The following is a 58,631-nucleotide window of genomic DNA, read 5'->3' as shown; positions in this document are numbered from 1 at the left end:
CATATATTATGGGGGAGTTTGCTCTATAGATCCAACTTATTTGTTACTTCAATTCCTTATATAAACCCTCTCAAAGAGATTGTCATCAATTACCAAAATGGGGGAGATTGAAAGTGCATGGAGCCCCCATGTGTGGTTTTGGTAATTAATGACAATCCCTATGGACTAATGTTTGCATTGAGTTATATTTGTAGGAGTTGTCCATAGGCAATTCTTGAACCATATGTTGGCTTCAAGGTTGCAATAAGAAGAAATTGATGAAGGATATCAAGTGTCAAGTATGTCTTGAAGATGAAGATGAAGTGAGCCCTCAAGCTACTTCAAGACATCAACATGATGAAGAATGAAGAAATGAAGTGCAAGTTCAAGATGAGCCATCTCGAAGAGATCCTTTGCTTGAGTCTTGCCATCCATATGGTGATCATGGATATGTGAAGATGCGCCGAAGAAGAAGCTCTCCCATGGTGGATTATGGGGGAGCAATCCACAAGACTTCGTCAAGCAAGCACAAGCAAGAAAGGCGTTCCATCTTGTTGAGGTCAAGATCGTCGTCATCGAGCTCAAGTGGAATGCGCAAGTATAAGGTTTGCTCTTGATAGGGTTTGTTTCTCACCGGTCTCATAGTGTAGTTGGAGACCGGTTTATAGTTTAGTTGCCGTACTATCAAGAGGGCTCTCGAGTGAGTAACTCGATCGTATCGTTCGGAGAGAGCTCAAACCTTTGCATCCTTGCATCATCTTTCTTGGTTGTTATTTGGACCTTATCCATGTGATGTTTTAGAGCTTGTGCTTATTCTCATGACAAGCTCTAGTTCATCGAAACGGATTTCGCATAGATCACTTGTTGCGTTTTCGAAGTTTGGTTCATCATCTTTCTTGGTTTTATTTGGATCTTATCCATGTGATGTTTTAGAGCTTGTGCTTATTCTCATGACAAGCTCTAGTTCATTGAGAATGGTTTTTCCATGGGCAACTTGTTGCATTTTCAAGATTGGAGGTTTTACCGGTATGTCTTTTTGAGATAGGTCAAACCTTTCATCATTTGTTTCTATCCTCCTTTGCTGGACTATGATGTTTCTATGCATATTGTTGTAGAGCTCGTTGTTGTGATTTCAACGAGCCCAAGATCATCGAAATCGGAGTCCGGATGCAAAAGTTATGCCCGTTTTAGTTTTGGTGTTTCTGCAGTTTTCTTAGGCCGGATATTTTGGAAATATCCGGGCCGGATTATCCGGGCCGGATATTTCGGAAATATCCGGCCCCCCCGAAATCGTCTAAGGACCGGAAGAAAAGCAGCTCTGGATAGGGGCCGGATTTTTGGCCGGATTTTGTCCAGGTTTTGTCCCTGAGGCCGGATTATCCGGCCCCTGATAATCCGGCCCCAACTTGGGCCGAATATCCGCCCCGTTTTTGCCCAAACGGCTCGATTTTCTTGGGGGTATAAATACCCCCTTCTTCCTCCTTGGGCTGTGCTTCTCTCACTCTCTCTCTCCTCCATTGTTGAACTAGAGAAGCTTGCTCTATCTCTCAATCCCTCCATGATTCTTGCCCCCATTTGAGGGAAAAGAGAGAGGAGATCTAGATCTACATTTCTACCAATCAAATCCATCTCTTTGTGAGTGGAACTCTCTAGATCTTGATCTTGGTGTTCTTTGTGAATTCCTTTGTTCTTCCTCTCTTATTCCCCCAATAGCTTTTGTAGCTTTGTTGGAATTTGAGAGAGAAGGACTTGAGCATCTTTGTGGTGTTCTTGCCATTGCATTTGGTGCATCGGTTTGAGTTCTCCACGGTGATTCGTGGAGGTGAAAGCAAGGAAGTTGTTACTCTTGGGTTCTTGGAACCCTAGACGGATTCTAGGCCTTTGTGGCGATTTGTTGGGAGCCTCCAATTAAGTTGTGGATGTGTGCCCCAATCTTTGTGTAAGGCCCGGTTTCCGCCTCGAAGGAAATCCCTTAGTGGAACCGTGACCTAGGCCTTTGTGGCGAGGGTCACCGGAGATTTAGGTGAGGCGCCTTCGTGGCGTTCGGTGTGTGGTGTGAGTACCGCATCTTGGGGTGAGGCCTTTGTGGCGTTGGTGTGCATCGAGCAACCACACCTCAAGGTGAGCCTCTTGTGGCGTTCGGGAGCACTAAGCAACCGCACCTCTCCACCGGAGATTAGCACTCGCAAGAGTGTGAACTCCGGGATAAATCATCGTCTCCCGCGTGCCTCGGTTATCTCTATACCCGAGCTCTTTTCTTATGCACCTTACCTTGTGATAGCCATCGTGCTTGAAGTTATATATATCTTGCTATCACATACTTGCTTGTATTGCTTAGCATAAGTTGTTGGTGCACATAGGTGAACTCTTGCTTAGAATAAGTTGTTGGTGCACATAGGTGAACCATAGTATATATGCTTTGGGCTTGACAAAGTAAACGCTAGTTTTATTCCGCATTTGTTAAGCCCATCTCGTAAAAGTTTTAAATCGCCTATTCACCCCCCCCCCTCTAGGCGACATCCGTGTCCTTTCACACACACTGTCACCATTACATCGTGCAGGAGGAATAAAACTACTTTAATAATATTGCTAGAGTAGCACATAGATAAATTGTGATACAAATACATTGCAATCATAAAGAGATATAAATAAGCACCTCACTATGCCATTCATCAGTGAATAAGTATTCTGTGAAATATAGCCTAAGAGACCCACACGGTGCACACACTGTCACCTTTACACACGTGGGACAAGGAGTCTCCGGAGATCACATAAGTAAAATTCACTTGACTAGCATAACGACATCTAGATTACAAGCATCATCATATGAATCTCAATCATGTAAGGCAGCTCATGAGATTATTGTATTGAAGTACATAGGAGAGAGATGAACCACATAGCTACCGGTACAGCCCCGAGCCTCGATGGAGAACTACTCCCTCCTCATGGGAGCAGCAGCGGTGATGAAGATGGCGGTGGAGATGGCAGCGGTGTCGATGGAGAAGCCTTCCGGGGGCACTTCCCCGTTCCGGCGGCGTGCCGGAACAGAGACTCCTGTCCCCCCAGATCTTGGCTTCGCGATGGCGGCAGCTCTGGAAGGTTTCTGTGGGTTTCGTCGAACATATCAGGGTTTTCGCGACGGAGGCTTTAAATAGGCGAAGAGGCGGCGCCAGAGGGTCGAAGGGGTGCCCACACCATAGGGTGGCGCGGGCCCCCCTGGCCGCGCCGGCCTAGGGTTTGGTGGGCCTGTGCCCCCTCCCTGGTGGCTCTCGGGTGTTCTGGATGCTTCCGGGCAAAATAGGAACCTGGGCGTTGATTTCGTCCAATTCCGAGAATATTTCGTTACTATGATTTCTGAAACCAAAAACAGCAGAAAACAGGAACTGGCACTTCGGCATCTTGTTAATAGGTTAGTTCCAGAAAATGCACGAATATGACATAAAGTGTGCATAAAACATGTAGATAACATCAATAATGTGGCATGGAACACAAGAAATTATCGATATGTCGGAGACGTATCAGCATCCCCAAGCTTAGTTCTGCTCGTCCCGAGCAGGTAAAACGATAACACAGATAATTTCTGGAGTGACATGCCATCATAACCTTGATCATACTATTTGTAAAGCATATGTAGTGAATGCAGCGATCAAAATAATGTATATGACATGAGTAAACAAGTGAATCATATAGCAAAGACTTTTCATGAATAGCACTTCAAGACAAGCATCAATAAGTCTTGCATAAGAGTTAACTCATAAAGCAATAATTCAAAGTAAAGGTATTGAAGCAACACAAAGGAAGATTAAGTTTCAGCGGTTGCTTTCAACTTGTAACATGTATATATCATGGATATTGTCAACATAGAGTAATATAATAAGTGCAATAAGCAAATATGTAGGAATCAATGCACAGTTCACACAAGTGTTTGCTTCTTGAGGTGGAGAGAAATAGGTGAACTGACTCAACATTGAAAGTAAAAGAATGGTCCTCCATAGAGGAAAAGCATCGATTGTTATATTTGTGCTAGAGCTTTGATTTTGAAAACATGAAACAATTTTGTCAACGGTAGTAATAAAGCATATGTATCATGTAAATTATATCTTACAAGTTGCAAGCCTCATGCATAGTATACTAATAGTGCCCGCACCTTGTCCTAATTAGCTTGGACTACCGGATCATCGCAATGCACATGTTTTAACCAAGTGTCACAATGGGGTACCTCTATGCCGCCTGTACAAAGGTCTAAGGAGAAAGCTCGCATTGGATTTCTCGCTATTGATTATTCTCAACTTAGACATCCATACCGGGACAACATAGACAACAGATAATGGACTCCTCTTTTATGCATAAGCATGTGGCAACAATTATTATTCTCATATGAGATTGAGGATATTGTCCAAAACTGAAACTTCCACCATGAATCATGGCTTTAGTTAGCGGCCCAATGTTCTTCTCTAACAATATGCATGCTTAACCATAAGGTGGTAGATCTCTCTTACTTCAGACAAGACGAACATGCATAGCAACTCACATGATATTCAACAAAGAATAGTTGATGGCGTCCCCAGAAACATGGTTATCGCACAACAAGCAACTTAATAAGAGATAAAGTGCATAAGTACATATTCAATACCACAATAGTTTTTAAGCTATTTGTCCCATGAGCTATATATTGCAAAGGTGAATGATGGAATTTTAAAGGTAGCACTCAAGCAATTTACTTTGGAATGGCGGAGAAATACCATGTAGTAGGTAGATATGGTGGACACAAATGGCATAGTGGTTGGCTCAAGGATTTTGAATGCATGAGAAGTATTCCCTCTCGATAAAAGGTTTAGGCTAGCAAGGTTATTTGAAACAAACACAAGGATAAACCGGTGCAGCAAAACTCACATAAAAGACATATTGAAAACATTATAAGACTCTACACCGTCTTCCTTGTTGTTCAAACTCAATACTAGAAATTATCTAGACCTTAGAGAGACCAAATATGCAAACCAAATTTTAGCATGCTCTATGTATTTCTTCATTAATAGGTGAAAAGTATATGATGCAAGAGCTTAAACATGAGCACAACAATTGCCAAGTATCACATTACCCAAGACATTATAGCAAATTACTACATGTATCATTTTCCAATTCCAACCATATAACAATTTAACGAAGAAGAAACTTCGCCATGAATATTAAAAGCTAAGAACACATGTGTTCATATGAACCAGCGGAGCGTGTCTCTCTCCCACACAAGCATTTATTCAAACAAAAACAAAAACAAAAACATACAGACGCTCCAAGAAAAGCACATAAGATGTGATGGAATAAAAATATAGTTTCAGGGGAGGAACCTGATAATGTTGTCAATGAAGAAGGGGATGCCTTGGGCATCCCCAAGCTTAGACGCTTGAGTCTTCTTGATATATGTAGGGGTGAACCACCGGGGCATCCCCCAAGCTTAGAGCTTTCACTCTTCTTGATCATAGTATATCATCCTCCTCTCTTGACTCTTGAAAACTTCCTTCACACCAAACTTCTCATAAACTTCATTAGAGGGATTAGTACATAATGAAAAACTCACATGTTCAGAGGTGACACAATCATTCTTAACACTTCTGGACATTGCTCAAAGCTACTGGAAGGTAATGGAACAAAGAAATCCACCCAACACAGCGAAAGAAGCAATGCGAAATAAAAGTCAGAATCTGTCAAAACAGAACAGTCCGTAAAGACGAATTTCTAATAAATACTTCCGTTGCTCAGATCAGAAAACTCAAAACTAATGAAAGTTGCGTACATATCTGAGGAACACGCACGTAAATTGGCATATTTTTCTGAGTTACCTACAGAGAAAACAGCCCAGATTCGTGACAGATAGAAATCTGTTTCTGCGCAGAAATCCAAATCTAGTATCAACCTTCGATTAGAGGCTTCACTTGGCACAACAAAACACAAAACTAAGATAAGGAGAGGTTGCTACAGTAGTAAACAACTTCCAAGACACAAATATAAAACAAAGTACTGTAGCAAAATAACACATGGGTTATCTCCCAAGAAGTTCTTTCTTTATAGCCATTAAGATGGGCTCAGCAGTTTTAATGATGCACTCGCAAGAAATTGTATTTGAAGCAAAAGAGAGCATCAAGAGGCAAATTAGAAACACATTTAAGTCTAACATGCTTCCTATGCATAGGAATCTTGTAAATAGACAAGTTCATTAAGAGCAAAGTAACAAGCATAGGAAGATAAAACAAGTGTAGCTTCAAACATTTCAGCACATAGAGAGGTGTTTTAGTAACATGAAAATTTCTACAACCATATTTTCCTCTCTCATAATAACTTTCAGTAGCAACATGAGAAAACTCAACAATATAACTATCACATAAAGTATTCTTATCATGAGTCTCATGCATAAAATTATTACTACTCCCAACATAAGCATAGTCATTCTTATTAATTGTAGTAGGAGCAAATTCAACAAAGTAGCTATCATTATTATTCTCATCAAGTGTTGGAGGCATAGTATAATCACAACAAAATTTACTCTCCATGGTAGGTGGCACCAAAAGACCACTATCATTATAATCATCATATATGGGAGGCAAAGTATCATCAAAGAAAATTTTCTCCTCAATGCTTGGGGGACTAAAAAGATCATGAAAACCAGCTTCCCCAAGCTTAGAACTTTCTATATCATTATCAACAATGGTGTTCAAAGCGTTCATACTAATATTACTACCAGCATGCAAATAAGATTCCATAGGGTTTTTAATTTTCGCATCAAACAATCCATGTTTTAAATCAGGAAATAGCATAAGAAGCTCATTTTTGTCCATTATGCCAAACTAGTGTAAACAAGAAACAAAAAGATGCAATTGCAGGATCTAAAGGAAATAGCTTCGAGTACTTACGGCGCTGGAAAATAGCTTAATAGCCGAGATCCGGAGTGTGAGTACCTTTTACCTTTCCTCCCCGGCAACGGCGCCAGAAAATAGCTTGATGTCTACGCCCCCTCCTTTTCCTGTAGACAGTGTTGGGCCTCCAAGAGCAGAGATTTGTAGAACAGCAGCAAGTTTTCCCTTAAGTGGATCACCCAAGGTTTATCGAACTCAGGGAGGAAGAGGTCAAACATATCCCTCTCATGCAACCCTGCAACCACAAAGCAAGAAGTCTCTTGTGTCCCCAACACACCTAATAGGTGCACTAGTTCGGCGAAGAGATAGTGAAATACAGGTGGTATGAATATTTATGAGCAGTAGCAACGGTGCCAGAAAATAGCTTGCTGGCGTGTAGTTGATGGTGGTAGTATTGCAGCAGTAGTAACACAGTGAAACAGTAAACAAGCAGTAGTAACGCAGCAGTATTTAGGAACAAGGCCTAGGGATTAGACTTTCACTAGTGGACACTCTCAACATTGATCACATAACATAATAGATAAATGCATACTCTACACTCTTGTTGGATGATGAACACATTGCGTAGGATTACACGAACCCTCAATGCCGGAGTTAACAAGCTCCACAATTCAATGTTCATATTTAAGTAACCTTAGAGTGTAAGATAGATCAATTCGACTAAACCAAGTACTAACATAGCATGCACACTGTCACCTTCATGCATATGTAGGAGGAATAGATCACATCAATACTATCATAGCAATAGTTAACTTCGCAATCTACAAGAGATCATGATCATAGCATAAACCAAGTACTAACACGGATGCACACACTGTCACCATTACATCGTGCAGGAGGAATAAAACTACTTTAATAACATTGCTAGAGTAGCACATAGATAAATTGTGATACAAATACATTGCAATCATAAAGAGATATAAATAAGCACCTCACTATGCCATTCATCAGTGAATAAGTATTCTGTGAAATATAGCCTAAGAGACCCACACGGTGCACACACTGTCACCTTTACACACGTGGGACAAGGAGTCTCCGGAGATCACATAAGTAAAATTCACTTGACTAGCATAACGACATCTAGATTACAAGCATCATCATATGAATCTCAATCATGTAAGGCAGCTCATGAGATTATTGTATTGAAGTACATAGGAGAGAGATGAACCACATAGCTACCGGTACAGCCCCGAGCCTCGATGGAGAACTACTCCCTCCTCATGGGAGCAGCAGCGGTGATGAAGATGGCGGTGGAGATGGCAGCGGTGTTGATGGAGAAGCCTTCCGGAGGCACTTCCCCGTTCCGGCGGCGTGCCGGAACAGAGACTCCTGTCCCCCAGATCTTGGCTTCGCGATGGCGGCGGCTCTGGAAGGTTTCTGTGGGTTTCGTCGAACATATCAGGGTTTTCGCGACGGAGGCTTTAAATAGGCGAAGAGGCGGCGCCAGAGGGTCGAAGGGGTGCCCACACCATAGGGTGGCGCGGCCCCCCCCCCTGGCCGCGCCGGCCTAGGGTTTGGTGGGCCTGTGCCCCCTCCCTGGTGGCTCTCGGGTGTTCTGGATGCTTCCGGGCAAAATAGGAACCTGGGCGTTGATTTCGTCCAATTCCGAGAATATTTCGTTACTAGGATTTCTGAAACCAAAAACAGCAGAAAACAGGAACTGGCACTTCGGCATCTTGTTAATAGGTTAGTTCCAGAAAATGCACGAATATGACATAAAGTGTGCATAAAACATGTAGATAACATCAATAATGTGGCATGGAACACAAGAAATTATCGATACGTCGGAGACGTATCAGAGGTATATCCTCTTCCTGCGCAGGCTCGACGAGAGGCCCATTCTTCACATATGAAAGTACTACCTCCTTCACTGGCACCTCATCAAGGCCTAACAGTTCACGAAGAGTAATACCTAAGTTGGCCGCTTGTTCTCTGGCACTCGTTACAGTCAATCCCTGTGCTGCCGCAGCTTCTATGATTTCGGGGGCATCCAGACCGGCGGCTGTCACTATAAGCGGGGCAATCGATTGTTTACTTTGTTCCCCGAGCTGGGCAACAACTCGTTTCCCGCTTTGTGCACTTTGTAATTCTGCTTTATCGGCCTCCTCTTTCTTCTTCTTGAACATGCGTGTCTGATTCTTTAGTTCACGTGCATAGTCGTCAGGCAGATTCTTCGCGGCTTGGGACGGTGTGTTCAAAAATGACTTAGCCCACTTCTTTTTCTCATCAGAAAATACTGGCTTGGGCTCGGGCTCTCTTTTCTTCTTGCAGCCCGCCTTCCATTTCTCTAATTCAGCAGTCGCGGCCGCCTCGACTTCCTCGGCACTACGTTCCCAAGGCCTCGTGGGGAGAGGCTTCAGTGATGGCTCTGGTACCTTTGTTTTCTTAGGTACGTAAGGGTCCGGGTTAATAATCCAGGACTGCTGCTTCTGCTTCTTCGCCGGAGGTGGATTGGGGGCGGCGTTCGCTACCCGCCCGGGGCGGACTAGGGTCGGCGGCTGCTACCCGCCGGAGGTGAATTGGGGGCGGCGTCGGGCCGACGTGGAAGGAGGTGTAGGTGAAGCACCACCACCACCACCGCCACCGCCGCCACCACCACCACCGTAGGGGGGTGGACTTGTTGGTGCCTCGCCTGGAAACTTGATAAACTTCTTCTGCCATAGAATGAACTGGCGCTTGACATCTCCAAGTCTTGTCGCCCCTTCAGGTGTAGCAATGTCAATGTCCAGGTCCTCAAACCCTTGGACTATGTCCTCCACCGTGACACGAGCATAGCCATCTTGAATGGGGTTGTTGTGGTGGAGTGCTCCAGGTGGTAAAGCACTGCCGATGGCTACCTTCATGGACATGTTCCCGATAGGATAATACAGATGACATGCTTTCATCTCCTTTATATCGTCCACGGGGTAGTGAGGAGGCTCCGGTGCAGTAATTTCGACCACCAGAGGCTCCGGTGCAGTAATTTCGATCGTCGGTGCACCAGCCGGTGGGGCCTCCGTGGAAGCCACGCTGCTTCTCCGCTGCTGGCTTCCGAGATCCAATGGATGATCTTCATGCTGCGCCTGAGCTGCATCTCTTTCGGCTACTAGTACACTCACGGTTTTCTTCATCACATCCATTTCCGATGCCAACCGCGCCACAACATCTGCTTCCCGATCCATCTTTCTCTTACGGCTTTTGTAACCGTACGGGTCATCGTTCTGGGGGAACCCTACTTTCCACGGAATGTGCCCCATGCCTCGTACACGTCCTCCGTGTTCAGGATTCCCGAGGGCTTTTGTTAGGGCGTCGTTCTCTCTGTTGAACTTGATCCTCCCCTCTTGAGCATCCCTCATTGCCTCAATAAGCTTTTGGGTGGGTTTAATTATTTTTCCCTGGTAAACACACTCCCCTGTCTCCGGGTTCAGCGATCCCCCATGCCCGTACCACCAGCTTTTGGCCCTTGGGTCCCATCCCTCCGTACCTGGACGGATTCCTCGCGCCCTCAGCTCGTTCTCCATCTTCTCCCACCTAGGCAGCCAAAGGCGATACCCTCCTGGCCCCATAATATGATTGTACTCCTTCTTGGTCGCATTTTCCGTATTTTTTTCGATATTTGAAGGAACTGCTCCGATTTCTTTTGCTTCACAAATTCTGGCCAATCATGTTGCAGTTTCTCATATTGTCCTTTGAAATACGGAGTCTTGCCCTGCTTGACAAAGTCATGGGCTAGATTTTGCTTGTATTTTCGGAATGCGTCGGACATCTTAGAAAGAGCGAACTGTTTGACTAGCTTGCACCTCTCCTTGTTTTCCTCAATCTTGTTACCCTCCTCATCGTATTTGCGGTATTCCGGAGGTAGAACGAAATGTTCCATAAGCTTGTTGAAGCAATCTTTTTTTGTTCTCTTATCGACAAAAGTGAAACCAAGACGTGCCTTCTTTGGCTCATTCCACTCCTGGACGGTGATCGAGACGTTGTCTCTAACAACGGCTCCGCATTGGCTGATAAACTTGGTGGCGTTCTTGCGGGGCTCCAGCGGCCTGCCGGTTGCTTCCTCGACAACCTCGATGGTGCATGTTTCTCCTGGTTTCATTGTCTTGGTTGCGCCACGCTTTGACGACGTACTCAATTGTTTCGACGATCCGGCCGAGGGCTAAAATAAGAAAGAGAGTCGCGCGCGTTAGTACACACATATTTATTCAAATCAGTTAGTTTGTATCACCAGAGGCTCAATGTATATATATACCTCGGCGCCGGAGGTGGTTGCTACTTCCAATTGAAGATCGTCGTTTATCGACGTTTCTTCGGCATCATCTTGATGACGGCGCCCTTCATCTTCACCCTCAAGGTTCAGATAAGAAGAGATATCATCTTCTTCTTGTCCGGTCGGCACATATAGAATATCGCCGTTTATGATGCCGAACATATGGTCTTCAAGGTCCGGATCATAGTTGTCCATAATCGGGTCAGCTCTATCGTCCGCCATATGTCAGTCCTGAAAACATGTAGTAAAAACAAATTAATTGTGTATATGCATTATCACATCTCTTCTACATATAAACAGAGAGGGCGACGAGGGAGGCGAGAGGGGGGACGCAGTGACCGCGTGACCGAGAGACCGGTGGCGGTGGCGAAAGGGCGGTGGCGAAAGGGCGGTGGCGGTGTCGAGGACACATAACCCTCGCCGCCCCCTCTCGATCCCAAAAAAAACACCGCGCGTATACGGAGGGGGCGACGAGCGCTGCCCCCTCCGTATACGCGCGGTGGTTAAGTTATTTTTGTTATTTTAAAAGTGACAAACTTTTGTTAAGTTATTTTAAAAGTGACCGAGAGACCGATGGCGGTGGTGAAATAGCGGTGGCAAAAGGAGGGGGCGAGGAAGGGGTGGGAGAGGGTGTCGCGGAAGAGGGAGGCGAGGACGAGCGCGTTGTCGTTGGCGCGTTGATGGCGTTGGCGTTGGCGCGTTGAATAGAGGTAGCGTTGGCGTTGGCGCGTTGAATAGAGGTAGCGTTGACGGCATTTGGCGACGGTACGGCGTTACAATTTTAGTTCATTTTTTATTAAGTCAAAATTTTAGTTCATTTTTTATTAAGCCACACTTGAGCTTTCTCATTTAATACACTCCGCATCTTGACGGCGTTGGCGCGTTGACGGCGTTGGCGCGTTGACGGCGTTTGAATAGAGGTAGCGTTGACGGCGTTGGCGCGTTGACGGCGTCAATTTTAGTTCATTTTTTATTAAGTCAATTTTTATTAAGTCAAAATTTTAGTTCATTTTTATTAGGTCAAAATTTTAGTTCTTTTTTAGACAAAGTTTTTAATTAAGTCAAAGTTTTTAATTAAGTCAAAATTTTAGTTCTTTTTTTAGTACCCATTTTAGTTCAATTTTTATTAAGTCAAAGTTGTAGTTGCATTTTTACTAGTTTTTAATTAAAAAAACTTATAGTTACACAAAGTAAAAAACTAAAAAACTAAAAAAAAAAGAAAAAAAGGCAGGCCGAGGCTCTCGTCTGCGCGCGCTCCTCCCCTCTCTCTCTCATGCGCGCACACGCGGCGGCCGCCGGCGAGCAGAGCGCCGCCGGGGCGAGCAGAGCGGCGGCGGCGGCCCTGGCGCCTCTCCTCTCTCTTCTCTCGCGCCGGTGATGACGAGGCGGCGGCGCGACGCGCGCGGCGTTACAAAGACGGATCGACACGGGCGCGCGGTACACGTACGCGGAGGGCGGCGGCGACGGCGTCTGCGGCGACGGCGAGGCTCGCGACGGCGAGGCGCGGTGACGGCGAGGCGCGGTGCGTGGCGAGCTCTCGATCGGCAGAGAGACGGAGCAGAGCGGCGAAGAAGACGATGTGTTTGGCGACGGTTCGGGAAAACTATTTATAGCCCCCCCTTTAGTCGCGGTTGGGGAGGAGAGCCGCGACTAAAGGGGTACCCTTTAGTCGCGGGTGGCCCGCCCAACCGCGACTAAAGGCTTTTTTCGCCGGTTTTTCATTCCCGCGCGCGCACAGACCTTTAGTCGCGGTTGGCCGGTTGGCGAGGCCAACCGCGACTAAAAGTATTTTTCAAATTACTTTTTATTTTTCAAAATGTTAAAAATACAGAAAAACTCAGAAAAATAAAACTAATTCAATTCAAAATTTTAAAAATACAAATAATATATCAAAAAATTCAGAAAAATAAAACTAATTCAATTCAAAATTTTAAAAATACAAATAATATATCAAAAAATTCATAAAAATAAAACTAATTCAATTCAAAAATTTAAAAATACAAATAATATATCAAAAAATTCAGAAAAATAAAACTAATTCAATTCAAAATTTTAAAAATACAAATAATATATCAAAAAATTCATAAAAATAAAACTAATTCAATTCAAAAAAATTTAAAATACAAATAATATATCAAAAAATTCAGAAAAATAAAACTAATTCAATTCAAAATTTTAAAAATACAAATAATATATCAAAAAATTCATAAAAATAAAACTAATTCAATTCAAAATTTTAAAAATACAAATAATATATCAAAAAATTCAGAAAAATAAAACTAATTCAATTCAAAATTTTAAAAATACAAATAATACATCAATAAATTCATAAAAATAAAACTAATTCAATTCAAAATCTTAAAAATACAAATAATATATCAAAAAATTCATAAAAATAAAACTAATTCAATTCAAAATTTTAAAAATACAAATTATCAAAAAATTCATAAAAATAAAACTAATTCAATTCAAAATTTCTTCCCGGCCGCCTCTGTCTTCTCGTTGGCCCCCTCTTCCCGCCTCTGTCTTTTCGCCGACCCCCTCTTCCCGCCTCTTTCTTCCCGCCAGTTCTTTCCCGCCTCTTTCTTCCCGCCACTTTCTTCCCGCCAATTTCTTCCCGCCAATTTCTTCCCGCCACTTTCTTCCCGCCTCCTGTCTTCCCGCTCCCATTTTTCCCGCCATTTGTCACTACATATATGTAGCCCGGCTTGGCCAGCATTATCACATCTCTACAATCTCTCATCACTCTCTCATGGCTTCCACCGCACCCACTCTAACCTACCAGCAGGTGGAGGAGCTTTGCGCCTCGAACTACCCTTGCCCACCGGGCTACCACGTCCCCGCCGGCTGGAGCCTAAGCGCCGGCGGCGTGCCGGTCCCTCCCGTCCCTCAGGGTACTGCGCGTCGGGCGGCCATCACGAACCACTACTACCTCGACCTCACGCCGGAGCAGCGGATGAATCCCCGCTGGCATCCCGATAACCAGCATACTTGGGACGCCTTCTTCATCAATCGGCATGAGAGGGCGCTCGTCAGGTATGAGGAGGACGGTCTTCCTCCTGGGAACTTCCACGAGGCCGGCCGTCGGCTATGGTGGTACGGCCGGACTCTGCAGAGCGTCATGGACTACATCACGGCCGGCGATATCCCCCGCCTGCGCTACCCTCAGTTCGAGCCATGAGCGCCGCCCGACGACAGCGACGACAGCTGCGACGACGACGGCGGCAACTTAGAAGGCGACGACTACCAGTACAACGGCGGCGGCTATGAAGACTACGAGTATGCATATTATACGCCTAGGCAGGAGTATGACTGAATCACTCCAAATTTCATGTATCATCAGTGCTATCTCGAGTCAATTGAATCATTCGAAAATGGACACCACACCCATCACGCGTAATATAATTCACATGATCCATTCAACAAAGTTTGGTACAATAAATTATTACACATCATTTCTTCCCTTGTGTCCCTGCTTGCTTACGATTGTGCCGTATCCATGGAGCATCCTCATCATTTAACTTAATGCTTGGGTCGGTGTTCACTTTGAATGGCGGAATTTCAGCAAACATATTATAATCTTCTGACATGTCTGTCTTGTCCTCCACTCCCACGATGTTTCTTTTCCCTGAAAGAACAATGTGGCGCTTTGGATCATCGCATGATGTACTGATCGTTTTCTTATCTTTCCGTTTCCTCGGTTTGCTACTCATGTCCTTCACATAGAAAACCTGAGCGACATCTTTCGCTAGGACGAATGGTTCGTCAAGGTAACCAAGATTGTTGAAATCCACCATTGTCATTCCGTATTGCTGGTCCACCTTTACCCCACCTCCTGTTAGCTTGAACCATTTGCACCGGAACAAAGGGACCCTAAAGGAGGGTCCATAGTCAAATTCCCATATCTCCTTTATGTAACCATAATATGTGACCTTTTGCCCATTCTCGGTTGCTGCATCAAAGCGGACACCACTGTTTTGGTTGGTGCTCTTTTTATCTTGGGCGATCGTGTAAAATGTATTCCCATTTATCTCGTACCCTTGGAAAGTCGTTATAGTCGAAGATGGTGTCTTGGCCAACATGTACGACTGATCTACAACATGATCGTCATTCATTAAATGTTTTCTCAACCAACTGCCGAAAGTCTCCATGTGGGCCTTCCTAATCCAGGATTCAAAGGCTTCCTGTGGTTGTCCGAGCGTAAAATATTCTTGTGTTTCTCAAAGTACGGAGCCACCAAGCTGGAATTGGTCGGAACTGTGTGGTGTGCTTCGATCGAGAGAATGGCCGTCCATACATATCGTTGATTTCCTTCGATCGTGCCTTTTCCACTTAGTCTCCCCTCGTGCCGCGATCGAGGAAGACCAATCGGCTTAAGGTCGTGAACAAAGTCAACACAAAACTCAATTACCTCCTCCTTTCCATCGCCCGTGGCTATGCTTCCTTCTGGCCTAGCACGGTTACGAACATATTTCTTTAATATTCCCATGAACCTCTCGAAGGGGAACATATTGTGTAGAAATACAGGACCGAGAATGGAAATCTCATCGACTAGGTGAACCAGGAGGTGCGTCATAATATTGAAGAAGGATGGCGGGAACACCAACTCGAAACTGACAAGACATTGGATCACATCGTTCAGAAACCGTGGTAGAACTTCTCGGATTGATTACCTTCTAAGAGATTGCATTGAGGAATGCACATAGCTTCACAATGGCTACTCGAACATTTTCCGGCAGAGCCCCTCAAAGCAATCGGAAGCAATTGCGTCATAATCACGTGGCGCCGTGAGACTTCGTGTTTTGGAACTTTTTCTCCGCCATGTTTATTATTCCCTTTATATTGGACGAGAATCCAGATGGGACCTTCATACTGCTCAGGCATTCAAAAAAGATGACCTTCTCTTCTTTGGTCAGAGCGTAGCTAGCACGACCTTGAAACCGTTCCGGATGCCGGTCATCGGGGTCTTTCAAACGTTGCTGGTCCTGCCGTGCTTCCTTTGTATCATTTGTCTTCCCATACACGCCCAAGAAGCTTAGGAGGTTCACGCAAATATTCTTCGTAACGTGCATCACGTCGATTGCAGAGCGGACTTCTAGGACTTTCCAATATTCTAGCTCCCAGAATATAGATTTCTTCTTCCACATGGCTGCGTGCCCGTCACCTCCCTTCGGAACCGATTGTCCGCCAGACCCTTTCCAAAGATGACTTTCAAATCCTTGACCATATCAAATACCTCGCACCAAGCAGTGTTCCGCAGGCTTCGGCCGGTGATCTGCCTTGCCGTTGTAATGCTTGCCTTTATTTCTTACTGGATGACCTTTCGGAAGAAATCGACGATGCCCAAGGTACACGTTCTTCTTACAATTTGGCAAATGTACACTTTCAGTCTCATGTAAGCAGTGCGTGCATGCATTGTATCACTTATTTGACAGTCCCGAAAGGTTACTAAGAGCAGGCCAATCGTTGATGGTTACGAAAAGCAACGCTCGTAGGTCAAATTCCTCTTCTTTGTGCTCATCCCACACACGGACACCAGGTCTGCCCCACAGCTGTAAAAGTTCATCAACTAATGGCCTTAGGTACACATCGATGTCGTTGCCGGGTTGCTTCGGACCTTGGATGAGCACTGGCATCATAATGAACTTCCACTTCATGCACAACCAAGGAGGAAGATTGTAGATGCATAGAGTCACGGGCCAGGTGCTATGGCTGGAGCTCTGCTCGCCAAATGGTTTCTTGCCTTCCGTTCTTTGTCCAAATCTTATGTTCCTTGCGTCAGCTGCAAAATCTTTGAACTCTCTGTCGATCTTTCCCCATTGCGTTCCATCTGCGGGGTGTCTCAACTCCCCGTCCGACTTACGGTCCTCTTTGTGCCATCGCAACAACTTGGCATGCTCTTTGTTCCTGAATAGACGTTTCAACCGTGGTATTATAGGAGCATACCACATCACCTTGGCGGGAACCCTCTTCCTGGGTTTCTGGCCCTCAACATCGTCACCAGGGTCATCGCCTCTGATCTTATAACGCAATGCAGTGCATACCGGGCATTCATTCAAATTCTCGTATTCACCGCGGTAGAGGATGCGATCGTTGATGCATGCATGTATCTTCGTAACCTCTAAACCTAGAGGGCAGACAACCTTCTTTGCTTCGTACGCATGCGGCGGGCAACTCGTTATTCTTTGGAAACATATTCTTCAACATTTTCAGCAAGTTTTCAAATGCCGAGTCAGCTACACCTGTCGTGCCTTCCATTTCAGCAAATCCAGTGTGCAGCCCAGCTTTTTCAGACCATCATCGCATCCGGTACAGCGCCTTCGTGATCCTCTAACATGCGATCCAAATTCTCCCTCTCCTTTTCGGTTCGCAGCCGTCTCCGTGCATCAAGAATGGTCCGACCAAGATCATCAACGAGATCATCACGTGCCTCTTCTTCACCTTCCCCTTCACCTTCGCATCCTCCATGAAAGTATCACCGAAATGAGCAAGATAGCTTTCATCGATGAAATCATCCCCTTCTTCATCTTCTTCCATTATAACCCCTCTTTCTCCATGCTTGGTCCAACAATTATAGCTTGGCATGAAACCGTGCCGGCTGTGCATGTGAACATCTCTTGAGGAAGAGTAACCCTTCTGATTCTTACAGTTAACACATGGACAGATAACAAAACCCCCATGCTTGTTCGCATTAGCCACTACGAGGAAATCTTTCAAACCCGTAGTGAACTCGCCGGAGAGTCGGTTACCGTACATCCATTGCCGATTCATCTGCATTATTATAATATAAAATATATAATTAACCATCATGCATTTGTTAAACTAACTAGCTACAAACAATATAAATTAAACAATGAACTACACACATGCATATTTTATCAATGACACATCAAAGGTTCAAGTTGCTAACCGCGATCGAGGAGGAAAAAATAAATGAGAAAGCTCAAGTGTGGCTCCAACACTTCGTATCATGTTTGTTTCATGCTCTTGGGGCATTTCATCAAACACCTTATGTGCATAAGAGGAACCAAAAGCAAACCTAACACCCACTTGTGAAGTTTGTGAAGAGAATGGCTCCAAATGGCTAAGTGTTGGCTGCTGGATGGGTATATATAGGGGAGGGGCTTTAGTCGCGGTTGGCCTGGCCAACCGCGACTAAAGCCCCCCACCTGCACCAGCTGGCCACCGAGCGCCATGGGCCCAGGCCTTTGGTCGCGGTTCGCCTCCCGAACCGCGACTAAAGGTCCCATTAGTCGCGGTTCCTATAGCCTCACGACTTATGGTGCTGGACGGAAGCCTGTTTTTCTACCAGTGATCCACATATTTATTTGATTATTGTTGTCTATTTTCGTTCCAAGTCGGCTCCATTTCCGATATGAATTCGTAGTCTGATAATCCGTATTCGTATCCGCATCATGTCATTATACAATACGATCTGAATCCGTCTGTTGGTGTTATATGTTGGTATTTCCTTAAACAATGATGTTTTAGGAATTATAGGCAGGTTCTATAAGGGTATTAGATGTTTTAGATAACTAACAGAACATGATTCTATTCTCCCGGAGGCCATATCGATCGCAACCTCCGGGTGGAGCATCGATTACTTACATCGTGATCCTTTGCCTTGCGCCACGTGTCCTCCATACGGAGAGACAGGGGTGATGGGGCCCGCCAACGCATATCCCTTATCTCCTCCGTCGCTCTTCTCCCCCACATGTATTTTGTCTCCCCTTTTTCATCTCCCACCATCCCAAAAGAGGCACAAGGTGGGCATGTCAGAAAAATAGCAAGATGAATGTGCATTTATGCTTGGAAGAAATTCAAGTTTCAACATATATATTTCTCTATTTTCTCAACTATCATTACTCACGCGAGAACTTCTCATAGTACTGGATATCATTCATCAACACTCAAAAACATCTCACATGCAAGTAACGGAAAGACACGAGAAGACAACCACAAGCTTCTACTACCTCTGGTCTCTTTTAATCGACGCAGAGAGCAACTAAAACATGCTTACAATCTTCACAACTGCGCGTTGATTTAATCGGATTGGAGGGTGTAGTAGATAAATTTCTGTAACCTGACGAAGTACTAAGAAATAGAATGTATCTTTCATTTAAAATCATCAAAAATTCAATTACCAATTATCACAAATAAAAATGCTGACAAGTCTGAAGTGCAACAATGTACAGAAAGTACAGAAACACCGCGTTCCGAGTCAGATGAAGCACTATCATCTGATTCCCCATCTTGATGCTAGTACAAAAATTACAGGGAAAACAGATTGAGCAATAGCATAATTAGGCCATCGTGACTGAGTGTAAATTTTTTCAGACATGGTACCAGCCATCCAGAATTGAAGGCGTGCCATAGGTAACAAAGACACAGTTCAACCACCAATTGAAGGAAGAGATAACCACAGTTAACAAAATTTCCTAAGCTGAGAAAGTAATCACAATCAACAAACAGATATACTACCTTTAGGATTTACTAAGAAAGTAAGCACAAGCTTTTGCTTATCCCTAGCATCACGTCAAATTTGAGCTATGGCCTACACAGGTTGTTATACTTTCCATCAAAGTCACCTTACGTAGCATCATACCCCGGCCTAAAAGATTCAGCATGTTCACTACTGGGATGATTGCTGAACTATTGTTGAATTTGGAAGAACGGCGGGTTACCGCCAACAGCATCTGTGTCCTGCATCGTGAGAATGGAGGGATGCAGAAGGAGGCTTTCTTCGATGGTGTGCCTGGCGAGGAAGGTCCTGTCGTCAGAGCGCCGGTAACTCTTGAGCACAGCCCCCAGGGCGTCGCACTGCAGCAGGACGCGCGGGCACTGCACCAGACCGTTCCGGTCCTGGTGTACGGCGAACACGCCCGCCGTCAAGCCGCCGCCGTGTTCATCGTAGCCTTCGTTAAGGCTGATCACGTCCACCGGCAGGCGGATGCGGTACAGGCTGTACCAGCTCCAAGCAACGTTGCATCGGACCCAGACGTCGACTGTTGCGGTTGCATGGGAGATGACGGTCATGGCGAGGCGCTCGTCGTCGATCCCTAACAGCTGGCCGCCCACGACGGGGACGTCCTCGCCGCTGTTCGCGCGGGTGGTTGGAGGGGGAACCATGGCGAAGGCCCTGAGGTAGGTGTCGAAGGTGAGCACGTTGGTGTTGTCCCGGGCAGCCTGCGGCAGCCAGTGCAGGACGTTGGCGACGAAGACGGGCGGGATCTTGTGGGAAGGAAGAATCCCCTTTGCGAGCACGAGATCGAGGCCGAGACCGTCGTCGTCGGCGCCCGGACGACCAATGCACGTCCGCGGAAGCGCCGCCGCGTCTGCGCCTGTGATTGTGAGGATCCAGTAGGCGCAGTCGGAGTCCTTGCGGTCGTGGTGCAGCACATGGCACCTGAAATCTCCATGGTAGACCCCAGTCACGTAGAAGCCGACGATGTCGTGGTCGACGTGGAGCGGCGGTAGGCGCGCCCAGCGGCGCGTGCAAGGGTTGCAGGCGTAGAGGCTGTCGCCGGAGGAGAGGAGGAGGATGCCGGCGCAGGAGCCGTGGATCCTGAACACCTCGTGGTTTCGGGGCCGGGTGAAGCGGAAGACCGGGCGGGGCTCGCGATCCCGGATGTCGACGGCGCGGAGGTTGATGCGGACACGGTCGGGGTCTTCGAAGTAGAAGAGGGGCATGGGCGTCCGGGAGTGGTGCTCGCGGTGGTCGCGGCGGAAGTCCTCCGAGCCGGTGACGTTGCGCCACAGCCTGCTGACCCTGCGGCAGCGGGCGATCTCTTGTGCTGGCAGGTAGAGGAAGGTCCGGTAGAGGGCGGGGTGCAGCTCCGCCACCGCCTGAGCTGCAGGGACCGCTCCGTTGGGCACCACCATGACTTGCCCGTGGTTCAATCCCCCGTTCCCGACAGCTCCGCCCGCCTCCATGGCCGGGACTTGGTCTCCGCCATTGGCCAGCCCGTGCCCGACTCCGTTCGCCAGCGCTTGATTCGCCAGCCCGTTGGCCAGGGCGTGGCCTCCTCCGTTCGCCAGCGCGTGGCCGACTCCGTTTGCCGGCGCGTGGTCCGCCAGCCCGTGGCCGACTCCGTTCGCCGGCGCGTGGTCTCCCCCATCCCCCAGCCCTCCGCCTCCGTTCGCCTCCATGGCCACCGAGTTGCGCTGAGGCGTGGCGGCCGTTAAGCCAGGCTGGCCGACAGAGAGACGAGGAAAACGGAAATGGATTCGATTAGATTTGGAATTTGGGGATTTCGGCAAGGTCGGTATTACTCAGCAGGCGAGTTTATATGGGCTGAGATCAGAATTTGTGGGCTGGTCGTGTTGCTGGGCCTGACATGAATTTAGGTATGGCGGAGAACAGCACATCTGCCTAATGCTCTCAGGCCCAATAGCTGTAGTTCTTTGTCAAATTGTAAGGACCTGGAACTTTTTCCATAGTCAAGTTGTAGTTCTTTATTTTTCTCAAAAAAAAGAAGAAGAGATCTGTAGTTCTTTATGACTGTCTTCATAAAGTGATCATGTAGACACATTTTAAATCAAGTAAGTGAAACAGCTGAAAAAATAGAAAATTTGGCTGCACAAATCAAAATGATGAACTTAATGTGGGAGTATTTCATTAGCCAAGAGAAATTTAATAGTTCAATTACCATTATCCAAGACTATTATACACTCATAACGAAGTTACCTCTTTCTTTAGTATAAGATTCTTGCTGAGAACAATCCTTGAGAGCCCGAAGAACAAGCCGAGATGTAGCTCCTACAAACAAAAAAGGTGAGATGAAATAGTGTGCAATAACTCCATTCTTGAATTGTGGCATATCTACTATATTAAAGCTTAACAACTTCGATTTTTACTAGAATTTTGAGGCCTTGCTGATTTTTTTCTGTGTACACTGGTTGGGTGGATCTAGCTGCGTGACTGCGTGCACCGCTTTGACCAAATGTTGCTTTTTGTCTTTGGCACGGGCTCTTCTGGAGAAATGGTGTCTGGCTCTGTCTTCCCACCGCCCCATTTCCTGTCGATTCATCCGCCACTCCTCTGTACCTCGCCCAATCCTGATTTGCCGCCGTTCTCAGCCGGCGGCGAGCCACGACGAGTGATGGAATGATGCTGCGGGAAGCCACAGAACAAGTGATGGAGTCATGTCTCATCTCCTCTTTCTTCTCCTGCTTTGGCGACCCCGTCCCTAGCCACCGGAATTTCTCGAGGCTCCCACAGCTGCTCGGCTTGGTATGTCGCCGATGCCACCATGGTGGGGAGGGCGACAGCCTCCAGCTACTCGCGGCCCTCCTCACCAAGCACACTCAACCTCACAGGGTGACTCCCTCGGCTCTCCTGTCCCCCCTGCTCCAAGCGCATCAGCGGCCTCCTCGCTCGCGTCCCTACTCAGCCTCGTGGCCGCCGCCCGGTGCTCACCGCTCGCCGCATGGAAGCTATGGATCCCGGCTCCTGCCGTGCGTTGATCCCCAATTTTCGGATCAAACTGTGCAGACATGTCAGCGAAGCCACCAGCATGGTCTGGCTCGCACACCGGAGGCTGCCAGCGGCAGCGTGGCAAGCGGCGGCCAGTTCAAGGGACATCGTACTCATCCCTCGATGGTCATCATCCTCACTCTTCCCTCTCTCCTCCTTTTCTTCGTCGCCACCCCTACCCCTGCCCCCTGTGCACTCCGTCCATCCCAGCTTGCAACCGCCCGGCTCCTCCCCAACCGGCGCGACGCCGCCGTGCTTCCCTGCTCCTCCCCAGTGGCGTGAGGTTATAGCGACATCCGTGCAGCTCCTCATCGACACGAGACCACCGACAAGGTACCCGTGCACCATCTCCTCCTCAAGTGGCCCGTCTCGGCAGCCTCCCCGGGGTCCTCAGATCTGCCCGCTGCCGGCCGCGCATCGTGTCAGACTCCCGAGCAGGCCGTCCCGAACCTCCATCGAACGCAGATGCCGGCAAAGACCTCCGCGAACGCTGCCCCCAGGTATCCCGTCTCCTATACTTTGACGCGCAGCGATCGACAGCACGGCCTGCTGATGATCCATGCTATTGTCTTCCTCCTGTGTGTTTACGCCCGCATGATGGCTTGCAGGGTCTGCTGCTGCGCGGCGACCTCGGCCACGGTACTGCAACAGCACACGCAGGCGGTCAACGAAAACTACCAAGGCTCCGACGGCGATGAGACGATTACAGAGGATGGCGTCAATTAGATCGGTTGATCTACCTTGCCCCTCCTCTCCTAGGAACGGGTCGATTAACTCTGCCATTTATTTCCATTTTTATTTATTTTATTCAGTGATTTCATCTTTCAGTAACTTAGATTCTTATTTGTGAATGCGCCAGGAGGTCAGGCGTTCAGGTTGTCTATGTCGAGCCAACGGCGTATGCGGGAAGAGTAGGAGGAGGTACTGATGCCAGCGGGAAGCCACAAAACAAGGTGTATAGTGGGTCTCCTTGCTAATTCAGGTTTGTGCCTTTCCTATCATCCCTTGCATTCATTGTTCTTACTCAAGGTTTCAAATTTCTTGAAGGTTTCAGTATAATCTTTGTTCCTTTTAGGATCGAGGAATTAGGATCGCATTATCTCCAAAGGATGTTTGACTAATATGTAGTGCAACAATCTGGTAGTGTAGTAGCGGTTTTGTATTGTACTATTCACATACTTCTGCTGATGCTGGTTACAAATTATAGGCAAGAATAATTAGGTGAAGTACCTGCCTAAATTTACCGCATTGTCTAACATGGATAGCGCAGGGCTGGTGCAGAAGTTTTGTGTAGAGATAACATTACATAATCCAATTGTCTATTATATTGAATTATTAATAGAGCTTCTCTAAAAGTGCATGTTCACACCTGCTGCTGTAGCAGGGATATATGGCTAGCGATTTTAGAGCCATTGACAAGGGAGGACAGGTGGCTTCAAAGCTGAAATGCATGGATTTTGAGTTAACTCCATCATTAACATAAAAAATGCTAGCTCTTCTCTCTGAAGAAAATATTATTGAAATCATCAAATGGGATATAGTTCTTGCTGCCCAATATGAGCACTGATAGATCTTATGATAGCTTTATTTTCTATTCGATGGACTCACTGATTTGATACTAATATAGACAACTAAGGGATTTGTTTAGTTAGTCCTCAGTACGAGAAGGAGAGCATTCAAGGCACGGTAGAAAAAAGAAGAAATTTACCAAGAGGGACAAGAAGAGCTGTTTGGAAAACCCAAAGCTGGCATCAAGATCAGTCTCCCCGTGAAAATAATTTTCAGGGATATAGTTCTTGCTGTCCAATATGAGCATGGCTAGATCTATAGCTTTATTTTATATTCAATGGCTTTCTGATTTGATACCAATATTAGTTCCATGAAAACTAATCAATATGCAGTGAGAACAATCCCAGTGAGGTTAATGCAAGCGAATGATATCTGGGTCATGCTAATGCTACAATGGATGAGACATGACAATGGTTTTGCATGATTGCCATATACTGTCAGGACCCTTCTCCATATCTGATGCTTAGTCCTTGAACTATCGTTTAGAATTCAAAAGTGCATCTGCTAAGTGTTGTTACTTGACTGTTTGAGAGGAATGAAACATAGCGAGTAGTCAAGATGGTTGATATGTCAATGAATTTCTGCAATGTTATCATAGACACATCAAATATTCACAGCAGGCGGGATCTACAATGTGGCTTAGGCCAAACAGCCAATTTCCTGTGTACATGTAGTTCTTTTGATAATTTCTTAGTAAAAAAAGTTACATGCCTAGCATAAGCATGCCTAGGATCCCTCTCTAATTTTGGTCTGCTATTTCCCATCTTTGTCCGACTGCATGTTCAGTCACTCACTCTGAATGGGAGGGGTATATTAGTGTCCTACACAGGAGCAGTATCAGTACGTTTATCTGAAACTGGCAGTATGTGCTGCTTGAGTTGGCACTTCTATGTGGCCTCTATCTGAAACCGACAGTCTGTGCTGCTTGAGTTCGCACGTGTACGTGGTGTCAGCTGAAATCTGCGTTACAAAAGAAGCGTGTGCAAGATATATGTCACCACAAGAGAACGTGAGTAGTGAGTATTGCATAATCGATTGTATCTGGACTATTTGATCTATTAGTTCTCCTTGCAGTCTAGATAGGGTTATCGATCTCTTTTGTTTAGGCATGCAGGATGGAAGGAGCACTGAAAATTGATTCTACAAAGGTGATGCATCCTGGTGCTTGGGGAAGGTCAAGTCTCTTGTTTGCCCTCCATATATTAGCTAGGCTAATGAATTTTCTGATAAAGCAAACAGTTTGTTTTCAGGAAGCTGTTTTAAAGTGATCTTTGTAGTATGCTTGGATGCTGGTCAATATATAAGCTATCTGGAAACATATTTGTAGTGATCATGTCAGTGTATCCATTATTTAAACTTATACTATTGAAGTCTTTGTACGCCTGACTAGCGTATTTTCCCTTGAAATCATCTATTTTTTTCATTATTGTTTCTTTGTTGACAAAGCCTTTCTACTGTCAAAGATATATGTTTGTTGTTCATTCGCAGTCTTGCTCTTTTTTCAAGGATATCCATGCTATATTTCCTTCCCTCTATAGTAGAGTTGTAGATAGTGCAGTGTCTGATTAGTTTTGCACTTGATGAGTTCATAGCCTAGATGATTGCAGAGCAGTCACTTTTAATGATAACCAGTCCATGTACCCAGGCAGTAGCAAGATTGACAGCATCAAGACAGGCTTGGGCGTCAGATTCTTCAACATCAAACAAGACGTCCAGTTGAACGCTCTTGCGGTAATCGTAAGCCAGCAGGCCAATGGCCGCATCCCCTGTCTGCTCAAAAAACACGACATCATCAACATCAATTTATCTTTCATTGTTTAGCTCCTGGGTACCTTGATGGCACGGCGTGCCGCCGTGCCGGCCATTGCTAGTTTATCTTAATTCCAAGAAACAAGGGAAATGCTAGCAATTTGTAGAGAAGTATATTGATGTGCATAGCTATGGTACACACTATCTCTGCTAGCACGGTGTTTATCCCTGCTAGAAGTATATATAAAATCATGGCATGCATAAGATTTTTGGAATTCGAGCTTTACATGATGATGTTAACAAGAAAAATGACTAATCTTAGATGAATCATTAGGAGGTTTTGACGATGCTGAAACACAAATCTTATATGCTTCTAGTGAAATCATCAACCAAAGCCGTAATATTATCGGTGTGCCATCTCTATAATTTCATGTCTTATGAACCGGCTATGGGCTCACAAACACGAACTAACATATGTCAAACTAGTGGAAGTCTATTAAAATGTCCAACTAAAATGCAAGGTTCTTACATTTTTTTCTAAGGAATGGATCATTGATTTTCTAAAAGATGGAGATTGTAATACCTTTCTACCATCAGAGAGAAGCAAAATTCATGTATCAGTCATAACCAATGCATAAACTGAGGTGTGAGATTTTGGGGAAAATATGAATGGCCATGTGGTTCACCGTCGGTGGAAGGAGTGTTGCCTCCAGAATATACATTGCACAAAATTGATAAAGTAGGTCCAGGGTCTCGGATAACCCGATATTCTAAGGAGAACTCGAGAAACAAAACAAGGCACAAAGAACAGGTGCAGACTTGGTAGATTTGTGTCTACATGGAGTATTGGAATTGGTGCAGACAAGATACATGGAATATTTGTAGCATCCTAGGGTTAGATATTAGAAATAGTTCAAAATGAGATATGTGCATTGTGTTCATGCATAGAAAATACTAGCAATGATTGGCGCGGCGGCACGCCACGCTATGTGGTGGCTAGTTGATAGTAATTTTTTGCGGTGGTAAATGTGTGGTAAATGTGTGTGAGTTGTATTTTCCATTTAGAATTACGTATAGTCCATTTTTTTAAAGCTCGGTTTTTTTGTATGGTAGCTCTATAATCGGCTAGTATTTTTTGTGTGCTTAGATATGATACCTACGGGTTGATTGCCGACACGTCTCCTCTCCCGCGACGCAGAGGCGTTTTTCTGGAACTCCCCCGCGACTCCACCTCACCGTCGGTGTCTCGCTGGTTCCCCTCCCCTCCGCCGGCCGCTCCGGCGGCGAGAGGTGGGGGGAACCCCGATTCCCAGTGTGTATATAGTGTAGGCGTTTGCAGGGTCCAAGATGGTGGCGCTTTGGCGACGGAGGCGCGGCCGGAGTTGGTTTTGCAGTTGACGCTCGTCCTCGTCGGCGGTGGGGCTCGGTGGAGGTCCACGGCGGAGCATCTCCTCTCTCGCGCTCGAAGTCCTCGTGGCTTTCTTGCGCGATCTACCCCTCCCGGAGTCCGGTGCGGCGGATCCAGTGCGAGTTCTTCGAAGATCTGGCAGCAGATCAGGGCCGGGTGGTGGCCGGTGGCGGCGGATGGAGGATCTTCGGATTTCGAGGTTCGACAACAACCCGCGCGCCAGGGGTCTTCTTCCTATCCAAGCGCCTGTGGAGAAGCAGCGGCCGCCACGCCATCGGCACGTCCTCCTCGCCGGCGATGACCTAGGGTTGCAGTAGGGCTTGGGTGTAATTTTATTTTCGTGGAGGTCCTTTCTGTAACTGTTCTGATCTAATGTCATCAGGTTTTCCCGCAAAAAAATATATGATTCCTACGTATTGTCATTTGGTTGTTGGCTAATCTCGGTGCATGTTTTAGAAACAAAGGTGAAAACGGGTCTTAGTGGATTGGTTGTGTCTGATAGAGAATTTTTATATGTTTGCATTGAGTAAGTGGGTGATCGAGACACACCGCGCCTTTGTTATATATTAACATTATACTGAATTGTTTCCGCAAAAAAAAACATTATACTGAATTGATAAGTTAGTTAAATGATTAAACATTTTCTCTCGAAGAGTGTTGGGCCTTCGTAGCTATAGCGGTTTGCACTCTTTTTTCATTCAAAATGTATACCTTTTTAGTATGCTATAGCGCCCGCATATAAAGTATTAGAATTTCATCCGTGTATCTGACCAAAGGGGTGAGTACAACATAGGGGTAAGAGAAAGAAAAGAAGCTCGTTCTGCTCGGACATGGAGAAATGGATTCTTGTTACCACGGAGGATCTAATCTTTTGGGGTATGACCCAAACCATATAGAAAGGAGGTAGGTCCGATTTCTTCATCTAGCCTTTAACACAGGTGAGGGTAATATGGTCGGCCATGGATCGACCGGAGAAGAGCTTCTATGGACGTACGTGTCGCAGTCGATGGCCACCTGGATGGCGTCGCTGCTCCGCACCAGTGTAGGTGGCATTTAAAAGGTGTGGAAGAGATATTGGGGCGCTAGCGGAGAGAGCCCTGAGATTTAGGTGATGGAGCCCAAAGCTGGAGGGAGATGTGGCTCTCCGTGGGCATCAGCTCAATAGCCATCACGTAGGAGGTGGAAGGCATGGGAGGTGCGACTAATCGGTATATTCCTCTCTTAGGTTACTGAGAGCAATTTGGTTCGTATGCTTCATTGGAGAGAACGTAAAAACTGTAAAGCCTTCAGCTCTATCTTTAGTTTGTTTGGTATATTGTATTCCGTTTTCTATATTACAAACCATGTCCTAGTACTACGTAGAGTAGGAAATTATATCTTCGCACTGCACGGAGTGAGACAACAATAGAATAGGTATGATCTTGTGAGCATTATATAGCGTGAAAAAGGAACCACATACCATAGTACAACACAATATTAGCAGGCAGTGAAAAGGATATATAGCATGATAGTAATACAACATACACTACATAAGTCTTATTTATACACGCATCGGCTGTTGAAGGCAATTTAGATACTGGTTAGCTGCAGCCACCGTCTGCAATGGTTTGGTGTTGGCAGATCGCACCGTTTGCAAGAATTTGATATTAGGTCCTCAAACACTGACTCCCTCCAGCTGGCATCTGCAAGAGTTGGCATCTGCAAGAGTTTACAGATAAACATATGTTAGCTTCCACCCAGAGACTTGTGGGACTAATTGCCTGACCATATACCTCCTTATGCACAAACAGTCAATTCTTACTTTTTGCACATGAATTGACTCTATCTATCTATGTATCTTCCTTGATGAAATAGTTGGCCAACATGAAGTAAACAACAATGTTTGTTAAAAGAGGCATTTCAGAAATTATGTATTGGATGCCAAGCATAAGAAATTGGATGATTATCTCACTTTTTCTGATAAAAGAATCAACATATCAAAAACAAAGCTCAAGACTTTCTATTACAAAAGGTTGAACTTTCTTCCTGATCTACATTCTAAGTATAGCTGCCAACTCTGTCAGCGAATGATTTACTAAAAAAACACAAACCAGAGGCTAAGCACCATAGAATTTCTCGATCCAACAGAAATTGTGCTGCTAGCAGTCAACTACCTAACCAAGGCCTCAAAGAACTGGCAAAAGTCTCATGAAAACCATATCTCAGTCTACAGGATAAAGCAGTGGACAATCTTCAGCCAAAGAATAATGTATTTCCGTCTATTGTATAGTACGTTTGTATGGTACAAAATATACACTCGGCAGGCCAGGATATGTTTGTACGTAGGAACAGAAACAGTTATTCTTACTCTAGCAGAAGCTTATGATGGCAGAAAAAAAAATTATAGCGTTGATACCACTGATACGGCAGCACCATTCTGACAGTGAAAATGCACACATACTCTTGACTCTTCCTATATCAAGTTAATCATCAGCATAGTAACGCAATTTAATATTGTCATTCTTCTAGTTTTGTACATAACATCATGGTATTATATTTATACTGCGTATGTGTTATCACCAGAATTTGACCAAGTTGGAGGTGGGCCACGATCAAGATAAGCCTGAAGGTTATTTTTGGAGAGAGCACGAAGATCGGCCTTTTATACCAAGTTGGGCTTAATTGCCCGTGTATCTGTAAAATATTAGATCGCATCTTAGTTTAGAAGTTAGAATCTTACTCGTGCACGGTTTGGTGCACGCCCACATTAGAAAGTCCCCTGGACTATAAATATGTATCTAGGGTTTATGGAATAAACAACAACTCACGTTCAACCCAAAACAAACCAATCTCGGCGCATCGCCAACTCCTTCATCTCGAGGGTTTCAATCAGGTAAGCGACATGCTGCCTAGATCGCATCTTGCGATCTAGGCAGCACAAGCTCCACGTTGTTCATGCGTTGCTCGTACTGAAGCGTCTTTGATGGCGAGCAACGTAGTTATCATAGATGTGTTAGGGTTAGCATAGCTCTTCGTATAACATGCTTACGTAGTGCAGCCCTTGCATGTCTAGCCGCCCTCACGCCTATCTCAGGCGTGGGGGCGGCACCCTGCTTGTTCATCATCTAGTAGATCTGATCCGTTACGATTGCTCCTTGCTCTGCAAGGATTAGTTTAATATCTGCAATAGTTAGGCCTTACAAAGGGGTGGAGGATCCAGCGGCACGTAGGGTGGCGTTCGCAAGTCCTAAACAGGATGTTCCGAGGATCAACGTCATGTTGGTTTTTAGGCCTTGTTTAGGATCGGCTTATGAGCACCGTGCGTGGCCGCGAGGCCCAACCTGGAGTAGGATGATCCGATTATGCGGTGAAAACCCTAAATCGTCGTAGATCTCATTAGCTATATTTTGATCAAGCAGGATCACCAAGTATTCGTGCACCCCGTACGGATCATGGGTGAATCGGCTCTTTGAGCCGATTCACAGGATAACCTGAGAGCCGATCGAGGCTCGTATTTAATGTTTACGTGTATGCCATGCAGGAACTAAGCGAGGCATCCCCATCACCTTCCTGACCAGGTATAGGTCAGGTGGCACGCCCTTGCACTTCGCATCGCCGCGTGTGACCAGAAGAGCATTGCGGGCCGTCGCTCGGAGGGGTCTCAGCCAGCCGCAGCTCTAGGCTCTTCCCGGCTCTACCGTGTTGCCAGGCCGCTGCCCGCCGGTGGGTTTTGGCAGGCAACACATTCTGGCACGCCCGGTGGGACAATCGTCTACATCAACCACATCGCCATCTACATCTGAGATGGCGGCGGACGGCACGCCAGTCACCTACGAGGAGCTGCCTGACGAGCTCAAGAAGAGATATGATGAGATCAAGGTCACCCTCGAAGCCGACCTCATCGGCTCTTTCCAGAGAACCCGTTCCCATGGCATCGTATGGTAGGGTTTATCAACGCAAGGTGCACTAGATGGGATAGATCTCTGCCCCGCCGTCGGAGGAACGCACCAGGGGCCTACGGCAGGAGATCAACTACTTGGTGGCTCACTCACTACACCGCCACTCTGAAAACTTGGTCAACGTGTTGGAGCGTCTCGCTCTGCGCGTGATCCAGGAGATCATGAGCCACCAGTACTCGCCGTCAGGACCAGCTCTTGGGACGCATCAAGGAGAGTTGCCGCTCCAGTCCCGTCCACCGCTGCCATATGCGTTGGCAGCACCACCTGAAGTGCCGGCTACACCGGCATTTCGTCGTCTACAAGATTGGTGGTGATCCTAGTGACTACCGCTTCTTGACCGAAGCGCCCTAAGGAGATCCCTCAAGGATACGCGTGCACGTATGTGCCAGATTGTGGCAACTGGGCACTCTCAAACCAGGCCACAACATCAGGGACTCCGGCGAAAACAGGAGAAACGTCAGCAACAGAGCTTGAGAAGCAGACGTGGCTAACTAAGTACGCCACCCCGACGAAACTCCCGAGCCCAGCTCCTGCAGTTGGCTCAGAGCTGGAAAAGCAAGCATGGCTGGCTAAGTACGCCACCCCGGCGAACCTTCAGAGTGCAACTTCTGCAGCCAGCACAGCGGATCAGATCAGTACCATACTGAGAGACCAGTTCGGCATGGTGCCGAAAAGAAGGGCAATCGGCTATTCCAAGCCGTACCCTGACGAGTACGAGATGATCCCGCTGCCACCTAAATATCGGCTCCCGACTTCTCCAAATTCGGTGGATCAGATGGCTCCAGCCTCCATCGAGCACGTCGGCCGATATTTGGCGCAACTAGGACCGGCTTCGTGTCGGATCAGCTACGCGTGAGGCTCTTTTCACAGTCCCTCACAGATCGGCTTTTGGATGGTACACCTCTCTCGCCAAGAAACTCCATCCAGTCTTGGAAGCAATTGGAAGAACAATTCCATACGCAATACCATTCAGAAGCTTCCGAGTCTAGCATTGCCGATCTAGCACAACTACGTCAGAAGCGCGGAGAAACAGTGACAGAGTACATCCAGCGCTTCAGGAATCTTAGGAACCGATGTTATTCGGTTCGTATAACTGAAAAGGAAGCAGTCGAGTTGGCAGTAGCTGGCCTTGCAACGCAGCTCAAGGACATGGCCTCCCAAGCAGATTATCCTCGTCGGCGCACATGGTTCAGAAACTATCAGCATATGAACAGCGCCACCTGCACCTGTACCAAGACAAGTTCAAGCGTGCGTAGTCATGGTCGATACAGAGGAAGATGAGGTGCTCCGCGGGAGACCAAGAAGTAGCAGTGGCTGAGTGGACTCGGGAGGAACCCCGTATCCTGCAAATGGGTAAAGCAACCAGGGCCGCCCAGGGATTTGATTTTGACGTGACCAAGACTGAACAAATCTTCGACCTCCGCTCAAGGAGAAACAATTGACGATTCCCGAAGGTCTCAAGTTCCCCACGGCGCAAGAGCTAAACGGAAAGCCGCACCGCAAATTCCACAACTCGCTTTCCCATGCCACCAACGACCGCAGTGGTGTGGCGTCGGCACATCCAAGCGGCGATAGAGAAGGGGCGTCTAATTTTCAACCAAGACGCCATGAAGGTCGACACCCAACCCTTCCCGCCGTTAACATGGTAGAAGTCATCTACCCGAGGGTTGCCAGCCAGGTCCCACGTTCAGCATTAACATGGTAGGACCTGGGAACCACTCTGGCAAAGATGGAGATGAGGGCAGCTGCTCTCATAGCAAGGACACAGAGGAGGCCGCTCCACGCGATCGGCTCCATCATGATGGTAAGCGCTACGTCACAGGGGGAGAAGTGAAGAACATAAGATATCAACGACCTCTCTCTGATCACCTCCTCAACAAATATGTGAGTCAGTATGACCAACGCCGACGGTCCAACTATGATGATGAAGGAGATCGTTTGGCTAGAGAAGCCAGAAGACATCGTCGGCAGGATCGCGATGAGGAGGAACACGAGCGCCGTACCACGGACAAGTTAAGGGAGCAAGATGACAACGCCAGACACTGGGACTGCCCTTTCTTCGTACACCGCTGGGATTCAGGAATGAGCCGATTGCCCACAATCGGCAATTGCCCAGAATGCAACCAGAAGAAGAATGAGGCAGCCAACGGGTCTGTGTTCAAGCGCTTAGGGCCTCTCCCGCCACAGAGCAAACGTGCTGAGTCACCTCGTTGGGCAGATCTTGAGGATTCCGAAGACGAGGGACTAGAAGAAGAAGAAGACAGGTACCACCGTCCAAGGTGGTGCCCTGACGGACTCAGCCGTTCACAAAAACGCAGGGTTCAGCGGTTGCGCGGCCTGGAGGAAGCCGAAAGGTTATACTTGCATACGCTAAGGAAGGCACGACCTGATCTGGCTGCAAAGGTTCAGCGAGCCCTGGATGAAGAAGGTCGTCCACGGAGAATGGAGTGACGTCCCAAGCAAAAGAAAGCCGATGATGAAACATCGGCTGGCACAAACATGGTGCTCGTCTTGCCGACAGAGCTTAGTGCTCCACGATTATATGATGCACTCAAGGTGGACGAAAGCAGGCACATCAAGTCAGAGGTTGGATTGGTTTTATCCAGCCTAACCGAGTAGCAAGATTAAATCAATGAGCAAACCGTGCGAGGCTGATCCTTGTGATCGGCCCCGAAAAATTTATGGAGGGACATTACAAAACCTTCATCGAACAAGCAATGTGGAGGCCGATTCCAGCAATCGGCCAAAATTATCCTCTGCACATATTCTGTTTGTGTTCGCAACGATCGATCGGGCGGCGGCCACGTCGGCAGATGAAAGTCAGCGTGAATCTTTGCGAAGCCGACGTGCAAGTGCGTGCTCGACTAACCATGAAAGCCGATATCTGCAGTCATTTGGCAGATTCGGCTCGGGGGGCATATAGTCAGATGAACATGTGCAGATAAACATGTGCAAACTTGCGTGCAGTGGAACATTGGGGGCCGATTAAGGAGAAAAATCGGCCAAATAAAAAACAAAATTTTCAGCCGATGGAAGGGCATCGGCTTCAGAATTAAGAAGCGGAGCAAGACCGGCATCGACGGTCAGTGACCTACAAGGCGCGAAGTAGACTGAAGAAGCCCGGGGGGCAGCTCACCCTGAAGGTTCTCTGCTCTGGAGAGCCGATTTTGCTGAAATCGGCTGGTCCCGCATCATGACTTGGGAACCGATGGTGACACATTTGGTTAGTCCACTGATATGTTCGCCTTGATGAAGGCTCGGGGGGCAACTGATGGCGCAGAACCTCCGTTCTTAAGAAGCCGATTGAAATTTCATCGGACTGAAAACCCAGTGGTATCGACGTCAGGAGCAAGTCGTGTCGACAGTGGTTCTGGGGCTCTCGTGAGGACGTCGATCTGCCTAGTTGTCCGCCAGAGCTCAAGGGGATGGGGCATTGAGATACCGGTGCGTTGTCGTCGGCTCGTTGGGCGTTGGCTAAGTAACGATCGGCGGGGTCAGCAGAGGAGGGAATCGGCTCAATTAAACTCCGAAGAAATCGGCAAAATCAAATTGGGGAAAGTTCTTCATTGATAAACCAGATTTCTTACATAGAAGAGCTGATTGCTCTCAAAAGGGAGTACTAAGGGGATACATTGCCCCGTCTACTGTTGCTGATCCTATTCTAGAGGTCCTATTCTACGGGCCGTCACTGCCCTCGTCGTCACCGTCGTCGGCTGTCGGCGCTGCTCCCGGTGGGCTCGTCGTCGCTGCTGTAGCGGCCGCCGGCAGGACCTTCGTTGTCTTCATCCTCCATGTCGTCGTCGTCATCGTCGCTATCATAGTCACTGAGATTCCCTGGCCAGGGGCAATGGCGCTTGGCCGGCGGCTCATCGGAGGGGCTATCGTCGTCATTCCCCTCCTCCTCTTCCTCCTCCTTCACCTCGGAGGAGGTAAAGTCGTCCCAGGAGAAGCGATCGTCATCGCTCTCCTCCTCCGATTCCCCGTTGGCGAGGAAGCGGAGGTCGCTCTCCCCGTCCGTCGAGGACTGGTCGTCCTCGGACCAGATGGAGAAGTCATGGTCTGACTCCTCCCCGGCCTCAATGGCACGGCGGGTGTTGGCCGCATGGACCTCTTGTGGGCTCGGTGCTGGCATCGGCTCGGGAGAAGAGGACTCGAAGGAAAGTCCCGATGAGGCGGAGGAAGAAGAAGACATGGTGCGCAGAAGGGTTTTTTGGGGTGCCGATGGCTGGAACAGAGGAAGGAGATAAAGATAACTAATCAGTCGGCACAGTTAAATAATGAGAAGCCTGGTGGAAATTTAATGTCATTACAGTTTTCAAGGATATGACGCCGGAGCTATCGAATTTTGCAGAGAAGCTGAGAAGACAGGGCGTAATGATAACGGATACTGCAACAACTCGCTTCCGCCATGACATGACCCGACGAAGGAGAGCATAATGATTTTGGAAAAATTATTTCCAAAACCAGGGGGGCATGTGTTATCACCAGAATTTGACCAAGTTGGAGGTGGGCCACGATCAAGATAAGCCTGAAGGTTATTTTTGGAGAGAGCACGAAGATCGGCCTTTTATACCAAGTTGGGCTTAATTGCCCGTGTATCTGTAAAATATTAGATCGCATCTTAGTTTAGAAGTTAGAATCTTACTCGTGCACGGTTTGGTGCACGCCCACATTAGAAAGTCCCCTGGACTATAAATATGTATCTAGGGTTTATGGAATAAACAACAACTCACGTTCAACCCAAAACAAACCAATCTCGGCGCATCGCCAACTCCTTCATCTCGAGGGTTTCAATCGGGTAGCGACATGTCGCCTAGATCGCATCTTGCGATCTAGGCAGCACAAGCTCCACGTTGTTCATGCGTTGCTCGTACTGAAGCGTCTTTGATGGCGAGCAACGTAGTTATCATAGATGTGTTAGGGTTAGCATAGCTCTTCGTATAACATGCTTACGTAGTGCAGCCCTTGCATGTCTAGCCGCCCTCACGCCTATCTCAGGCGTGGGGGCGGCACCCTGCTTGTTCATCATCTAGTAGATCTGATCCGTTACGGTTGCTCCTTACTCTGCAAGGATTAGTTTAATATCTGCAATAGTTAGGCCTTACAAAGGGGTGGAGGATCCAGCGGCACGTAGGGTGGCGTTCGCAAGTCCTAAACAGGATGTTCCGAGGATCAACGTCATGTTGGTTTTTAGGCCTTGTTTAGGATCGGCTTATGAGCACCGTGCGTGGCCGCGAGGCCCAACCTGGAGTAGGATGATCCGATTATGCGGTGAAAACCCTAAATCGTCGTAGATCTCATTAGCTATATTTTGATCAAGCAGGATCACCAAGTATTCGTGCACCCCGTACGGATCATGGGTGAATCGGCTCTTTGAGCCGATTCACAGGATAACCTGAGAGCCGATCGAGGCTCGTATTTAATGTTTACGTGTATGCCATGCAGGAACTAAGCGAGGCATCCCCATCACCTTCCTGACCAGGTATAGGTCAGGTGGCACGCCCTTGCACTTCGCATCGCCGCGTGTGACCAGAAGAGCATTGCGGGCCGTCGCTCGGAGGGGTCTCAGCCAGCCGCAGCTCTAGGCTCTTCCCGGCTCTACCGTGTTGCCAGGCCGCTGCCCGCCGGTGGGTTTTGGCAGGCAACACATTCTGGCACGCCCGGTGGGACAATCGTCTACATCAACCACATCGCCATCTACATCTGAGATGGCGGCGGACGGCACGCCAGTCACCTACGAGGAGCTGCCTGACGAGCTCAAGAAGAGATATGATGAGATCAAGGTCACCCTCGAAGCCGACCTCATCGGCTCTTTCCAGAGAACCCGTTCCCATGGCATCAGATGGAAGGGATTCTCACCGCAAGGTGCACTCGATGGGATAGATCTCTCGCCCGTCGGAGGAACGCACCAGGGGCCTACGGCAGGAGATCAACTACTTGGTGGCTCACTCACTACACCGCCACTCTGAAAACTTGGTCAACGTGTTGGAGCGTCTCGCTCTGCGCGTGATCCAGGAGATCATGAGCCACCAGTACTCGCCGTCAGGACCAGCTCTTGGGACGCATCAAGGAGAGTTGCCGCTCCAGTCCCGTCCACCGCTGCCATATGCGTTGGCAGCACCACCTGAAGTGCCGGCTACACCGGCATTCGTCGTCTACAAGATTGGTGGTGATCCTAGTGACTACCAGTTCTTGACCGAAGCGCCTAAGGAGATCCCTCAAGGATACGCGTGCACGTATGTGCCAGATTGTGGCAACTGGGCACTCTCAAACCAGGCCACAACATCAGGGACTCCGGCGAAAACAGGAGAAACGTCAGCAACAGAGCTTGAGAAGCAGACGTGGCTAACTAAGTACGCCACCCCGACGAAACTCCCGAGCCCAGCTCCTGCAGTTGGCTCAGAGCTGGAAAAGCAAGCATGGCTGGCTAAGTACGCCACCCCGGCGAACCTTCGTAGTGCAACTTCGCAGCCAAAGACAGGATCAGATCGCAGTACCATCTTGAGAGACCAGTTCGGCATGGTGCCGAAAAGAAGGGCAATCGGCTATTCCAAGCCGTACCCGACGAGTACGAGATGATCCCGCTGCCACCTAAATATCGGCTCCCCGACTTCTCCAAATTCGGTGGATCAGATGGCTCCAGCCTCCATCGAGCACGTCGGCCGATATTTGGCGCAACTAGGACCGGCTTCGATGTCGGATCAGCTACGCGTGAGGCTCTTTTCACAGTCCCTCACAGATCGGCTTTTGGATGGTACACCTCTCTGCCACAAGAACTCCATCCAGTCTTGGAAGCAATTGGAAGAACAATTCCATACGCAATACCATTCAGAAGCTTCCGAGTCTAGCATTGCCGATCTAGCACAACTACGTCAGAAGCGCGGAGAAACAGTGACAGAGTACATCCAGCGCTTCAGGAATCTTAGGAACCGATGTTATTCGGTTCGTATAACTGAAAAGGAAGCAGTCGAGTTGGCAGTAGCTGGCCTTGCAACACAGCTCAAGGACATGGCCTCCCAAGCAGATTATCCCTCGCTGGCGCACATGGTTCAGAAACTATCAGCATATGAACAGCGCCACCTGCACTGTACCAAGACAAGTTCAAGCGTGCAGTAGTCATGGTCGATACGAGAGGAAGATGAGGTGCTGCGGGAGACCAAGAAGTAGCAAGGCTGAGTGGACTCGGGAGGAACCCCGTATCCCGCAAATGGGTAAAGCAACCAGGGCCGCCCTGTGGATTTGATTTTGACGTGACCAAGACTGAACAAATCTTCGACCTCCTGCTCAAGGAGAAACAGCTTGACGATTCCCGAAGGTCTCAAGTTCCCCACGGCGCAAGAGCTAAACGGAAAGCCGTCTCGCAAATTCCACAACTCGCTTTCCCATGCCACCAACGACTGCAGGGTGTGGCGTCAGCACATCCAAGCGGCGATAGAGAAGGGGCGTCTAATTTTCAACCAGTACGCCATGAAGGTCGACACCCAACCCTTCCCCGCCGTTAACATGGTAGAAGTCATCTACCCTGAGGGTTGCCAGCCAGGTCCCACGTTCAGCATTAACATGGTAGGACCTGGGAACCACTCTGGCAAAGATGGAGATGAGGGCAGCTGCTCTCATAGCAAGGACACAGAGGAGGCCGCTCCACGCGATCGGCTCCATCATGATGGTAAGCGCTACGTCACAGGGGGAGAAGTGAAGAACATAAGATATCAACGACCTCTCTCTGATCACCTCCTCAACAAATATGTGAGTCAGTATGACCAACGCCGACGGTCCAACTATGATGATGAAGGAGATCGTTTGGCTAGAGAAGCCAGAAGACATCGTCGGCAGGATCGCGATGAGGAGGAACACGAGCGCCGTACCACGGACAAGTTAAGGGAGCAAGATGACAACGCCAGACACTGGGACTGCCCTTTCTTCAGACACTGCTGGGATTCAGGAATGAGCCGATTGCCCACAATCGGCAATTGCCCAGAATGCAACCAGAAGAAGAATGAGGCAGCCAACGGGTCTGTGTTCAAGCGCTTAGGGCCTCTCCCGCCACAGAGCAAACGTGCTGAGTCACCTCGTTGGGCAGATCTTGAGGATTCCGAAGACGAGGGACTAGAAGAAGAAGAAGACAGGTACCACCGTCCAAGGTGGTGCCCTGACGGACTCAGCCGTTCACAAAAACGCAGGGTTCAGCGGTTGCGCGGCCTGGAGGAAGCCGAAAGGTTATACTTGCATACGCTAAGGAAGGCACGACCTGATCTGGCTGCAAAGGTTCAGCGAGCCCTGGATGAAGAAGGTCGTCCACGGAGAATGGAGTGACGTCCCAAGCAAAAGAAAGCCGATGATGAAACATCGGCTGGCACAAACATGGTGCTCGTCTTGCCGACAGAGCTTAGTGCTCCACGATTATATGATGCACTCAAGGTGGACGAAAGCAGGCACATCAAGTCAGAGGTTGGATTGGTTTTATCCAGCCTAACCGAGTAGCAAGATTAAATCAATGAGCAAACCGTGCGAGGCTGATCCTTGTGATCGGCCCCGAAAAATTTATGGAGGGACATTACAAAACCTTCATCGAACAAGCAATGTGGAGGCCGATTCCAGCAATCGGCCAAAATTATCCTCTGCACATATTCTGTTTGTGTTCAGCAACGATCGACTGGGCGGCGGCCACGTCGGCAGATGAAAGTCAGCGTGAATCTTTGCGAAGCCGACGTGCAAGTGCAGTGCCCTGACTAACCATGAAAGCCGATATCTGCAGTCATTTGGCAGATTCGGCTCGGGGGGCATATAGTCAGATGAACATGTGCAGATAAACATGTGCAAACTTGCGTGCAGTGGAACATTGGGGGCCGATTAAGGAGAAAAATCGGCCAAATAAAAAACAAAATTTTCAGCCGATGGAAGGGCATCGGCTTCAGAATTAAGAAGCGGAGCAAGACCGGCATCGACGGTCAGTGACCTACAAGGCGCGAAGTAGACTGAAGAAGCCCGGGGGGCAGCTCACCCTGAAGGTTCTCTGCTCTGGAGAGCCGATTTTGCTGAAATCGGCTGGTCCCGCATCATGACTTGGGAACCGATGGTGACACATTTGGTTAGTCCACTGATATGTTCGCCTTGATGAAGGCTCGGGGGGCAACTGATGGCGCAGAACCTCCGTTCTTAAGAAGCCGATTGAAATTTCATCGGACTGAAAACCCAGTGGTATCGACGTCAGGAGCAAGTCGTGTCGACAGTGGTTCTGGGGCTCTCGTGAGGACGTCGATCTGCCTAGTTGTCCGCCAGAGCTCAAGGGGATGGGGCATTGAGATACCGGTGCGTTGTCGTCGGCTCGTTGGGCGTTGGCTAAGTAACGATCGGCGGGGTCAGCAGAGGAGGGAATCGGCTCAATTAAACTCCGAAGAAATCGGCAAAATCAAATTGGGGAAAGTTCTTCATTGATAAACCAGATTTCTTACATAGAAGAGCTGATTGCTCTCAAAAGGGAGTACTAAGGGGATACATTGCCCCGTCTACTGTTGCTGATCCTATTCTAGAGGTCCTATTCTACGGGCCGTCACTGCCCTCGTCGTCACCGTCGTCAGCGCTGTCGGCGCTGCTCCCGGTGGGCTCGTCGTCGCTGCTGTAGCGGCCGCCGGCAGGACCTTCGTTGTCTTCATCCTCCATGTCGTCGTCGTCATCGTCGCTATCATAGTCACTGAGATTCCCTGGCCAGGGGCAATGGCGCTTGGCCGGCGGCTCATCGGAGGGGCTATCGTCGTCATTCCCCTCCTCCTCTTCCTCCTCCTTCACCTCGGAGGAGGTAAAGTCGTCCCAGGAGAAGCGATCGTCATCGCTCTCCTCCTCCGATTCCCCGTTGGCGAGGAAGCGGAGGTCGCTCTCCCCGTCCGTCGAGGACTGGTCGTCCTCGGACCAGATGGAGAAGTCATGGTCTGACTCCTCCCCGGCCTCAATGGCACGGCGGGTGTTGGCCGCATGGACCTCTTGTGGGCTCGGTGCTGGCATCGGCTCGGGAGAAGAGGACTCGAAGGAAAGTCCCGATGAGGCGGAGGAAGAAGAAGACATGGTGCGCAGAAGGGTTTTTTGGGGTGCCGATGGCTGGAACAGAGGAAGGAGATAAAGATAACTAATCAGTCGGCACAGTTAAATAATGAGAAGCCTGGTGGAAATTTAATGTCATTACAGTTTTCAAGGATATGACGCCGGAGCTATCGAATTTTGCAGAGAAGCTGAGAAGACAGGGCGTAATGATAACGGATACTGCAACAACTCTGCTCTGCCATGACATGACCCGACGAAGGAGAGCATAATGATTTTGGAAAAATTATTTCCAAAACCAGGGGGGCATGTGTTATCACCAGAATTTGACCAAGTTGGAGGTGGGCCACGATCAAGATAAGCCTGAAGGTTATTTTTGGAGAGAGCACGAAGATCGGCCTTTTATACCAAGTTGGGCTTAATTGCCCGTGTATCTGTAAAATATTAGATCGCATCTTAGTTTAGAAGTTAGAATCTTACTCGTGCACGGTTTGGTGCACGCCCACATTAGAAAGTCCCCTGGACTATAAATATGTATCTAGGGTTTATGGAATAAACAACAACTCACGTTCAACCCAAAACAAACCAATCTCGGCGCATCGCCAACTCCTTCATCTCGAGGGTTTCAATCAGGTAAGCGACATGCTGCCTAGATCGCATCTTGCGATCTAGGCAGCACAAGCTCCACGTTGTTCATGCGTTGCTCGTACTGAAGCGTCTTTGATGGCGAGCAACGTAGTTATCATAGATGTGTTAGGGTTAGCATAGCTCTTCGTATAACATGCTTACGTAGTGCAGCCCTTGCATGTCTAGCCGCCCTCACGCCTATCTCAGGCGTGGGGGCGGCACCCTGCTTGTTCATCATCTAGTAGATCTGATCCGTTACGGTTGCTCCTTACTCTGCAAGGATTAGTTTAATATCTGCAATAGTTAGGCCTTACAAAGGGGTGGAGGATCCAGCGGCACGTAGGGTGGCGTTCGCAAGTCCTAAACAGGATGTTCCGAGGATCAACGTCATGTTGGTTTTTAGGCCTTGTTTAGGATCGGCTTATGAGCACCGTGCGTGGCCGCGAGGCCCAACCTGGAGTAGGATGATCTGATTATGCGGTGAAAACCCTAAATCGTCGTAGATCTCATTAGCTATATTTTGATCAAGCAGGATCACCAAGTATTCGTGCACCCCGTACGGATCATGGGTGAATCGGCTCTTTGAGCCGATTCACAGGATAACCTGAGAGCCGATCGAGGCTCGTATTTAATGTTTACGTGTATGCCATGCAGGAACTAAGCGAGGCATCCCCATCACCTTCCTGACCAGGTATAGGTCAGGTGGCACGCCCTTGCACTTCGCATCGCCGCGTGTGACCAGAAGAGCATTGCGGGCCGTCGCTCGGAGGGGTCTCAGCCAGCCGCAGCTCTAGGCTCTTCCCGGCTCTACCGTGTTGCCAGGCCGCTGCCCGCCGGTGGGTTTTGGCAGGCAACAGTATGAAATACGATGTTCAAACAAAAAATTGCTCAAATGAATTATTCTATCAAACTCCCTTACCTCCATTAGACCACCCAAACTGACATGAGGATGGCCAAATTAATGGGATGCTTACAGTATGTACCATGTTGTTCTTCAAGAGATTTCATTGACACGAAATCCACAGTTCTGAAAGCCGAACAGCTCGGTTCACCATCACAGCCAGGTCATGGCATTCAGCTCGGTGCAGCATGGCCAATTCGGGTGTGCACCTTGACCACTGTTGAGAACAATTGCAGCCCTCATCCTTGCCTGAGCTAGATGTTGCAGCCAATGCTATCTGATAATCCAGATGTTGTCGTCCTGGACTGCGCGCTGCAGCTGTCGCTGCAACACGCAACAGTCACATCCCCACCAGATGATTTCCTCAAGCAATGCGGTATCGAACTGCGCGTGCATACATGGCCGGGTCGCTCACAGGCAGGCCGTTGCCAGCCTCCGCTAGCAGATCCGCCACAGGCTTGTGCCTCCTGCTTAAGGCCTCCATAAAGGACCTCCTCATGGATCTGCATGTACATTGCAAGAGATCTAAATGAGACTAACTATAATACTTGGAATTCAAATTATTAGAGAAAAAGTCACAAACAGTGATACAAAATTCTGAATATGAAATTAGCATAAAAGAAATATCAATTAACAAATTTGTATCCGAATTCAAAATCTGCAAAGCATACATGTAGGATTTGGATCAGCGCCAGTCTCTAGCAGTAGCCCAACACATTACCCACCTAAAAATTAAGATTCAGATACCAAAATACAATATAACAAGAACTAATTAACAACAGCGTGTGCTGGATTATTGTTATCCGATTCATTGGGATCCAGGCCGCACTTCAGGAGCCGATGCAACACCAGTTCGTCTCCTCTAGGCGCTGCAGTGCAGAGTGTGATTGGCAGATGAAGCTGACCTCTAGCTAGCATGCGCCTTCAACTCTATGACAAAAGACGAACCCACAACATGGAAGTAAGAATAATTTTAGAGAAGACAATAAAGTTAATTTAAAGTAATAATTTGAAGGTATTATATAGATAGATTGGAGTGAATGTGTTAAACGACATAGAATGATCACAATCTAGCCTAAGAGATTTTCTAAGGAGATAGTTTCAGGGATAGTGTATGTTTGGCAGGTGTCATCTGACAGACTAAGAATCAACTTCCCCCATCCTTTTGGAAATAGTGAAGAACAGGTTTTGCTGAACTTATATGTATGTGACAATTACTGTTATATTGAGGATAAGATTTGGAGGCGAAGGTAGAAAATTGGCAGGGAACTTGCAAACGGAATCCATATATTGCATCTCGGAAATCAAACTGGTTATATTTCACTACTATTACAGTCTAGATAGTTTTATGTATGAATAGATAACCATTGTTAGAGAAACTTCACTGCACCATGTCATATGATGGATATGTTATTAAAAGAGCCAAAAATGTATCCTTCCTAGAGAGAGAGAATGATTCAACAAAAAACCTCACTACAATATTGAACAAGGGCATCTATTATTATGCACTCTTAAAATGCAGAACAGGGAACTAAACTATTATCATACAAAAAGCAGGGCAACTGAAATTATATATTTAATTTTTTATAGGCTCACACTGGCTAGAGAAACACACCAAAACAATGTATTCTAAATCACTATGGATAGAGAAGCAGAAGTATAACCTGCATATGAATTGATAGGTCTACTTTTATTCAGACTACCCATATAACCCCTCAAGCCATTGTCCTAGAACAGGCGTCCATTTCTTTCCAGCTGTTCCCCTTTTCTACAGACCACAGCACATGCTTCTTCTTTATATTATTCTGCACTGCACCTTCATCAATTATACATACCGTGTTTCTATATTTTTTCCATGTTATTTTGTACAACGAATATTGCCAGTTCTCAAATTCATTTATATTTTTACATAATCCATTTCAGATTTAAATAACAGTTTTCACCATCTGTGCATGAACTGGAGCATTCTATTCCTAGTAATCTATCTTCTATCCAGTCTTTTGAAAGATTTGTAACTCGAATACAGACAAAACTCATGATTTATTTTACGATTATCATTTATCCTACAATTAGTGTCTAATTTAGTCTGTAGGATGAACAAATAAATTAATTGGATCTCTTCCATTTCATATACTTCAATTCAGTTCTTCTATGTAGGATTCAAAAACAAGTACCGGACCATTTTGCACGAAAAAACATATTTCCACTTTCCATCATAAATAAATAACTTCAAGGGATGACTACAAAGCAAAGCCCCCAATGGCCAAATACACATGTGTTGGTGGTGTTGGCCCGTGGGGGAGTCTGAACTTGGAACAAGAAAAATGCTTGCACAAAAAAAAAAAAGAAATAGCATTCTAGCGATTTGAGGAACAAATCAAGGCAAAATACATGAACTAAATCACCAACACGGATATGTTTATCCACCAAGATCTGCTATTATCTAAAACATGGAAGAAGAAGCAGCAAGAACATATCAGGCAGCTCTGTGGTCAGGTCTCTCAAGGATGAAGCATAGCAACAACAACAACAATCACCGTACTACTCTGATTGCCCCCATCGAGTGCCGCTTCCAGGAGCAGGAAAAAAGTGTAGCCGGCTTGGATTCGTGAAGCAACAACAGAATTGGCTCGCCTTTGTGCAGGAAGAACAGAGGATAGATGATCGAGGGGCAGCAAAGAAAAGCACGGACCATGGCAGTCGTCGCTCTAGTGCTGCTCGTGCGGCCGTAACTCTAGTGATGTTGTTGTTGTCTGATACTCAGCCTCGCCTCCGCAGTCATCACGCCGTGGATGCAGCACATGGGAGGTGATGAGATGAGATCCACAAAATCGATATCGAGGCGTTGCCGTGTTTGAAGGATCTTAATGGGTTGGAGAATCTCAGGGGACAGAGAGAGGCTACACACCTGTAAGAGAGCCCTGGCCGGAGCGCTCAACTCGCAGAGGATATGCCAAGGCGGTCGGGCTCCATTAGAGTCGACGGTAGCCTTGTGCAACCCTCCCCACATCGCTCCTCCTCCTCGAGCTCTTCGGTGGCGGCGTGGCGGAGACGACGGCATCCTGTCGGAGTCCTCCCCGCGACGCGCCTCCTCCTCAAGGCTCATGCTCGTTGGCGTGAGGTCGCGGATTCGACGGCAGACTGGCGCCACCCTCCCGCGATACGCATCCTCGTGCTCGTCGGCGGCGGCATGGCGGAGCCTCCCACGATGCGCTCGTCGGTGGTGGCGGTGGCCTGGCGGGGGCATCCCACGATACGCCTCCTCCATGTCCTCTTTTGTGTCCCATGCGATATTTTTTTTAGAGAGAGGGAAAGAGATAAGGAGATTAGGCTAAGCGGTGAAAGATGTCGTGGTAAAACGCGTGGCATGCCCACAAAACCAGCACATGCATGGAGCCCACCACATGGAAACCACCAGAAAAATGAAATTACTACACGCACCAAGAACAAAAGTGGTACCAAAATAACACTGCAATTGTCAGCCACGCCTAATTGCTAGCCACACCCTAAAGCACACACAGGGGAAAAACAGGAAAAATCAACCACACAACACAACACGTGTCACCATGTCATGACCTCTTGAAATGGCCTCAAAATTCTCCCAGGAAAGAAGTTTGTTGCCAAATAATATAGTACTTATGGAAAATCACATTTTTGATTATAATCATCAAAACGATTGAAGTTTAAATTAACTTGATGGAAAAAGTACACCATCAAGTTGAGTGTGATAAACTTCAATATGACCTTTGCTAAAAAAAACCTTATTTTGGGTGAAGGTGATTTGATGTATTAGTTAGATCAAATGGTGATATAACTAAAACAACAACACATTATGTAAGGATCAAATACCAAATCTTCCAAAGATTATATCATGGTATTCCTTAAAACAACTCTTGGATCAAAATCATTACGAAATAAATAAGAATAAATATAATGAACCAATCTTGATCTGTCTTTTTGTATTTGTTCCAATCTGTATACAATCGGAAATAGAGCTAAGAGATCTATATGTATGTTAAAGTGATATTGTTATCATCATCTCTTTAGTTAGAGCCTTAGGTTATAATTAAGTTTACTTGGAGATAGAGGTTAACTCAATCCTAGTTAGACTTGAAGGAATATCTTGTCTTTAAGATCGATACCCAAAACTAGGATACATAGAAAGCATTTCAATGAAATGTTTCAAGGATTAGCCTTAGATAAATACGTACATATAGTTGTTAAGTAAGTTCTCTTCAAGAAGTGGATTTCTAAGGGGATAGTGTATTACGACTGGTACATTAGTTAACCATGGTCTTGAATAAACCAATTATAACTATGCCTCTAGGATCAAAGAATTATAATAATCATCCTCATATGTCACATGAAGTGATAACTTGGATGGAAGAGTGCCATTCGAGGAATCAGTAGGGTAAAATAAATCTTGTGAGTAAATGATATACCCTAAGATAAGAATAGCTTATGCAAGAGAGTCCAAGCTTAAGTGTTACACCCTAGTTACTTGAGCAAGCCCTCAATCTCAGAGGACAGAGCCATACCTCATTAGTATTTCTTTTAAGCCAATATTCTCATAATAGAGTTATGTACCAAAGATGATTAATGCAATAGAAGTAGTATCCAATGCTATTAAATATAGATCCCATATGGTTAGAACATTAGAATATGATATTCCTAACCTTGTGGATGTATCAAAGATTGATATCTAGGGATAGAAAGTAGATTACAATGCAAGGATGAATGGCCTGCCTTTAGGGACCACGAGGTGGGATATAGATCATGATTAATGTAATAGTCTAGGAATAGAAGCCCTCATCTAAGATAAGATGTTGATTGAATTTTTCAAAGATCCATAATCAACAAATGGATTTAGGAAGATGAGATAATTAAGAGAGAGTAGTTTAGAAGTGTGTTGATCATGTAAGTACATGATTATGTTTTGATGGACAAAGGTAATGACGTATCTAGGAAAGTCTAGGATGACAAAAAATCTAGCAAACTAAACAAGTGGAGAGTAGGAGAGTGAAATAAACCATCTCAGTTAGAAGTAAGTGGATCAAGAAACTAGTCGAGACTAGTAGAGAAAACAAGTGAAAGAGCAAGATCTATATCCCGTGTTTTGTGTGTTTGATGACAACACTCGAATGAATTTAACTGTGCGCAAAGATTGTCTTTGATAGAATTGCAAGTGCACGATGCCCTCGCTGAACACGTCATGAACGGAAGACTGAAGCGTAGCTTATAGGTTTTCTGGTTTTGTGTGTGTATCGCGAGGTGACATGGTTGGAGAGGAAAAGAGGAGAAAGCAGTTTCTGCCTGACCGGTACTACCGGTACCAGGAGCGGTAGTACCGCTACCCTACTAGTACCGCTCCGTAGTACCGCTCTAGAAGATTGCACTGAAAAGTCCCACAAAGAGCCTTACGGTACCTCTACGGTACCTTGAGCGGTAGTACCGCCTCGATACCGCTTAGGTACCGTAACGCAAGTTACGGCACCACCGCTTAGGTACCGCGCGAGGTCCAGGGACTCACAGAGGTCATTGCGGTACCTCAGCGGTACCGCAAGCGGTACTACCGCTGTGATGTCCACGTGGCTAAATCTGTGGGGAATTTCGAGTCCACGTGGCTACCGCTGTGATGTACTACCGCTTGCCAGAGCGGTAGTACCGCTTGGGCGGAAACTGCACATAACGGTTGGATTGGAGGGGCCCTATATAAGGCCCCTTCTTCCCCAGCTTGTTTTCAGCTCTTCTCTCTCTCTCATCCATTGTTGCTGAGCTCAAACCTTGAGGATCTCCCCACCTACCCAATCAATCTTGCCCAAATTTGGAGGAGTGGTGGAGGAGGCCCCGATCTATCGATCTACCAAGAGAGAATTCACCAATACCATCTAGTCCTTAGTGGATCTTGTTATTAGGGTTCGTATGGTGGGATCTTGAAGGAAGTGCTCCTATGGAGGCTAGCTTCGAGTTGTGCTAGCCCCATAGGGTGTTGGGAGCCTCCTAGTGTTGTGGAGCTCGCCCCAACCTTGTGAAGGAACCACCGCCTCGACCGGTGCCTTAGTGGAGAAGGGGGAGCCCCTTTGTGGAGCTCTCTCGAGGAGGAAGGTGAGGCCTTCCTTCGTGGTGTGGCCACCTAGCCTCTTGTGTGATGCTAGCACCTCCTCAACGTAGACGTACTCCCTTTTGTGGGAGGAACTGCGGGAAACAAACCTCGCCTCGTCTCCGCGCCCTCCGGTTGTCCCGCTCCTTATCTTTATTATCTTGCTTGGTTCCTTTGCTTGTTGCACTAGCCTAGGATCATACTAGGATCACCTCCAACATCAAAGCTATCACCTTTGCTTCCGCGTTTGCACTAAAATTGAAAAAGGTTAAAAATTGCGTAGCGCCCATTCACCCCCTCTTGTTCGCTACGGTCCATTCAATTGGTATCAGAGCAAGGTTTTGTTGCTCGGGCTTTACTGCCTAAGAAATGGCCGAACAAGAGGCGGCCGAGAATGGGTTCCTTCCCGGTGAGCAATCACCTCCACCATCAATCACCGATAGCACACCGGCTACTTTGGATGGCCTCAAGAAATTGGAGTCATCCATTGTAAGTAAAATGAAGGCTATGATGATGGAGATGATTGCTCCAAAATCAACCCCCATCATAGATCCTAAGGCAAGTGCCGATGTTCCCCCACAACAAGTCAACACCTTTCCTCTTGTTGATTTTGTCGCTCAATCGACAAAACCACCTCGAGAAGGGGAACTTGGGGATGTTGGCACTTCTTCAAAAGGGAAGGATGAACCTCCGGTTGCGGGACAATTAGGAGGTAATCATGCGGTGCCTCCACCAAGTGATTACACCATAAATGTCCCAATACCTATGCCTCATATTTTGTCTCATGGTTCACCACCGGTACTTGAATCCAATAGCTTCGAAAATTGGCAATTCTTAATGCGTTCTCATGTGCGCAGCGCTTCTACCGAGCTTTGGCGCATCATCGAGGAAGGCTATTCACCACTAGACCCACAGAATTTGACTAGAAGGGAAGTGGTGGATGACCAACTCAACGCCACCGCCATCAACATGATTCACATGGCCGTAACACTCAAGGATCATGCTCACATCCGCTCCCTCAAGACCGCCAAGGAAGCATGGGATAAACTCGACAAGCTCTTCCTTGGAAATGAGAGCATTCAAAGCTCTCGCTTCGATGAAGTGAACAAAATGGCCGACAACTTCGTCATGAATGAGAGAGAATCTCCGGAAGAAATGTACCGTCGCCTCATCGCTCTTGCCGTACAAATGCAAGATCTTGGAGCAACGTTTGTGGATGACCATTGGATCAAAAGGAAGTTCTACAACGCTCTCCTCCCATATGAGGAAGTGAAGTTGACGGCCATCCGCCAAAATGCCTCCTTCCGCACTATGACATCCGATGAAGTCCTTCGTGAAGTTATTGCTTTGGAAATCTCCAAGAAGAATGCGGAGGACCTTGTTTCCCGTACTCACAACACTCACAAGCCCAACCTTGCATTGAAGATAAGGGAGCGTGAAGAAAGTGAGAGCGATGAGGATCCCATTGAGTGGGGTCCGGATGATCTCAAGACCAATTATCATGAACACATGGCCCTTGCCGCCAAAAGTTTTTGGAGTGGGAAGAAAACACGAAGCTCAAGGTCAAGAAGATACTTACCTCACAACACTTCAAGATACTCCTCCAAGAGTCCAAGGGAGGAGCAAAGGGGGAGAGCATGCTACAATTGCGGCAACAAAAGTCATTTTGTTGCGGATTGTATCTTTGAGAGAAGGGAAGACAATGGTGGGAGGCTCGTCCGAAAGGACAAGTTCAAATCTCTCTCCAAAGGATTCTCCAAGTTCTCCTCCAACTCCGGTGACGCCAAGGTCTCCTTCACCAAGAAGCCTAGACCTTTCATTATCCGTGAGGAATACTCCTCCGATGAAGGTGAAGAGCGTGAAGACAAGGGCTTGAACAAGGAGGAAGGGGAGTGGCCGCCATCGCCATCTCCACTCCCTCCGCCTCTCTCTTCGACTCTCCAAATGAGAACCTCGTCGTCAACAACTCTCGTTGCCTTGTGGCAAAGGTATCATCAGAGGTTATATCCCTTTCCGAACCTACATCTTCCTCTAATGCTATATCTATCTTGGGTTTGGATGCTTCTACCACTAACATGCTAGGGGATACCAAGACTCATTTTGAGGAAAAGGAGAGGCTTGAGAAGGAAGCGGAATTAGAGATTATCTCTCTCACTCAAGCTCATGAGGAAGAGTTATGCATGCGCATGTCTCTTGAAGCTAGTGCTATTGTTCTTGAAGAATCCAACAATTCTATCATCTCCCAAATCACCAAGGACCGAGACCATGCTCTTGGTTGGTTGGATGAGCTCAAGATGAAGAAGCGTTATCTCGAGGATAGCCATGAATGGTTGCTTGAGGAAGTTGCGACCCTCACCAAGAACTTCAAGTCCTTGGAGAGTAAGTTTGTGCTTCTATCCGATATGAGGAGGCATCCTCAAGAAGAAGCGCACAAGAAGGAAGAAGATGAAGGCCCCAATTCATGTTGTGATAAGCTCCTTGATGAAGTTTGCTCCTTGAGAAGACATAACACAAGACTCTTGGAAATCAATTCTCTCCAAGAGGAAGCCTTGGATGAGTACTATCGGTTGAGCAAGGAGAAGGTGCCATGTTGCGATCATGAAGAAGAGATTCCGCTCCAAAGAGACACAAGGCCAAGCTAAAGGACGTGAATGATATGCAAAGTGAGTCCTTGATGGAGTGGATCCGCTTGAGCAAGGAAGATGTTACTTGTTGTGACCATGAGGAAGCAATTGCCTCTTTGAAGATAAGCAAGGCTAACCTCATGGTGATCAAGTCCATGCAAGAGGAAGCGTTGAAAGAGTACCATCTCGCAAGCAAGGACCACATTTGTTGCAACCATGAAGATGGAGCCAATGAGGGCTCTTGCAATGAAGGAGGAGTGGCTATCAAGCCAAAGAAGAAGAGAAGAAGGAGGATCAAGATAAATAAGAACCTCATAATATGACCCATTGAAAAATGGGTTCCTATATCCAAGTCTTGATCCATGAAGGACTTTGCTTCTGGTGGTGCTAATTGGGTGGTTGATGTTGAAGTCACAAGTCTTATGACCGGAAGCAAGGAATTTGTTGTCGACCTCGAGCCATCTCTTTCTACCATCTCTCATGGCGACAACACAAGCAAGCTCAAAGGTATTGGGTCTCGGCAAGGTGGTGGTAACACCCGACATTCCACTAGTGAATGTCCTCCTTATCGAGACCCTTAGTTACTATTCTTTCCGTTCATCATTTTGCATGCGTGGGTCTTTGTACCTTTTATAATGAACATGTGGTGGTCCTCTTGTGGAGCAAGATACTCCGAGAGGCCACGTTATCGGACTAATAGGAAATGCTTCCTTTTTGTAAAGATCGTGATTGTATGGATTGCGTTGAAGGAAAATGCATGGAGCTCCTCACAAGGCCAAAACAACCATATATATCACAAGGTGCTGAGAGCTTCTCCATATAGATCTCTTTGGCCCGCCGTCTCATGAAAGTCTTAGAGGAAAGAAGTATTGCCTCGTCATCATTGATGACTATTCACGCTATTGTTGGGTATTCTTCTTCAAGTACAAGAGTGAGACTCAACGGACCATGATGAAGTTTGCCAATCAAGTTCAACGCAAGTACGACACCATGATCCTCGCAATAAGGAGCAACAATGGAATGGAGTTCAAGTACTACACCTTGGAGGACTTCCTTGGTGAAGAAGGAATCCAACATCAATACTCCTCGCCATATTCTCCCCAACAAAATGGGGTCGCCAAAAAGGGAGAATCGAACCTTAAGTGAAGCCGCTCAAATATGATGATGGAGTACAAGTCTATTGGGTGGGTGGTGGAATTTTGTGATGTGACATTTGATGAAGATGATGGATCTTCGGAGGAGCGAAGTGCTTCTTGTGAGAAAGGAGATGCAATTCCCCCGGATACCGTAGGAAGGATGAGTGTTGGCACTCGCCGACCTCAAAAGCTACCTTTTACGAGTACCGGGGAAGGACCAAGTTCCACCCATGTGGAGCCATCTACACCACAAGGCCAAGCTTTCTCCATTGAACAACCAAGTGCTAGTCAACCACTAGCACAACCTCAAGTTCGACATCTACTACAACAACCGACACCAAGTGACCAAGGCCAAGCTTCAAGTTCGTCATCGGATTCGAAATCAACCCGATGCATCAAGGCATGTTCATCAATCAAGCAAAGTCCGCTCAAGACATACTCAAGAGCTTCGATATGAAGGGGGTCAAACCCCAATGCGTTTAAAGTATCAACCCTCCATCATGAGACCGGCAAGCGGTGGACTTCAAGCTCTACCTTTCGATGATAGGTTTGCTTCTATACCTTTGTGCTTCTCGTCCGGACATCATGTTAAGTGTAGGTATGCACATACCACTCTTTAACTATATGTCTAGATGAAAAGCACGCATGAACATAGGGGGAGTGCGGTTTAAAATTATTGAGCTATCCCTCCCCCATAATGCATAATGAAATCCAAAACATACTCTACTTGTCAAATAAGTGACTAATGAGATTCATGTTGAGTCCTAGAAGTGAGTCCTAGATATATCTATGCGACGTCACGCTATTGTACTCTTACACGGTGGCTTCGGCCACCAACCTCCTCCATGAGGAGTTTTTGGTTCTCTTTTGGTTGTTTTTGTTTTCTTTGATCTTCTTTTGGTTTCTTTCCTCTTTTTGCATTTGGTTTTTCTTTTCTCCATGTTCTTTGTGGGAGATTCACCCAAGCTTGGCTTTTCATGTTTGATTCTTGCAAGCTTGGTTGAGTAGTACCTTAACAGTTTCGACATCTAATCCTAAGCCAATACCCACCTCTTGAGCCATTTCTATCTAAAAGCACAAGTCTACACCAAAATCTGAGTGTTTCTGAGCTTTGGAGGCTGGTACTACCGGTCCTCGGGCCGGTACTACCGCCCCAGTGCAGTGTCCTGACGACCGTCACGAGTTTGCCCTGGAGCGGTACAACCGCCCGAGGTACCGGGAAAGTACCGGTAAGCGGTACTATCGCTCATACGAGCAGTACTACCGCTTGCGCCCTTGACTTAAGGTACCGGGTGGGATGGGTTCTTCCCAAATCACCACTTTTCCCCACCCACCCCGAGTCAAAGGCATCCCCAAGCTCCAAGACCTCGAGGAGACTGGCCCCGATCTCCTCCTCCGGCCATCCCCGGCCAAATATCCTCCGTGGAGAAACTTCCCCAACCTCTCCTCCACCATGTCCTCCGGTATGGGCTCGAACCTCTCTCTCTAGGGTTTGTTGAATTCCCTAGATGCATAGGTTAGGGTTTGTTGGAGTTTGTGGTGGAGAAACCTTCTTGGAAGCCTCTTCATGTACAGGGATACTAGCTAGCAACATTGTGTGAGACTATGAACTTCAATACCATGTATCTCGACATAGATCTAGCTGTGCTGAGCTCGAGCGGTAGTACCGCTCGTTCACGAGCAGTACTACCGGTTCAAGCGGTACTACCGGTCTAAGTTGCGGTACTACCGCTATGACTAGTTTCACTTCCGTTGCTTGTTAGTGTCCTTTTTGATCTTTAACTCCAAGGCTTGTGCACTTAACCCCTATTCCCTCCCAAACCTATGTTGTTTCACAGGTCCATCCCATAGCAGCGCGAAGAAGGGGAAGAAATTGTCATCTCGTCGTCCCCGTGACCAAGAGCAAGAGGAGCAAGAAGAGATTGTCTCGTCAAGGACCACCAAGCGCCAAAGGGCAGTAGCAGCGGTAGCTAGCAAGAGGACCGCCTCGGGTCCCCAAAAGCTCATGAGTGCTCTCACCAAGTCCGAGTTTATGGAAGTGAGGAGGATCAATCACTATTTGGTGCCAAGGAACCCGCGGCAATGCCCCCAACAACTTCTTCTACCATGCCAATCAAGAGAGGATCTATACAATGAAGTATATGGGTCAAAGGAGTTCAATTGTTGCCCTCAATACTCCATCAACATGGACAAGCTCCGCTCTAAGCCCGAATACTTTGGGGAGGCACTTGAGATATGCGAAGAGCAAGGTCTTATTTCCTTGATGACCTTCTCCCACAACTACTCCAAGGAGGTGATATGTCAATTCTATGCCACCGTGGTGTTTCTTGAAGATGAGTATGGCTTCCGCTCATTGAAGTGGATAACCAAGGAGTTCGAGATGGAGGCCACATGGCAAGAGTTTGCTAGGGGCATTGGCTATGGTCTCCCCAACAGCGACATCAATCTCTTCCGGATTCACCTTCAACCCAAGCCAATGGCCAAGGAGAAGATGGCCAACCTCTACATCCTCGGGAGAATGTTGTGTGGAAGTGCCTATCATCTCCTTCCCGTCTACGACATCATGAACCGCATCTACCGCAGCACCATCAACCCCAAGAACACCAACCAAGACTAGGTGCATGGCTTTCTTGTGAACCTCCTTGTGCGCACCGATCAGATGAAGGGTCGCGGCAAGCAATTGGATATCATGGACTACATATGGCATGAGATGCGTGACTGTGCCTTCTTCCGCAAGCTTCCTCAATATGCGCCCTACATCACGAGGCTCATTTGCCTCAAATGGGATCAAGCTGGCCGTAGAAATCTCCTAGAGCAATGTCGCCCCCTCACTATCCATAAGGAGAAAAGCCCCCTTGTCAAGAATCATGATCTTCCAAGGTTTGGCAAGAATGCCCCCAAGGACCCGAAGGAGGAGGAAGCCGATAGTGATGATTCATACTTTGTGCCCACCTCCGTCAAGACCAAAGGCCTCTTCGCCAAGCTCACCGCTCGCCTCAAGAAGTCCTTTTGCTTCAAGGAGGATCTCCAAGACAAGATGTACCAAGCCCACCATGACAACAAGAAGATTCGGCAACGCCAAAAGGCGATGATGAAGCACATGGGCCTTCCCGTCTCTGAGGGCTCCAAGGACAACATCACACCTACCGGTGAATGGAAGTCCAAGCACACTTGGACAAGCTCCGAGGACTCCATCCCCGAGCACATTGTTCGCCCCTCTCCACCACCTCATGGAAAGGGCCAAGTTGAAGATGAAGATGAAGAGGACGAGGAGAATGAGGATGTAGAAGATGAAGGTGATGAAGAGGATGACGATGAGGGCAAGGAAGATGAAGACGAGGATGATGATGACGAGTGATCCCCTTGGGACGTTAGTATGCTTCTTTTCCCTTTTTGGTGTTACGATTCCAAAGGGGGAGAAGTTGATCTATTAGGACGGGAATTTGCATGGGGATGCCAAGGGCTTGACTTCATTTTGGTTTTTCGGCCTTGGCATCATGTCTTATCCCTAGTTATTCGGAACTTATTCGTATGCTTGCTACTCTATTTGTGGATCTCCCGATCCCCCCCCGGTTTGTATTAAGACTTATTCGTGGTAGCCTATATTGGTCTTCATTGTTTATCTCTTGATGGCTACACCAATTCTACGGAGGCACTTATTGTGAGTTTTGGTTTTCTCAAGGCAAAGGTATGACAAATCCACCCAAAGCTCTTTGCATGATCTTGTGTTGCCTCCATAGTGTCCATATGCTATATGAACTTGTCAAATATCCTTGTTGCATATGTTCTTGATTTGTAGAATCTAGGGGGAGTTGTTTCTCTAGGATGTGTACATTTGTATTCAAATGCATATTCCAATTATGCACACGTCTAGGGGGAGCTCCGTCTAGCTTTTGCAAATCTAGAACCGTATCATAATATCTTATACCTTTGCAAATTCTTGTGTTGTCATCAAACACCAAAAAGAGGGAGATTGAAAGAGCAAGATCTATATCCCGTGTTTCGTGTGTTTGATGACAACACTCGAATGAATTTAACCGTGCGCAAAGATTGTCTTTGATAGATTTGCAAGTGCATGGTGCCCTCGCTGAACACGTCATGAACGCAAGACTGAAGCGTATCTTATAGGTTTTCTGGTTTTGTGTGTGTGTCGTGAGGTGACATGGTTGGAGAGGAAAAGAGGAGAAAGAAGTTTCTGCCTGACCGGTACTACCGGTACCAGGAGCGGTAATACCGCTACCCTACTGGTACCGCTTCGCCGTACCGCTCTGGAAGATTGCACTGAAAAGTCCCACAGAGAGCCTTACGGTACATCTACGGTACCTTGAGTGGTAGTACCTATTGAGAGTGGTAGTACCGCCTCGGTACCGCTTAGGTACTGTAACGCAAGTTACGGCACCACTATGGTACCGCTTAGGTACCGCGCGAGGTCTAGGGACTCACAAAGGTCATTGCGGTACCTCAGCGGTACCGCAAGCGGTACTACCGCTGTGATGTCCACGTGGCTAAATATGTGGGGCGGTTCGAGTCCAGAGCGGTTCTACCGCTTGCCAAAGCAGTAGTACCGCTTGGGCGGAAACTGCACATAACGGTTGGATTGGAGGGGCCCTATATAAAGGCCCCTTCTTCCCCAGTTCGTTTTCAGCTCTTCTCTCTCTCTCTCCTCCATTGTTGCTGAGCTCAAACCTTGAGGATCTCCCCACCTACCCAATCAATCTTGCCCAAGTTTGGAGGAGTGGTGGAGGAGGACCCGATCTATTGATCTACCAAGAGAGAATTCACCAATACCATCTAGTCCTTGGTGGATCTTGTTGTTAGGGTTCCTATGGTGGGATCTTGGAGGAAGTGCTCCTATGGAGGCTAGCTTGGAGTTGTGCTAGCCCCATAGGGTGTTGGGAGTCTCCTAGTGTTGTGGAGCTCGCCCCAACCTTGTGAAGGAACCACCGCCTCGACCGGTGCCTTAGTGGAGAAGGGGGAGCTCATTTGTGGAGCTCTCTCGAGGAAGAAGGTGAGGCCTTCCTTCCTGGTGTGGCCGCCTAGCCTCTTGTGTGAGGCTAGCACCTCCTCAACGAAGACGTACTCCCTTTTGTGGGAGGAACTGCGGGAAACAAACCTCACCACGTCTCCGCGCCCTCCGGTTGTCCCGCTCCTTATCTTTTTTATCTTGCTTGGTTCCTTTGCTTGTTGCACTATCCTAGGATCATACTAGGATCACCTCTAACATCAAAGCTATCACCTTTGCTTCCGCGTTTGCACTAAAATTGAAAAAGGTTGAAAATTGCGTAGCGCCCATTCACCCCCCCCCCCCCCCCTCTTGTTCGCTACGGTCCATTCAACAAGGGTGGGATACACAACCTTATTTTAGTTAGAACCTGTTTCCACACTAATCACATCTTTGAGTGATCCTCATCTTACTTCAGAAGGAGAGAAATCTCTAGTGAATTCCTTTTCTTTTGTCAACACACTTGGAACACTATTCTATAATTGCAAGTCAAGCCTATTTATGATATTGTGATCATAATCCAATCCTATCATAATTACTAATCCCTGGATCAAGTATTTGTGATCGAACAATAATTCTTAAAATTTAATCATGTCTATGAACCAATTGATTACACCACAAACATTAATTTGTATCAAAATCCTAATCTCAACTATACACATATATCTTTCTTTTAAGAGAAATTATAATTATCTCTAGTGACAAAAGCAAAGACTTTAGAACGAAACACTTGTGGCATTGAAATATCTCTAGGTAATTTCTATGTCAGTAGGAAAGGTTTTTGTATACAAAATAATGTTCCTTTGAACATAATCCCAAAATAGAAGTCAACTAATAATTTAAATCCTAGCAAATTTCTTTTCTGCATACAAAACGCATATCCTAAATATCACTAGAAAGTTAGCCAATGCCTTAGAAACATGATTTCAACTCCAA

General features: G+C 47.1%; 1 long non-coding RNA gene across 2 annotated transcripts; it reads right to left on the bottom strand.

The window, feature by feature from the left end:
• Positions 1–28,740: 28,740 nt before the first annotated feature.
• On the bottom strand, positions 28,741–46,124 carry LOC127327435 (uncharacterized). Of its 2 annotated transcripts, XR_007868544.2 has the most exons (4): positions 45,742–46,124; positions 43,505–43,763; positions 42,852–43,336; positions 28,741–29,033 (listed from the first exon to the last, which is right to left on the bottom strand). It is a non-coding gene; the product is annotated as an uncharacterized lncRNA (long non-coding RNA). The 2 variants fall into 2 exon arrangements; XR_007868545.2 differs by lacking the exon at positions 43,505–43,763.
• Positions 46,125–58,631: the final 12,507 nt, after the last annotated feature.

This window comes from Lolium perenne, chromosome 1 (assembly GCF_019359855.2).
Source record: "Lolium perenne isolate Kyuss_39 chromosome 1, Kyuss_2.0, whole genome shotgun sequence".
NCBI classification, from domain to species: Eukaryota; Viridiplantae; Streptophyta; class Magnoliopsida; order Poales; family Poaceae; genus Lolium; species Lolium perenne.
Note: the sequence above shows the minus strand (reverse complement) of the source record. Positions and strands in the feature narration are given on the sequence as shown.